The sequence below is a fragment of the Medicago sativa genome, chromosome 3 (assembly GCF_051527215.1).
Source record: "Medicago sativa cultivar Bolivia chromosome 3, Bolivia_mono, whole genome shotgun sequence".
Classification (NCBI taxonomy): Eukaryota; Viridiplantae; Streptophyta; class Magnoliopsida; order Fabales; family Fabaceae; genus Medicago; species Medicago sativa.
Genome location: NC_140751.1, coordinates 10,497,222 through 10,566,143, shown reverse-complemented (window position 1 = coordinate 10,566,143; position 68,922 = coordinate 10,497,222). Strand labels below are relative to the sequence as shown.

The 68,922-nt window shown below is 35.4% G+C and overlaps 2 protein-coding genes and 3 pseudogenes across 4 annotated transcripts; 1 reads left to right on the top strand and 4 right to left on the bottom strand.

The window, feature by feature from the left end:
- LOC146935628 (F-box/LRR-repeat protein At3g26922-like) overlaps nt 1-1,525 on the bottom strand; it is a 2,224-nt pseudogene extending 699 nt beyond the window's left edge.
- A 13,951-nt stretch (nt 1,526-15,476) lies between these two features.
- On the top strand, nt 15,477-16,448 carry LOC146935627 (F-box/kelch-repeat protein At3g23880-like). The gene has a single exon (XM_085749072.1). It carries the CDS (start codon nt 15,477-15,479, stop codon nt 16,332-16,334), a length of 858 nt encoding a protein of 285 aa, XP_085605198.1. The 3' UTR covers nt 16,335-16,448.
- Nucleotides 16,449-19,639: 3,191 nt separating this feature from the next.
- Nucleotides 19,640-27,328, bottom strand: LOC146935625 (putative disease resistance RPP13-like protein 1; annotated as a pseudogene). Its single transcript, XR_015030291.1, has 4 exons — nt 27,204-27,328; nt 24,543-27,095; nt 19,912-21,344; nt 19,640-19,775 (listed from the first exon to the last, which is right to left on the bottom strand). The product of XR_015030291.1 is annotated as a putative disease resistance RPP13-like protein 1 (transcript).
- On the bottom strand, nt 22,383-24,535 carry LOC146935626 (putative disease resistance RPP13-like protein 1; the record flags this gene model as incomplete). The annotated part of the gene is made up of 2 exons (XM_085757352.1): nt 22,383-23,038; nt 23,467-24,535. Coding segments are annotated over 2 exons (1,725 nt in total), but the record flags the coding sequence as incomplete, so codon positions are not given.
- Nucleotides 27,329-28,627: 1,299 nt separating the features above from the next.
- LOC146935624 (putative disease resistance RPP13-like protein 1) lies at nt 28,628-35,501 on the bottom strand (annotated as a pseudogene). Its single transcript, XR_015030290.1, has 6 exons — nt 31,255-35,501; nt 30,949-31,029; nt 30,581-30,801; nt 30,044-30,171; nt 29,610-29,760; nt 28,628-29,360 (listed from the first exon to the last, which is right to left on the bottom strand). The product of XR_015030290.1 is annotated as a putative disease resistance RPP13-like protein 1 (transcript).
- Between the last annotated feature and the right edge of the window lie 33,421 nt (nt 35,502-68,922).

Below are 68,922 nucleotides of genomic sequence, written 5' to 3'. Positions count from 1 at the left end.
ATACTGCATCGATGCTTACTCCGATCTCTTGGAAAAACTAATGCACCTCATAATTTTCTAGATAGTATCCTCCACCTGACCATGTCTGCAAAACCCAAATTTAGATGCAATATATGTTGCAAATCAGACCAAAAGTGAAAGCATGAAATTATGTTCTATTCAATCCTTACTATATATAGGAGCATCAGAGAGACTTGTAATGTATCTACAGACATTTCATAACAAGAGAGACCAAGGGAAATAAAACAAAACGGCCAAATCAGAATGAAAAAAAAGTTTTTAGAAGTTTAATGCATATTTACCTTCTCAAGTCTATGATCTCAGCCTTTGTTAAGGGTGAGTTTTGCAGCAAAAAGTCGACTATTCCCTCAGGTATTGCCGAAGGTCGGTATGTTATTATTTTCAGCAATTTCAAGTTTTGTAAGTAAGGGAAATCAAGCTTCCATAAACCAGGAACTGAGCAAAGAGTCTATGCAATGAGGGAGGGTGAATCATGATCAATTTAACGCAAGTCATGTTTTAAAAAATAAAATGAAATAAAAAAGCAAGCAGAATGAATGAAAATATTGTAATTAAAAGTGAAAATGAAAATTTATGTTTTTCCTAAACCAAATAGTCACTAAAGTACCTCAAGAGTAGAGGAAGAGACTGTCAATGATTCGATAAGAGAAAGCTCAACTAGCCAGTTGAGAAGAACCAAGGGACATTTTTCGATATAATATGATCGGACTGCTACATCAATTTTTACATGTTTGATAGAAGAGAGATTGTTATTGTTCCCACTGAGTTTCTCAATAGGATTACCCTTAAAATCAAAGCTACGGAGACTTGGAGTAGATAACTCGATTTTGCAACATCGGTGAGTAGCAAATGTATTGATTCTTAAATAAACAAGTGTGTCACTTGATATGAACAGGTTTTGTTCTTCAACACAACAGTGAATGATCAAACTTTTCAAGCTGTTAAATGACGAAAAGGGCTCAGCACGGTTATCATCACCGCTACCTTGAAAGGCTAAGTATTTTAGACACAAGCTGGTTAACGCAGGCAATTTCAGAGAAGTTGGGAATAATGGTGAAGGATGACCAAATTGTTTGTTTGTACAGAGAATAAGAGATGTTAAAGTTTGACATGAAACGCAGGGAAGTGGATAGTGTTGATGATAAAAGCTCAAATCTACATCTAATAGCTGGATACCGTGGTCAAATGCGTATTTTATAACCCACTTGAGGAGGCGAGGCCGGATGACACATTCACGGTGAAGATTGAGAGTGTGCAGTGCGGTTTTGTTATCACGTAGAGACAAAAATTGAGACACGAATCTGGTGAAACCCTTCCGAGTCTCGAAGTGGCAAGAACTTATTGAAAGAACAGGAATATACTTCCAGAGATTCTTCCATCTCGCGGACAGAACGCAGGTTTGAACGGCTTCTTTGGTGTTCAAAATCGACAGTATGAGAAGTAACAAGCAATTCGGTAAATCACTGATTCTGTCTTTATTTTCATCGATGTTATGAGTTTTCATCGTTTCAGAAGCCAGAAGCAATTGTGATGCGGAAATGTTGATAGTTGAGAGTGAGCAAAACCCTAATGCTTTGGTTTTATCAATATGCGTGTTGCTCCATTGTTGTAGTAGTTAGTAGTTACGTTTTCTTTTTCTATTTACACCCAACAATAATTTTATTTTTACACCCAAATTTTGTTAAAATTTATTAATAATATCAAAATGGTCCTTGTGCTTCTAATTATTCAAAACACCTTTTCCATCTCTCACTTTGAATCTTCATATGCTCTCTTACAAACATTGACGGATGTAGGAGCAATTTCAATGAAATTCTACATCAATGATGATTTTACGAGTTTTTGGCTAAGTGGTGATATAGCGGAGCCCAAAAAAACCAAGCCAATCTAAATCAATAAAATTAACCAAGAAAAAGGAGTGGGGATTTTTTTTTTTCGATTTCTTTTTGTCCCTTTATGTTTGAAAATTGTTTCTGGATTCTCTTCGATTTTATGTTATTTCTTCGGGTTTAGAGGTATACTTTAATTTTAGCTTACATACATTATTGTAAACTCGGTTTACGTACATTGCCATAAACACTTTTTAAATGATTTACTTAAACTGAGTTTACATTACTCATATTTTTTTCCCTTCAGTTTTAGAGATTTATGTAAACTGAGTTGCATACGGAAGTGTATGTAAAATGAGTTTACAGTAGTGTATGTAATTTGAGTTTATGTTCAAGCATGTACACTCAATTTACATACACTATGAATTACGTAAACTAAGTTAGTTTATGTACTGTCAATTTGTTGGATAAAACATTGAATCATATATTTTATTTTAAGGATATTTTAGTCATTTTAAAGTATAGCCAATTTTTTTTTTTTCTGTGACTAGAAAAACTGTTAAGTTTTTTCCACATCACCCCCTCAATTTTTTTTTCCGATTACGATATTTTAATATGAAATGATAATTTATTTGATAGAAATATAAAATGATAATTAATTGTACTGAAATAGTGTGATATATGTTTTTGATGATAAATTTGTACCAAAATAAATAAATAATAAGGGATGCATGGCACGTGATGCACAAATGAAGGAGTTGAGGATTTGAAATGCTAACTAAAAAATATTCTTCATCATACTATAAGAGGCAAAACAAATGATTGGCAAAAGGTGTGAAGAATTTGATGAAATCAGTGTGTCTCTCCCTTGGTCCTTTTCAAAGGAATTCTCTCTTATTATTTTCTATACTTTTACGGTTAGCATTTTCTGCTGCAGATTTCCAAATGGCTTGTATACAATAAATATTATGATTGATGAAATTTCAAAACCCTGATGATGCCAGAACCTGGAAAGGGAAGCAAATGTTAACCATCAACACGTGAAATTTAAAATATTGATTGATGAAATAATAACAAGAAGAAAAAACCCACTTGGGTTAGCATGGTGGTATTGAGTTGGAACTTGGGAGTGTGCTCCTTCTCAAGGTCTCAGGTTCGATTCTCACCGGTGCTAATTTGGATGAGCTAGTTTAGCTTCTTCAAAAACAAAAAAAGAAGAAGAAAAAAAAAAGTATTTCAGTGACTCACCCGGTCATGTCATAAATGTGAGCATTTCATTGTTGACAAGTACAAAGGGAATTCCTTCAAATAAAAAGTACAAAGGGAATGTGAGCAATCTTCCACCATTCTTTCCCTAGCTTCCTCCGTAGACTGTCTTTCAATTTTGTTCTACGACAAGTACAAAGGGAATTCCTTCAAATAAAAAGTACAAAGGGAATGTGAGCAATCTTCCACCATTCTTTCCCTAGCTTCCTCCGTAGACTGTCTTTCAATTTTGTTCTACAAAATACGAGTTTTAACGCATGTAATTTAAGTTCAACGAGTTATATTAATTTTAACAATCTCAAATACATCGAACAAAATAATTCAACAGCATAAAATACGTAACAAAATAAATCATACCAGATCACGGATCAACCAAACTAAATTCCTCATCTGCTTTCTCCACTAGATCAAGATTTCTTCGAAGTTCCTAGGTCGGATAATTTTTTTCCCGAATATCCTTGAAAGATCCGACCAAAGAAACGTCCAACTCAATTGGTCCTTTAGTACTGTACTGACCAAATATTGAGAACATGGTTCTCACGTTATCGTCGTTCATGAGTTTCATTTGTATGAAAGCACTCTTCTGGATGAGTCGGACGATGGACGTCGATAATCAACACCTTCCTTATGTCTCTGAGTTTACACTTGATTTGATCCTTCAACCCGGAGAGCGTGGCATTGTAACACCCTATTTCTAATAAGCGGTAAAACGCGCGAATACATCAGACATATTCTAGAAATAGATGCTACGTCTCCGAATAAACCACAAAACATACATGCATAAAGATCAAGTTACACAACATAGCAGTGTAACGTACATATAATTCATAAAAACATCTCCAGATCTCAACAAAATACAATTGTATTCTCCAATTCTCAAATAACAAATAACATCTCAACTCCAAATACATAGTCCAATAAAAACCAACATGCAAGAACTACCCTAGATCAGAGCCCTAATCTAGGCACTTGCATGAAAAAGAGGAACTCCACTCCTCGGCATCATCAAGCAAACAACTAAACTACACCTGCACGCCATCTACCCATCCATACAGAGAGGTAGGCGGTCCACCACAGACCACTGAGGGTTAGCATTACATCATCATAATCCATAAAAGATTTAAACAAGAACTTTGGAAATGAAAGATATATTCAAGAATACAGAATAACAAATCATACATGTATTCACAAGTATTCATGATTCTCATACCATTCAAAATCATTCCATATCATCATTCCAAGTTCATATCAACAAGTGTATCATACACGTATCACATATACATAACCCTCCCTCCTAGAACACTAACATCACATGATTATTACTATCCCCCGTCACTTACATTTCAAGCTATCACATTATAGCATAGCATGCATATTCCACCTCTAATCAAGTCATCAATAAAAGCTCATCATTTATCAACATCAATCAATGAAAACATTACTCACTTCATTACTCATCTATCATGCTTATCTCAACAAGTACAATTCATCATATCGAAGTTATAAGCAAGCTATCATCATTATCAAAGAACATCACTACATCATATATGTATATATACATATACAAATATCACCTCATCATTATTATTAAAATAAGCAACATCAATTGATTCACCAAGTGTATAAGCACAAACAATTAAGACATGCAATTAGAGCATAATACAATTATTCACAACCATCCACAAAATTCACCAATATACATATACATCCATCCACACCATCACAACATTCACCAAATTTCACCAATACACAAATTCACCAAGTCATATATTCAATTATGACACAACTCATCAATTATTCAAATGCATGCAATGTTCTAGACTCTTCTCTAGATTCATGTGGTACCAAAACACCTCAAGGTCGTCACCTTCGATGCAACAAAAACATCGTACTCACCTCAATTGGATATAAAATCCGCCACCATCAGTCTTGGATATAAAATCCACCACCATCAGTCATGAATGCATGAACATATGACTCAACTACAAATGCATATTTTCACACAAACAATAATCACCTCACCATCACCAATACTTGTATATATGCAATCATCAACAATTCACCACCAATTTATCATATATACAATCACCAACAACATCAAAAATCACAACATGAAGTTGTCACATAATTACACCACCAACAATCAACATTTAACATGTTCAACAAACAACATAACATAAACATGTTCATCACCATTCAATTATATATATGCATCGACAACAATTCACCACCACTTGACATATATACAATCACCAACAACATCCACAATTCAATCAACATATAGTTTTCACATATATACATCATCAATCATCTCCACATAAATCAACATATAGTTGCCACAATTCCACATAATTCCTTACAATCCAAATAAAGGAACAAATACAACATATGATCACAAACATCATATTCATCACTCAATAACCATTCAGCAATGATAACCAAACACAAAACATGTGACACATATACGACACCATACGTATTTACTGTTGCTTAATACTTTTTAATTTTTTTTCTCTCTGCCTGTAACCACGTCTCCTTCCTTCCTCTACCAAGTACTGTACAAAGGTTTTCTTTTTCCAAAGCTCTGACTGCAACAACACCACAACCGCCGTCGTCTGCCGTAAGTTAGGATGCAATGGTGCTCAATTCCGGCGATGAGGTACCTCATTGCGGTGATTGGATTTCCGGTCTCTCACTTCGTTCGTCTCAGATCCGGTCCGTCAGTTATCTCTTCGGCATTGTCGTTATCTGATCGGGTCGTCGCCGGTGTGAGGGAGACGACGATGTCACGGGCGGCGTGAGGGAGAGCTGATCTGAATAGATTGATGGTGTGAGGACGATGGGGGTTACAGTGGTGAGGAAGACGGAAGAAAAAATGAGAAGGATGGTGGGTGTGGTGATGACGGCGGTGGTTGTGACTGACGAGGACGGTGTTGGTGGTGGTTGTGGTGGTGGTGAAAATGTTGTTGCTGGGAGAGAAGAAGAGGTTAACGGGAAGAGAAGAAAGAGAAAGGCATGGAAAATGAGAATAAGGGAGTGGAGTTACCAAACTACCCCTCTAATTCACACCAAAATTATTGTTTTACCCATGGTGTTGTATTTGTGTCCAAAATTGTGTGTTTACTTATCATTTCTCATAACCATTCATACACCATTTCATAGTCATATTAATCTATTCATAAAGGGTTCATAAGCAATTGGCTCTCAAAAATCATCTTTAGTCAAGTTCGTCTCTCAAAGTCACAACAATTAAATTAATTGAACATTTAAGTCAAAACCAAGTAAACAAGTTCCAATGCCTCAACTAAGCATACCTCTAGACCACATATGAGTGCAGTAGAGGATACCTTGGCGTTTCACCGGCCAAATACGACGAATTCTTGAAAAACTCAAATTTCGTCTCATTTTATCACTTTCCCAAAATTTTCCATTTTCAAAGAAAAACAAGTTCAAACTTGATGAAACCAATCACAACCATTTTTAGAAATCATATAAACATTATACAACTCTAATCCCACTGCAATTTCCGGAGAAAAACGAGTTTTCGGAAAAAAATCGACGTTTAGACCGTTTTTATAAAAGTTAGACGATTTTCACAAATCCAAGTCCAAACCAATTCAAATCATGTTCCAGTAGGATTATAGGTATAAACAGAGGTTAATTAAGTCCAAAGAAACATTTTAGAAGTATCGGATTGGTCCCCAAGTGCACGAAACGAAAAATCAAAAGTGGCTAAACCTGTGCAGGTTCGCTTAAGCGAAGGCACAGTTCGCTTGAGCGAACTCAAGTCAGAACCTACATGCTGGTTCGCTTACGCGTTCGCTTAAGCGAAACATCACAGTTCTGCAACAAAAATATTACGGGTTCTAACCCTTTTCACCCCAAAATCCAATTTTCAATCCCCCAATTCACCAAAACAAGTTCCAGAAAGTGTTTATAGGTCAATATAAGTTCAATACACTTAAACACATACAAGTTTTGGAATTAAAGCATCAACATAACAAAATTCACCAAATAATCATCACTTCTTCAACTTTCAACAACAATACAAAATCTCTTCATCAATTCATCAATCTTGATACCCAAAGCACCAATTCAACAACAACATATTCCAAATCAATAACAACAACCAATGAACACAAATTCATGCATAATTCAACACCACAACATCAATTCTTATCAAACTTGCTCAAGAACACAAAGCACCAACAACTATGCAATTAAACATGTTAATTCACATACTAACATACAATTATCTTATAAATCATGTTCTCAAACATAACAACAACAATCATGCACGAATTTACAACAATTAGATTCAATTCATCGATTTCACAAAAATGGGTAAAGAGAAAAAGTTATGGATTATGGTTGAAATCTAACCCTCTTACCTCTAACACCAAGATTCTCTAACCCAAGCCTCAATTTTGCTCCTAGATGTTGAATCCCCTCTTTGCCTTCTAACCCTTGTTGTTGTTGTTGCCTCTAGTCTCTATCTCTTCTCTTCCCAAATGAAATGAAATGAATAATGTTTGTAAAACCTAGTGTTACCAACAACTAGAGTTTATATACTAGCTCTACTCAATTGGGCTTATCTCTTAAACCTTAATGGGCCTAACCCATTTCTATTCTAACACCCAAAATGTCACTACTCACTTAATGGTAAATTATAACACTAACGGCCACTTAATGGTAATTAAAATAATTACCACACCATCTCTAGTAACTTGGCAAAATAATACTCGTACTAAACATTAAAAATAATCCTCATCCAAAATTACAAAATTACCCCTACTCTCAAAATGACCAAAATGCCCATAAGTCCAAAATGACTAAAATACCCTTCTACACCGAATTCTACAATTCTCAACCAAAAATACACACAGAGGCAAATAATCACATAAGAGCACATATATAACACATAATTAAATAATAAAATAAAAACTAGCGAAAATTGGGCTGTTACAGGCATCATTTCGGATCCTAAACAGATGGGGTTTCCCCCATTGTAGTAAATTGTAGCTAGTTAGGTGCTCAAATCAATGACTGAAGTGTCTATGTTTTTTTGGTGTGATTTACATTATATGAAAACAAGCACACCAATTTATAGAATGTTTTGTCGCTGTCTGTAACACCCCGTTTTTCCAACATATAAATATTATAAAATAGATCAGAGTTCATCACAAACAGGATGTCACATTTCGTTCTTCAAAATATCATTAAATATAAATAGAGTTAAAATCCACTCTTTATTTAAAACAACTGCTGTCAATAATTTCAAATATGTCGCAGCGGGAAAATTATTAAATGTTTAAACAATACTTGGCACTAAAGGCCTCAACGTCATCAACATAATTAATTCCATCTAAAAATGGTCCAACAATAAATTCATAAAAAGAATACGTAACAATGGAAAATCAAATACAATTAATTCCTATCCCGTTACGTATCAGAGCGACTCCTAAGACGACACGAGGAATCAACTAACATCAGCGGTTACTCCTGGTTATCTGCACGTTACCCACGTAGAGGCAACATTCAAACAGAAGGGGTGAGATTTCACATTCAATAATAATAAGCATATAATTCATTAAAAGAATTTAACAACATAAATCAACAACAGTACATCAGCAACATTACTTCACATAACTTCAACAACAAAACTTCGCTCAACAACGCGTCAACAATGACTTGACAATGCAACAACAATGACTCAACAATGCAACAACAACGACTCAACAAATGCAATATGCATGTGGTACCATCAGAGCATCAAGCTCTCTTCACTAATGGCGTAATTCGACTTGACTGGCTACAACCCCCTTCGCTTAAAATTAACAGAGCTACAACTCCCTTTGCTAATGTCATAATTCGACATGTCCGGCTACAACCCCCTTCGCTTAAAATGATTATGTATTGACACAACCAATGCAACAACAACAACAACGACTTCACATTATGACTTCATAGTTCATCAATCATGAACAACATCATATAACATCATATTCAACACCTAACAATCATTCACATATCTTCATTTAATCATATCAAACTATCCACAAATAATTTGCCAAGTATTTGGTTTTAAAGATCATTTTCGACAAAGTTCGTCTCTCATTTTACAACTTTAAAATAATTGAAACAAATAAACCAAGACCAAACAACTAGAATCCAATGCCTCAACTATGGATACACCTAGACCATATATGAGTGCAGTAGAGTATACATGTGCGTTTCACCAGCTAAATACAATAGAATTATAAAATTCACCAAGTTCGACTCATAGAATCATTTTACAAAACCAATTTACTTTCAAAACAAAACCAAGTTAGATTCATCACATCATAGGTTAAATACTCTTAAACACCTTAATTGAACTCCTAAAACACAATTTATGGAGTTTGGAAACAAACCATAGGGTTTCGGGTTGATTTGGAAATAGTTATGCTAAATTTCCTTAAAATTTCTCCAAGACCTACTTGGAGTGTTTCCATCATAACTCAAAATCTAAAAATCATTTTCATGTCAAACCAAAGCCACTGGAAAGCTAACAAAATTATCTAAAAATTTCATGTTTACACCAAAAGCCAATTTAAAACAGAAATGTGTAAAAAGATGCAAGAACGCGAAACAGGGCAAGCTGTCAGATAGGTAGCTCTCGGAAAAACTCCATTTTTCACTCCAAAATCCCAATTTTAAATCCCCTAAGCCCAAATTTGGTACCAAACTTTGTTTAAACGTTTCTAAACATGAAAAGACACTCAAATCCATATAAAACTTGAACCAAAACATCATTTTAACGAAAATCACCATTTGACCCATTTTTCATGAAAACCTTCAAGAACGACACAAATTCATAGCAAGCTCTATGATTATGATTACCCATGGCATCAATCATCAACAACAACATCTCGTAACAACAACAACAGCAGTTAATCATGAATTCATTGAATTATCTACTTTTTCAACAATCAATTCCAAATCAAAACCTAATTTCTCTAATCATCAAAATCAGACAACAACAACCATGTTAAACCCTATTTCAGAATTATAAACCCATTATTAGAGAAGCTAGTCCCACCCTTACCTTAGATTGGTTGAATTCAGACTCTACAAGCTTGCTCCTCTTCTCTTCTCTAACTCCTCACTTTCTCCCTTTTTCTCCCAAAAGCAGTTTCTAGGTATTCTGTATTCTGACTTTCTAATTTTCTATTCTTAACTTACTTTTTCTCCCTTATTCCCATTCTGCCCCTCAACCTCTATATTCTATTTTAATTAATAATTCCTCCACTAAATAAAGCTCATAATAGCTACTAATAAATACCAACATATAACATATCACAAATATTCAAATAAATTATATTAAAAGACACTAAAACTCAATAAAATAAATAAGGGTCTTGCTAACAAGTGCCCTAAGGGCATTGTTTAGGAACCCAAAAAAAGAAACTATGTATTGAAAATACAAGTCAAACACTTTTAAAAGTCATAACCGTACAATTTCCAATGCAAAAATTGCCACTTTTAGATGCTTAAACAATGCCCTTAGGGCACTTGTTAGCATTTTCCAATAAATATAATAAATTAGGGCGTTAAATTGTCGACCACAAAAACTGTTTGTGTAATGTGGACCACATAAAAAATCTTGTAATGAGAAGGTTCGGATTTTATAATCAGAATTTTCCCTCACCCTAAAAAGTGAAAACTTTAACACAGTCTTGAACCGGTTCCGAATATAAACCAAACATTTTTGGGATGTGTTTGCATTATATAATCCAAAATAGTTGAGAGTTTACACAGTTACTTGTTCAACAAGAATAACATATTGGTCACATTTTTCTTTGGTCAGACCAATTTCATTGATTGGTCAGACCAGCTTTAACACATTTTTTGACCCCCATTTATGAATCGTTACACCCTATGCACTCCTTCTTCACAAATTTCTCTCTATAATTAAATACCATCAATCTTTCACAATTTCTCATTTCATCTCGTGACATTCTCTCCTTCTCTTTTCTTCTGCAATGTGCTTTCACCGTTGACCTTTCATACAAAAAAGTTACTCTAATATTGTAGGGATTATATGAACGGTCAACAGTGATAGTGCGACTCTGCAAATTTACACAACATGTTTGGGTGTAACGTTGATTTATTTGTCTGGGTGTTAGGTTGACCAACAAAGTCTCACTCGCTCAAGAAAAGAAACAAACCCTACCTCAACTTCTTTCCCCTCCATCTTCTTGCACCACAGGTTTAATGTTAGATGTTTAATAAATTAGCATTAGGTGTTTAACAATTTTGTGTAATAGGCTTCAGTTTTATTGTAATGTACTATGAAAGTTTTTATATATTAATAAATAGAGAATTTGTATCATGTTTGTCTCTTTAATTTAATTTTAGTTTTGTTGTCATTTTCAATTATATCATCTTAATAATATAGGCCAATGTTGTTCTTAAAATCTGGGCAACACAAGAATTCAGATTATATAATCTAAAAGTTCCTTAAATTTGGTTCGGATTAGAATCCGAATAAAATGTATGTTGGAGAAAAATAGGACGGTGAGAAACACATAGTGTGGAAAAAGTAATAATAAAACAAAAACATCTTTAGGCCAATTTAGAATTTTTTTTTTTAATGGGAAATGTTATGGCACATGTTAATATTTTTCTAATTACACCCCATATATTCCTGGTTACACCCTAAAATGCCAAAATTACCCTAAAATAAAATTTAATTTAATCTTAAACTCAGTTTAAGTAGGTCATGTAAACTTAGTTTAAGTTGGTAATGTAAACTGAGTTTCAACTCAATTTAAGTACGTTAAAAAAAAATCATGTAAACTTAGTTTAAGTAGGTCATGTAAACTGAGTTTGAGTGTACATACTAAAAGTTAAATTTTGCTTTAACCTTGTTAAATGATTATACGTAATCTTATTTTAAGTATGTACATGTAAACTCACTTTAAGTAAGTTATGTAAACTAAGTTTACATGTAGCTACTTAAAGTGAATTCAAGTTAACCTCTACAATGTTAGTTAACGTTGTACGTGCTGCACAATTAAATAACTATGTTGTGCATTACATATCAACGTTGAACAACAAGAAAAAAATAGAATCAACGTTGAACAACAAGAAAAAAATAGAAACTCTAGCATCATTGTAAAAGAAAAAGAAATTCAAGTACTTATATGCAATAAAGTATGGAAGAAAGATGTTTTGCTTCACTCTTAAATCTTCTATAGAGATTGATTGAATATCCATGATTGTTTTTCAGTGAAAGAAACTGAAATTTTAGACTGACAATGAATGAAATCAAAGTTTTAAGAAAATTTATATAAAAGGACAATTTTGGTATTATTATAAAATTTTAAGTAAATTTGGGTGTAACTAGAATTACATGGGGTGTGAATAGAAAAACACTAACCTTATTTGCTTCAAATTTTCTTTTAAAAATCTACTTAAAAAGTATTGTTTTGGAAGAGGAAACACGGAAGAGAGGTTTTGGGGTGTAACCAAGAAAGAAGGAAGAGGCATTTTGAAAATTAAATTTTATGCAAGGGTGTAATTACCTTTTTTAATTTATTTTTTCATTCTTGATAAGCAAACAGACACTTACGAAGTTTTTTTTTTTTTTTGAAAAATATTATAATTGCAATTTTATATTTTCTAAAATAAAATATTATTTAAAACTTTTGTTAAATCTTATTATTATGCCTTTCTGGAAGTCGCGAATCGCAAATCGCTCGTCCAATCGCAAATCGTAATTAGTGAAACCAACAACGATTACGATTCCATTCGAAGTCGCGATTGAAAAACAAAGGCTATGCGATTGAAAACCCTTCTGCGATGCGATTGAAAGCTTCTCCCTGCTAGGATTCAGAATCGCCTCCCTTCATCAGTTTTCACTCCTTATGCTTCTGTTCGCTTCGTTCCGTCGCCGTTTCAACCCTCTTTCACGCTGATTTCTTCTTGTTAATTCTCTCCCGTCATTGGTGAGACGTAATTCTTGTTATTCTCTCCTTGTGAGAAGTTTTTTCATCTGATTACATGGCTTCCAATTTCACGGCTTCTATGTCATCTCTTTCCTTGAGTGATGAGGAAGAAGAACTAGAGATTCCAATTGAAACTGTGCCCAACCCAACTGTCGATACAAGTGCTAGCCTTGTGGGAAGGTTCCTCACGGACAAACCTATCAGAGGCCATATGATGACAACAAAAATAGCTGAATTCTGGCATCCAGGAAGAGGTGTCAATATCAAGGAAATTGAACAGAATTTATTCACGTTCAAATTCTTTCATTACAGGGATATGCAAACAGTCCTAAAAAGAGGTCCGTGGTATTTCGATAACAATCTTTTGGTCCTTGATGCACTGCCAGATAACACCCCTCCACAAACCGTGCCACTGCTATCTGTGCCGTTTTGGGTGCGGATCCACGACGTTCCCACCGCGTTTATGACTGAAAGGGTGGGTAAGGACCTTGGAAACTTCATTGGAGAATTCCTTGAGTACGATGTCAAGAACAGTTCCAATCACCTTCGACAGTATATGCGTATTCGCGTCCTTCTCAATGTTACCAAACCCCTCAAAAGACAGAAAAAAATCAAGCGTCCAGGAGGTGATACATTGACTGTCAGGTTCAAATATGAAAGGTTAGGGAACTTTTGTTACTACTGTGGTATCCTTGGTCACATAGAAGACTATTGTGATAAACTCTATGCAGTTGAGTCAGATGATGGAATTCGACACTGGGGTTCGGAAATCCGCGTTGAAAATCAGAAGAATTCTAATAAGGAGTCGCGCTGGCTTAGAGAGGAAGGTCAGGACTGGTCACCACCATCATCTTCATCGGATGGGATAGTAGAAGTTGCTTCAGATCAAACATTAGTCAGTCATGGTAACACATTATTCCCTTCAGCACATCCCAAAACTGTCTCACTAGCTGAACTATTGAAAAATCCGCATTTAATTAGGCAATCAAGCAAAACTATTGTGACTAATTCACACATAACTCCCCATGATGCTACTTTAAATGAGGAGGAAGTTGAGACAGTAATCCAGAATAACACAAAACGTTCAAGAACTGAATTGACTAATGTCGACTCACTCAAGGGGAACCTCGCACAGTCCACAAATTCTCAGTCGTCTGTGAAAAATATTGTCCAACCAACACTAATGGAAGTAGTGCAAAACAAGTCTTCCCCTGTCACCAGTCATTTTTTATCGGCAGCGCCTGGTTCCCAGGGCTGCCGGGAGTCATGAATGTCATAGCATGGAACTGTCGTGGCTTGGACAACGTCAAGGCAGTTCCCCGTATAAAAGACCTTGTCCGTGTCTATAAACCGGATATTATTGTCCTTATTGAAACACTTTGCAATAATAATAAAATTCTAAATTTGAAGTACTCTATTGGTTTTGATTATCATTTTTCTGTTGATTGCGTTGGTCATAGTGGAGGTTTTGCTGTTCTTTGGAACTGTTCTGCTCATTGCTGGAACACGTCCCATAAAGTCCCTCCAACAAGCATATATCAAGCTACAGAATGGGTATCAATTTCTTCGCTAGCTGTCCGACCACTTCCTAAACCGCCCCCAAGTCACAAATTAACTAGTGATCTGATCCCGAGACGGCCCCCTCGAAAGCCACCCTGGAAAAATTTTATTTGGGTTTCTCTACTATCTTCCCGTTTGAGAGTGTGGTTTGGCTCCATGTTTTTGATTCTCTGTTATTTTATTTACGGTTTTGTTTGGTTTTTGTTATTGTTGGTTTATTTCAAGTTTGCATGCCATGTGTTTGTTGAAATGCTAGTGAAGGATTCGTCTTATTGGTACTTTGTTATGAGTAAGGAACTCCTGGCGACAATCAGCAAACTCATCATCCTCTCAGCCTCACATAGGACTTTTCAACTTATGGTTGTATTGGTTATCACAGAGATCAATTATAGTCAATATGCGCGAACAACAGCACAATCTTTTTTCCGGAGTTGGATGACATCAAAGACTATGGATCTCAAAAGTTTGGTGATCTTGGCCCATAGGTGGAAGGAATTAGTCTGGTTGTTAGGGTATTGTTTTTGGAGTATTGTTGCCCTTTTGTTTTCTGAACTTTATAGATGTATCGTTAGGATGTATCCTACTATCTTGATTGTTAGTTCTAATCTCAATTTATGGGTGTGGGGAATGCCCCAACTCTTCATTGATTGTATTTTTTTTGCCTTTGAATGAATGAAGTGTTTGACTGTCAAAAAAGACACTTACGAAGTTTTGTTACGGAAATCCTACAAAAGCGTGTTCAGCACAAAACGTTACTATATATTGCATTCATTAGGGTTCAGGTTAAAGCCACAATTGGAGATTGAAGATGGCTTATTCTGGTAACGATAGGCATGATAAAAAATGGCATCGTGTCTGCATTGTGGTGGGCATTGTGTGTATTGCAGGCAGCATTGTGGGTATTGAAGACGACAAACGTACAGGCTTAGTTATATGTTGGAACCCTTCCACAAGAAAATTCAAGGAGTTGCCCCTTTTTGAAAAGCCCACCACTGGTCTAAATGTCATGACATTTGGCTTTGGCTATGATTCCTCAAAGGATAATTACAAGGTGGTTGTTGTTTTTGACTACCTAGTTCTTGATGAGGATGATAGTTTTTTTAACAAAACTCAAGTAAAGGTTCATACTTTGGGTACTAATATTTGGAGAACCATTCAGGAGTATCCTTTTGGTGGTCTTATTGTTCCCGTTGTGAAGGGGGAATTTGTGAGTGGCACGATTAATTGGTTGTTCTCTAAAGAACAGTTCTGGGGATGTCCACGCATTATTGTTTCATTTGATTTGGCAAAGGAGTCTTATCAAAAGATTTCACCTCCTAATTTGGGAGGGGTGGATGTGTGTGACTTGTCGGCTTTGGGTGTTTTGAGGGATTGCTTGTGTGTGACGACTTATGGTAATGATGTTTGGATTATGAAGGAATATGGAAATAAAGAGTCTTGGACTAAATTGTTCAATATTCCTTACATGAGAGATTCTTCTAAACCTAAGGTCTTTGCCAAGGCAATATATGTTTTTGAGGATGATCAAGTGTTGCTGGAGTTGTATGATTCTGACTTGAATTTGGTTCTTTACAATCCCAGAAGCGGTACTTTCAAGGCTACTAATTTAAAAAATATTCCAGAAGTCTGTGTTGAAAGTTTAATATCGCCTAGTTCCCTATGCTAGGATGTAGATGTAGTGCTATGTCACTTGAGCATAGGTTTTATTTCCCAGGAAATTAAAGGTTGCATGTTATTTCTTGGATTATTAATTAATTGTCGAATGTTATTTCTTCAGAAACTGCTGTCATTTTCATTTATATTATTTGTTTGTTACATGTTTTTGTTCTCTCTGCATACATTACATTTGATATAGTTCACAATTATGCATTGCATTATATGGTTCCTCGTTTGGTTTCCTACGATTCTAATTATGATTTTGATGTTTTTCAAAGGCACCATAGTATTTATTTTTTGCAATGTATGCACAAGGATGCACAAATTTATATAATGTTTGCGTCAAATCTTACATAGTACATTATGAATTGAGATATCGCAATGGTCACAATGGGTATATAAAGAACGACGAAGTTATAGGAGTGTTGAGCAAAATGAATTTTACTTATACTGAACTGGTTTTCTATCAACTAAGGTAGTATAGTGTCCTTAAGATTGGCTTATTTTTCTGTTTTTGTTTTGTTGAATAACAAGCTCATTTCATTTCTAAGAAATACTGCATTTTGTTAACCGTAAATCTGTAGTGGGAACTTCCCAAACAAGTTGTAATATTTATTCTACAAAAGTGGCATGAAGATGGAACATTTATTAAGATGGAACATGTGTATCAAACTTCTTGTTGCTGCCGTGCTCTGTTGCTTTTGGGTTCCCTGGGAGGTGTTGGTGGTTTTTCTTCCTTTTCTGTTGTATGGACTGTGGTGGATCGATGTAGTGTTCTTTTATGTGTTTTTTGCGGTCTTGTTGTGTATCTTCTGATTCGTTTCAGGTTCTATTTCCGCTTTGTTTGGATGGGAACCCATGTTTTAGACTTTCACATTTTGTTACCATAAATAGGTTTTGAAGCTTGATACAATCAAATTGTTGATAAAACTCCAAAATGGCATTTTCTTTTGACCCTATTTTTTTTTCCTCCTTTTCATTGAGGAAATACAAAATCGATAACAATAACATACTTGAGTTTCAGAGTTCACAATTGAATATAACATACTTAATATTTTGAGAATCAACATTGACATCATATCATTTAAGTGACAGACAACAAATCGTTTCAAATCTTAATCGAAAAACTAATTGAGTATACTTCATTTCATTTTTTCCACATACAAGTATAAATATTTGTACTGTCATTCTTGATTTAGAGAACCACTTTCAACTGATATTATACAAAAAGTTCAAAGATGCCTTTAATGTTGGGAAAGAATGCAACTGATATTATAAAAAAGGTTCACAATTGTATAATTGACTAATAGCAGCGGCCAATGCAACTTATTAATGCCAAGGCTAACAATTTTGCTCAGTATTATTTCCAGCAGACCCGTTATGTGCATTTGTTTACTGCAGATAGGTCCTATCAGTCGCAGCATAACAATTATTAAGTGAATAAACAAATAAACAAGAGCCAGCCTGCTTAGCATGATCCAGACTTTTTACTTTAACTTGATTCTGCCAGCCAGCAGATGCCACTGAGCTTGAATCGCCTTGTTGAGAAAAATTGACACAGACCAATCTGTGTCTCCTGCACGAAGATTAGCTTTATAAATTGCTTAACTTCTCTGAACTATTTTTCATTTTTCAACTCATCAGTTAAACTGAAACGTTTCTTTCAACAAGGGTAGAACTGTTTTTTTTCAACTGAAATGTCTCAACTCTCGAGGGATTACTTTTCTGTTTTTTTTTTTTTTTTGAACAGGACTTCCTGTGATTGCTACAAGCCTATTGTATTTCGAAAACATTTAAGATTACTAGATATCTTGTTAAACATTAATCTGCAGTGGGAATTTGCAAACTAGGAGTGTCTTTTATTCTCATTTTTCCCGTTTTCATTACATCTAGACATTTATTATAACCAAAAAAACTAATTATATCTAACCAATTGAAGAGGCTTAACTAATCATAGCTAAAACAGTATGTCATTGTAAAATTTATAGGCATGATATTAAAAATTAAAGGAAGCCAGGGACTGTATTTTACTTTGAAAAATGCAGCTGGAGGGCATAATTATCAAAACCATTGAGATATATCCATATCAAGAATTGAAGGAAGCCAGGGAGTTAATCTTGCATGTTGAAAGGCATAATTTGTATCAGACATGCTCACAATATTATACCAACAGTAGGTGCTAACAGCATTCTAAAGCCACAATTAATTGAGTATATGAAAACAGGAAATTAGAAAAATGTAACATAAGGAGGGAAGTGAAAATTAAGTAGGATAGAGAAGTTTCGACATCCATTCATTGTTTGATGTACTGAGAAAAATAAATTTCAGTTCACTTTCCGTTGTTTTAGTGCCCAAAAATTCCCAGGTTTACTCATGCTCATATGTAGCAAAAATTCAGTTATTTATTTCCCTTTTGGAATTATGCATGCTATGTTTTGGTAGTGGAATTTCATCTACCAATCAAGTCTTGTGCTTTGCAATCTTTTTGAAGTATAAGACAACGTGTAACATGTAATAACATGTACTTTGCAATCTTTTTGAAGTATAAGTCTTGTGCTTTTTATTTTTGAAGTATAAGCTTTGTATCTTACCATTCCTTCTTAATATATTTTAGAAATATATTTGTGCTATCAAATTTAGTAGCTTTCTAGTTAAATACACATGTCTTGTACAAATCTCTTTCATGATATCAATAAGACATGACTTTCCACTTCAATTTCTGAAACCTAATTACAATAGTATATTTTTGTTGTTGATCTGCAAAATTCACTGTGTGTTTGATTAACCTCCCTTGATGTATAGATCGGGGAGGAAGCAATTATTAGTTTATCAATATTGTCTATCTATCATGTTGTGAAGATTAATTTGTGTGTCAGTGTTGTCTGGTTTTATCCAGCACCACATCATTGACAGGACCCTGTCCTAATATGGACTATACAATTGATATGTTTCAGTTTTTCTTGTTGACTGTCTGGTAATTTAAACCAACTCGCAAACACACCTTAAAGGTAAACAAATACGTACATAATAAAAGCCTAACTATTATGTTTGATCCTAATTTAAGAAGGAATTGTAAGATATAAAGCTTATATAGTTTATAGGAAATTAGTCACATTTTATGCCCTACCATATGAGATTCCATTAAGAGCACGATAGAAAGGAAGTAAACTATTATTTTGGTATATTTAAATTTAATAATTCTTAATATCATGGGATTGTATTATAGAAGTCGGTGGTATTATTACTTCCCGTATATTTAATAACTCTTGATTCTTAATATCATAGCAATAACTGAATGAATTGATCCATATACCAGCATCACAGAGAAAGGAAATTTTGTTAGCTTTCTTGAGCAACCCATTTCTGATCTCCTCTTTTGAGAATGTGGTGTGTGAGAGAGAACCATATCATTTCATTTCATTTCAATTTCAACCCCAGATGGCATCAAAACCTGGAAAAGGAAGTAAATATTATCCATCAACATGTTTAATTAAAAATATATCTATTTTTTTTTTTGGTCAAGAATTAAAAATATTTTTATTTATGATAATAATAAGAAACACAAAAGATGTATTTCAGCGACTCACCTGGAAGTGATACTCATGTGATTACTTTGTCGTCGATAAGTACGGAGGGAATGTGAGCAATCTTACGCCACTCTTTCCCTCGCTTCCTCCGTAAGCGTGCTTCCAGTAACGGACACTTACAAATACGCAATACTTTAATAGAGGAAGGCAATCCCTCTTTTGGGAATGACTTGAGCTTGTAACACCACATAAACTCGAGGTTTTGAAGAGAGGTGAGATGTTGAAGCCACTTCCCGTCCAAGCATTCTATATCTCCAAGATCAAAAATTGTTAAGGAAACGAGAGAAGTGGGTAGCAATGGAAGTCCCATTTTCATCAGCACCTTCACAATTTCATCACCCCTAATTCGCAACAGCGAAAGAGAAGTGTGACGTTCCCAAGTTGTATTCCACAAAAACCCTCCAACATTGCCAAGTTCCAGTTTCTGTAAACTTATAGGCAAATCATCTATGGAAAATGATTGCAAATTTGGAAGGTAATGAACATTCATTTCTTGAAGGCTAGTCAGAGTGTTCATAGCTTCTGGTAGCGAATGAAGCTTCCTACACCACATCAGCTCAAACTGAATGAGGTTAGGAATGGACAATACACTAGGGAAATTGACTCTAGTTCTTCGCAAAATGTTATTATGATGTTTCTAAGATACAAGAGATTCTGTTGCGACACATCTTCTGCAATTAATATTGATTTCAGACATTTACATTTACAAATATGAAGAGTTTTGAGGACAGGGAGAGAGCACAAGGTAAACGATGTCATCAGATTACAACTATAGGATATGTTCAAATCCTCAAGTGATTTGCAATTGCGCAAGGATTCATGAGGAAAGAACTCTAGGTTTTCGCAACCATATATAGTGAGAGATTTTAAGTTTTTGGGTAGACCGTCTCTCGGGAAGGACGTCAAAGATGGAATACTGTTTAAGGTCAACTTTGTAAGACAATTGAGACAAGTCATCAATTGGTTGCATATATCTGAAGAAAGGCTTCTAACTATAATATTGGTATTATCATTTGAATACCTTGACTCCATCAGTAGAGTACATTCTTTTAACTCAAGTTCACAAAGGGAAGGAAGGTTGTTGGGTATCATCCCTTTGAGTTTCGGACATTTATGTAGTGACAGACGTGTAAGACAAGGAAACTCTATAGACGTACCTCCAATTAACTTCCATTCTTCCCACTCTTTCATATCCTTAAAGCTCAGAGTCTCCAACAAGGGGAATGGTTGAAACAAAGAAGAATTACTACTTCCATAGAACTCAGTGTCAAGTGTCTTTACTGATTCCATACCTTCAATAACGAGTTCTTTAAGATTACCTAATTGTCCAAGAGGTATGTTTCCTTTGAGTTTCGGACAATCTTGCATTGACAGACACTTTAGACGAGGAAACTCTGTAGTTGTACCTCCATTCAACTCCCATTCTTCCCACTCTGGCATTGTTTCAAATTTTAAAGTCTCCAAACAGGAAAATGGTTGAAACAAAGGAGAACCACTTCCATAAAACTCAACACCAACGCTCTTTACTGATTTCATCCCAACAATAATGAGGTCTTTTAGATTACCTAATTGCCCAAGGGGTGGCAACCATGAGCAATTTTCACAATGTGAGATCCTCAAACACACCATGTTGTCAAATAAAGAACAACCCAACCAATTTGGAAAGTTGCTTCCACCATAACCATTAATGGCGAGACTTTTCAAATTTGTTGATGGCCGCAACTTTTCAAGTACAACACTTTGTAATTGTGAATTGGAAGGAGTAATATCAGACCATTGTAGTACCAACTTGTCGATTTGTTTTTTCATCTCCATGTTTGCTTGAATAGCGTGGGATGGGTCAGTTACATTTTGAAGTTGTGAGATGGAAAGGTTTCCCCGTAGATGAGGATATTTTTCTAAATCTGCAATCTTCAATCCAACCTCGTGAATGCTAACAACAAAATCCGACAAGGTTTGGAGATTTTCTAGTCTCGAAATTTGTGGTGGCATTTCCTTTAGTTGGGTGCCTCTAATGTCAAGGTGGCGTAGATTCACTAATTTTCCCATGTCTCTCGGCAATTCAGTGAGACTATCACAATCTGACAACAACAAGGTTTGCAGATTGTAAAGCTTGCATATTTCAGAAGGCAACTTTTGAATCTTAGTGCTAGTGAGATTTAAGTATCGCAGATATACCAAATTTCCAATAGAGTTTGGCAACTTAGTGATATTTGAGTAGTTTGACAAAGATAACACATGTAATTGTTTCATTTGTGGCAACAAGTCACAAACTAACTTCCCCGACACAGAATAGAAAAACCACCACGGTCCTTGCAACGGCAAGGGTAGAAAGGTTCGTAGTCCTTTTAATCCATGTAATTTATCAAATTTACTGTACGAGTCATGTTCCCATTTATTGTATGACAAATGACGTACCCTTTCATGTGGCTTCTGTTCGTCCAACCGGATACAATGTGGAGAAGAAACTATCATAGCCAAATCATTGATGAGGTCATGCATGTCAAACCTTGGTTCTTCATCATAAACAAAGGATAACCACTTCCATAAAACTCAACACCAACGCTTTTTACTGATTTCATCCCAACAATAATGAGGTCTTTTAGATTACCTAATTGCCCAAGGGGTGGCAACCATGAGCAATTTTCACAATGTGAGATCCTCAAACACACCATGTTGTCAAATAAAGAACAACCCAACCAATTTGGAAAGTTGCTTCCACCATAACCATTAATGGCGAGACTTTTCAAATTTGTTGATGGCCGCAACTTTTCAAGTACAACACTTTGTAATTGTGAATTGGAAGGAGTAATATCAGACCATTGTAGTACCAACTTGTCGATTTGTTTTTTCATCTCCATGTTTGCTTGAATAGCGTGGGATGGGTCAGTTACATTTTGAAGTTGTGAGATGGAAAGGTTTGCCCGTAGATGAGGATATTTTTCTAAATCTGCAATCTTCAATCCAACCTCGTGAATGCTAACAACAAAATCCGACAAGGTTTGGAGATTTTCTAGTCTCGAAATTTGTGGTGGCATTTCCTTTAGTTGGGTGCCTCTAATGTCAAGGTGGCGTAGATTCACTAATTTTCCCATGTCTCTCGGCAATTCAGTGAGACTATCACAATCTGACAACAACAAGGTTTGCAGATTGTAAAGCTTGCATATTTCAGAAGGCAACTTTTGAATCTTAGTGCTAGTGAGATTTAAGTATCGCAGATATACCAAATTTCCAATAGAGTTTGGCAACTTAGTGATATTTGAGTAGTTTGACAAAGATAACACATGTAATTGTTTCATTTGTGGCAACAAGTCACAAATTAACTTCCCCGACACAGAATAGAAAAACCACCACGGTCCTTGCAACGGCAAGGGTAGAAAGGTTCGTAGTCCTTTTAATCCATGTAATTTATCAAATTTACTGTACGAGTCATGTTCCCATTTATTGTATGACAAATGACGTACCCTTTCATGTGGCTTCTGTTCGTCCAACCGGATACAATGTGGAGAAGAAACTATCATAGCCAAATCATTGATGAGGTCATGCATGTCAAACCTTGGTTCTTCATCATAAACAAAGGAGAACCACTTCCATAAAACTCAACACCAACGCTCTTTACTGATTTCATCCCAACAATAATGAGGTCTTTTAGATTACCTAATTGCCCAAGGGGTGGCAACCATGAGCAATTTTCACAATGTGAGATCCTCAAACACACCATGTTGTCAAATAAAGAACAACCCAACCAATTTGGAAAGTTGCTTCCACCATAACCATTAATGGCGAGACTTTTCAAATTTGTTGATGGCCGCAACTTTTCAAGTACAACACTTTGTAATTGTGAATTGGAAGGAGTAATATCAGACCATTGTAGTACCAACTTGTCGATTTGTTTTTTCATCTCCATGTTTGCTTGAATAGCGTGGGATGGGTCAGTTACATTTTGAAGTTGTGAGATGGAAAGGTTTCCCCGTAGATGAGGATATTTTTCTAAATCTGCAATCTTCAATCCAACCTCGTGAATGCTAACAACAAAATCCGACAAGGTTTGGAGATTTTCTAGTCTCGAAATTTGTGGTGGCATTTCCTTTAGTTGGGTGCCTCTAATGTCAAGGTGGCGTAGATTCACTAATTTTCCCATGTCTCTCGGCAATTCAGTGAGACTATCACAATCTGACAACAACAAGGTTTGCAGATTGTAAAGCTTGCATATTTCAGAAGGCAACTTTTGAATCTTAGTGCTAGTGAGATTTAAGTATCGCAGATATACCAAATTTCCAATAGAGTTTGGCAACTTAGTGATATTTGAGTAGTTTGACAAAGATAACACATGTAATTGTTTCATTTGTGGCAACAAGTCACAAACTAACTTCCCCGACACAGAATAGAAAAACCACCACGGTCCTTGCAACGGCAAGGGTAGAAAGGTTCGTAGTCCTTTTAATCCATGTAATTTATCAAATTTACTGTACGAGTCATGTTCCCATTTATTGTATGACAAATGACGTACCCTTTCATGTGGCTTCTGTTCGTCCAACCGGATACAATGTGGAGAAGAAACTATCATAGCCAAATCATTGATGAGGTCATGCATGTCAAACCTTGGTTCTTCATCATAAACAAAGGAGAACCACTTCCATAAAACTCAACACCAACGCTCTTTACTGATTTCATCCCAACAATAATGAGGTCTTTTAGATTACCTAATTGCCCAAGGGGTGGCAACCATGAGCAATTTTCACAATGTGAGATCCTCAAACACACCATGTTGTCAAATAAAGAACAACCCAACCAATTTGGAAAGTTGCTTCCACCATAACCATTAATGGCGAGACTTTTCAAATTTGTTGATGGCCGCAACTTTTCAAGTACAACACTTTGTAATTGTGAATTGGAAGGAGTAATATCAGACCATTGTAGTACCAACTTGTCGATTTGTTTTTTCATCTCCATGTTTGCTTGAATAGCGTGGGATGGGTCAGTTACATTTTGAAGTTGTGAGATGGAAAGGTTTCCCCGTAGATGAGGATATTTTTCTAAATCTGCAATCTTCAATCCAACCTCGTGAATGCTAACAACAAAATCCGACAAGGTTTGGAGATTTTCTAGTCTCGAAATTTGTGGTGGCATTTCCTTTAGTTGGGTGCCTCTAATGTCAAGGTGGCGTAGATTCACTAATTTTCCCATGTCTCTCGGCAATTCAGTGAGACTATCACAATCTGACAACAACAAGGTTTGCAGATTGTAAAGCTTGCATATTTCAGAAGGCAACTTTTGAATCTTAGTGCTAGTGAGATTTAAGTATCGCAGATATACCAAATTTCCAATAGAGTTTGGCAACTTAGTGATATTTGAGTAGTTTGACAAAGATAACACATGTAATTGTTTCATTTGTGGCAACAAGTCACAAACTAACTTCCCCGACACAGAATAGAAAAACCACCACGGTCCTTGCAACGGCAAGGGTAGAAAGGTTCGTAGTCCTTTTAATCCATGTAATTTATCAAATTTACTGTACGAGTCATGTTCCCATTTATTGTATGACAAATGACGTACCCTTTCATGTGGCTTCTGTTCGTCCAACCGGATACAATGTGGAGAAGAAACTATCATAGCCAAATCATTGATGAGGTCATGCATGTCAAACCTTGGTTCTTCATCATAATCAGCAGCATCACCATCAGCAGCAAGAACAACATCATCATCATCATCAGTTGACCGTTGACATATCAGAGATCTCGACACTAGTTCATCAAAATATTCTTCAGCTTCTTTTTCCCAACTTCTCTCACTTTGGGGCTGAGGTACTAAGCCTTCTGCAATCCACAATTGAACTACCGTCTTTTTCTCTATGATTGAGTTCTTTGGAAAAATTGAACAATAAGCAAAGCATCCTTTTAAAGGAGCAGGAAGATAACGATAGCTCAATAGCAGAGCTGGTTGCACCTCATCATCTGTCATTTTCCAAATACTACTTTTCAATACTTCATTCCAATAATCATGTGACAATTTGGTGCGAAGAAGACCCCCTAATGCTACTGCAGCTAGTGGTAGACCATCACATTTTTTGGCAATTTCTCTGCCAATTTTTTCTAGATTGGATCGTTGTTGGTAGTTACTGCCTATAAATGCATGTTTAGCTATTAAACACCAGGAATCTTCAGTTTCCAACGTTCTTAAACGGTGGACATAAAGAAACGTTTGCAGAGGTAGTGCAACTCTTTCATCTCGTGTTGTGATGATGATCTTACTCCCATTTTCCCCAACACTAAAGATGTCATTCATAGTATTCCAGCCAACATATCGTCCATACCATATATCATCCAAGACTAGCAAAAACAATTTGTGGCTTAAACTTTGCTGCAACTGCATTTGGAGAATATTCAACTCATTAGTTGTAGTTGATTGTGAAGTGACCGATTCCAGAAGGGTTTTGGTGACAGTGACAACATTAAGATCTTTTGAGACATGCGCCCACCCTCTCACCTCAAATTTCTCCTTCACATCATGGTCATTGTAAAGGAGTTTAGCTAGGGTTGTTTTTCCTAGCCCACCCATGCCCACAATTGAAATCACTCCTATTTTACTTCCACTATCACTAACATCTTCTGAAAGTATAATCTCTTTAAGTTTCTTTTTGTCATCATCTCTACCACAAATACAAGATTCATCACCCACAATAGAACTTGTAGGAGTTCCATGCCAGGCACTGTTGGAAACATCTTCTTTCAATCCAAGATTTTGTTGTCTCAAGCATTCTAATCTTTCAAATAACATTTGCAGCTTAGAATTGATCTTTCTATTAAACCTTTTAAAAGGAGAAGAAAATTTTTTCAGCACCTGAGTGGTAGCTCTTCGGGTTTCATACTCAGCTTCCACTTTGCACCTCAAAGCCTCCGTGTTGATCTCATCAAACAAATCGTCAGCTTGAAAGACAGCTTCTCGCAGCATATCCAGCCATTTCTTGACAGCAGGGTTGGTGATCTGCTTCTCCTCCGCATCATGAAGTACAGCTTGCAGACTCAGCAGTGTTATGTTCAGCTTTTCCAAGAGTTGAACATCAAGCTTGGTACTCCGAAATAATTCCACGAACTCACCAGAGACAATCTTTTGCAACAACACCTCCAAAGAAGCTGCAAGAAGGGCTTCTCCCACAACAGTCGCCATAAGTTCCTTAAAAGTAGCTGCCACAAGAAGAAGAAAAATTAGCTTCATAAATTAAAGTCACAACAATATACAAGCTTCTTACAAGCAGCGTAGCGTATATTACTTTGAATTTTGAAGTCACTTACCACAGTTATCAGTTGTTACAACTTACAAGCAGTGTCTCCTAACAATGAAATTAAGTCACTAACCCTCACTTATCAGTTAACAATAGTAGGTAACAGCTTACTTTGTTATATATTAATATTAAATTAATTGTTATTGGTGCCATAAAGCATCTCATATAGACTATGTTTTGTGCACTAAAGATTCGTTTTTGCATCTTTTGGAGCGTCTGCACATGGATTACTTGTCTCGATGTAACTTTTAAGAAATAAACAATGTTGCTAATCCTAATCAATATGTCACGGATACACATAAATAACAAGTAAACAATCTGGTCACTCGATGTGTGTGAAAGGTTGACTTTATAGTTTTGAATGTATCAAAATTGCAAACACATTTTTAAATGTTTTCTAGTTAATACTCCCTCCGTCCCTTAATAGGTAACCCCCTTTGCTTTTTTCACATTTCTTAAGAAAAGTTGTCAGTGTAATTAATGTGTCTGTTTTGTGTATTGATATTACCAAACTGTCCTTTGTTTGTTTGTGTAATAAATTTGACTATTCATATTTCAAGACAAATTAGTAGTATTAATTAGGGGTATGTTTAGGAAAAAAGTAATAAATGCATCTAGTAATTTGAAAAGGGGGTTACATTTAGGGACAAAAATAAAATCAAATGGGTGGTTACATTAAGGGATGGAGGGAGTAATTTTTTATCCTCATTTGTTTTTCGCTAATCAATTTAATTCATAAAAATAAGGGCAATAATAACCTAACATATTCAGACACTTGAGAACCCATTTAACTACTCCCTCAGTCCTTCTATATAAGCATCATTTAATTAAAAATTTGTCTCTAAATATAAACCTCTTTTCAAATTACTATATGCATTTATAATTTTTTTCTAAAGATATCCCTAATTAATACTAGTAACTTATCTTGAAATATGAAAAGTCAAATTTAATACACGTACAAACAAATGACAATTTGCTAATATTAACGCACAAAATAGACACATTAATTGCACTAACAATTTTTTTTTTTTTTAAGAAATATGAAAAAGGTAAAGGGTGCTTGTATACATGGACATAGGGAGTATTTTCCATGAATCACATGACCAAGAAATTGCAACTGGTCACAACCAATCAAAACTTGACACCTCACACACATGAATTAAATAAACATAACAAAGAGAGAAATTTTTCCAATAAAAAGTAGAGGCTGGAAAACTCAAAAGTTATTTTCCAACAAAAAAATTTCCAACTTTCATCTCATGCCTCCATTTATCAGTCAAGATTCGCATTCCATCTTCTATTATTTATGAAAATATGGAGGAAAATGAATGTATATGTTGGAATTAAAGAGTCCAAAGATATATCCCTTAGTCAAGTTGTGTTTAGTAAAGATGAAGCCTATAACTTGTATCAACAACATGCCTTCAAAGTGAGTTTTAGTGTGAGAAAAGGAGATGAATGTTATTATGATAATGAGAAAAAGAAATGTAAAGCTTTTATGTTTAATTGTACAATGAACTCAATACAAATTACTGTCAATGAATAACCAAACCTCAATTACTAGCTGAATTGCAAATCAACACCTCCTACATTATTTGAGACCAAAACTGAACTGTCTTACAAACCAAAATGGTTGACACACATTGTAAAACCAAACACCAGCAAAATTAGTTTCCCCCTAAGCCCATTTTCCAAAAACCATTTCCAACATCAATACAAAAATCTGATCGAGTGATCCCATATTCTCTTCATCTCTCAGTCTCTTTTAATTTCCCCTTCTTCCCAACCACAGGCTTCCAGCAGGGAAAATAAATAATCACCGTCATCAACATCGATGTTGCCTCCGTTTTCACCGCCACCCTTGTTGTCGTTCTAGCATGGCCATCGTTGCATCCTTGCTGTCGTTCTAGCATGGCCATCGTTGCACCTTTTGTCACGTCACCGCTGTCTACATTGCCACCCTCGTTTGTTGTCCGGCATAACCATTGTTGCACTTTCTCTCTCTTTGCTGGTAGTGTTTTTTTTTCACTGGTTTGAATACAATGCATCCATTTCATTTCTTATGGACAAACAACAAATGTTGCTAGTACATATTCTTGCTTTGTCTTGTACTCTCCCACCCAATGGATTAGTTTTTAGGGTCGGACTTTCCTTATATGCTTAAATCCTAACAGTGATATGAATAAATTACAAATCAGTGAAATTGCATCATGCACTTGCCATGATTCATAGAACATTCTATTTATTTTACTTATGATCAATTCGACTTTAAGTAAAACTCGTTAAATAACATACTATATACTATATAACAGTTATCATGAACATACTTCACAAATTTACCAATCCTTACGATCAAATTTGCTAATTAAACAGGGAATTAAAATTGAAGAAAAATTATAAAAGTAAAGAAGCATACGAGTGATGGAGTAGTTGTAATCAAGAGAAGCAAAAAGAGACATGAATCAGCTTCTATGTTAGCTTAAGATCGGTGTTCAACATCAGCAACCCTGATATCTCGATGCACTCCACGTGAATGCCATCAATTCGCTCCTTTGTTAGCTCTGCTGCTGCATCCCGCCACACCGAAGCACAACCTCAACATATTTAGATTCATTTATGGAGTGATATATTGTTCAATTTACCATATAAAAACCATGAAAAAATGAATGAATATTTAGTCTATAAGTTAAGACGAATCGTTCAGAAATACTGAGTTTGAACTTTGACTAAAATAATCTTTTCTCATAAATTACTTATTTTATGGCAGACTTTTAGATTACTGAAACTTTTTCTCTAACTATCGTAGGGTTATGAAAATAGTCTATAGTTTTAGTAGGTAATAACATTTACCAGCATGAACGAGGCCTCTGTTGTAAGAAGCTTTGCGTATAGAGCCACATATAGCTGCCACTTTAATCAACGGTTTCTCTTCCATTATAGAGCCACGGCAAATAATGGACCGAAGTTATGTTTGGGTCCTAAAGAAAAAGAAACTTATCATTAGCAGGAAAATGAGAGGGCTGATGATGCATTTTCAGGCAACATATTACAATTTTCGAAGCTACTAAACTTGATAGGAAACTGAGTGCAAACGAGTATCTGTGGATTATATTCCATCGCGGCAGCATCTGTGCAAACAAGGCATTTGTCGTGTCCTGAATATGTATGATCCTAATTTAAAGCACAATAACTTACTGAAACAAAAAGATATCTTTCTAATTTTCAAGTAATTTTTGCATATTTCACCATTCTATAAATTATATTAAATCATCAATTCGACACACATTTCAATTTTCTATCATGAATTTCTAAGCAATAAATCAAGTTTTTCATCCTCTGATATGAATGTAAAACATATCTTTTAGGTAGGAGTTAACAAATACTCACAAATCATGTAGTCTTGGAGAGTGCATCACTTGGTTAAAGGTTAAATGGGCGATAACACTATGTCGGTCCTATTATCCTATAACTAAACCATTACCACACATATGCATACTTTTTTGCAATCCTCTTGGTTTGTGAAGCCCATTATTCCAACTTCATAAGACCTTACAAGTTATAGGACTGAGTTGACTAGATTGCTCCAGTTTCTTGATGAGTTATTTCTCCTGAAAGGTCGAATGTTGAGGATTATGGACTGAATTGATTGACAATTGTTTTGAACAAAAACCATATAAGTTATATTTTACTGACGGCCGACTATCAATAGAAATTTTTTGTAGAAAAGGGATAAAGTGATATATAATGTGAAGAACCTTTCTTTTCAGGATAGAGAGTAACCCTTCAATTTGCTGCTGCTCAAAATTTTGCAATTCCTTTAAGCCCAACAATTGTCATTGAAAAATAAACAATCACCAAACACACAATCATGCAATGAAGCACTGAAGCATAGTCAAAGTTGAAAGACATAAAGGGCATACTATAGGGTTGATTTCATACGAGTTTAGGATAGAAGACTGGAAACGGCAGCAAATGTAATTCATCAATGTATGAAAATAAAATATTTGTTGGTGACTTTTATAACAGGAAAATTGAAAGAAGTATATGTTTTGCTGACTCACCTCGACATGATACTCATGTGATCATTTGTCCATTGATAAGTACCGATGGAATGTGAGCAATCTTACGCCACTCTTTCCCTCGCTTCTTCTGCCAACTTGCTTTCAACAACGGACACTTTTTGATATTCAACACTTTAAGGGAGGAAGGCAACTTCCCCTTTTTTGGCAACGACTTGAGCTTGGGAGCATCAATAATATCAAAATGTTGGAGAGAGGTGACATGTTGAAGCCACTTCCCATCCAAACATTTTATATCTTCAAGTAAAGAGATCTTTAAAGAGACGAGAGAAGCAGGTAGCAATGGAACTTCCGTTTTCATCAGCACGTTCACAATGTCATCACCCCGAATTAGCAACTCTAAAAGAGAAGTAAGACGTTCCCAAGCTGTATTCCACAAAACCCCTCCAACATTGCCAACACTCAGTTCCCGTAAGCTGCTAGGAAAATCATCTATCGAAAACGATTGCAGATTTGGAAGGTCGTGAATTTTCATTTCTTCAAGGCTAGCTAGGATATTTATTGATCTTGGTAGCGAATAAAGCTTCTTACAATTACAAACTGATAAATGAATGAGGTTAGGAATGGGAAATCCACCAAGGGAAAATGACTCCAGTTCATCGCAATGCTCTATTTTGATGGTTCTAAGAAGCATGAGTTTCTGGTGCGACACATCTTCTGCAATTAATATAGATTTCAGGTTCTTACTACCGTAAATACATAGACTTCTAAGGACAGGGAGAGAGCATACGGTAAACGATGTCATAGAATTACAACTATCGGATATTTCCAAATGCTCAAGTGATTTGTAATTGTGAAAGGATTCATAACGAAGGAACTCTAGATTCTCACACTTCCAGATTTTAAGCGATTGTATGGTTTTGGGCAGACCATTTCTCGGGAAGGACGTTAGAGATGGAATATTCCTTAAGGAAATATTTCAAAGAGCATTGAGGCAAATGATCAATTGGTTGAACACATCCGATGAATGCCTCGCCTCCATCAGTAGAGGACAGTCCTCTAACTCAAGTTCGCTAAGGGAAGGAACGTTGTTGGGCGACATCTGTTTGAGATTGGGACAATATTTAAGTGACAAACTCGTAAGACTAGGAAGGTTTCCTGGTATATTTCCTTTGAGTTTCGGACAATTACTTAGTAGCAAGCGGGTAAGACTAGGAAACTCGATAGATGCACCTCCAATCAGTTTCCATTCCTCCCACTCTTGCATATTCATAAAGCTCAGAGTCTCCAAGAAGGGAAATGGTTGAAACAAAGGAGAACTACTATTTCCATAAAACTCAGAACCAAGTGTCTTTAATGATTTCATCCCTTCAATAATGATCTCTTTTAGATTTTGTAACTGTCCAAGGGGTATGTTTCCTTTGAGTTTTGGACATTGTCGCAGTGACAGGCGATTTAGACGAGGAAACTCTACAGTTGTACCTCCAATCAACTTCCAATCTTCCCACTCTAGCATCTTATCAAATTCTAGTGTCTCCAAGAAGGAAAAGGGTTGAAACGAATGAGAAATACATCCCATGAACTCGGTACCAATACTCTTTATTGATTTCATCTCGCTAATGAAGAGTTCTTTAAGATTACCTAATTGTCCGAGGGGTGGCAGCACTGAACAGTTTTCACAATGTGAGATTCTCAAACACACCATGTTGCCAAATAAAGAACTACCCAACCAATTTGGAAAGTTGTTTCCACCATAGCCATTGATGGTTAGACTCTTCAAATTTGTCGATGGCCGCAATTGTTCAAGTACAGCACTTTGTATTTGTGAATTTGATGGACTAGTGCCAGACCATTGTAGTACCAACTCTACAATTTGTTTTTTCATCTCTAAGTTTGCTTGAAAAGCATGGGATGAATCAGTTACATTTTGAAGTTCTGAGATGGTAAGGTTTTCCCGTAGATGGGAATGTTTTCCCAAATCTGAAAGCTTCAATCCAACGTCCTGAATGCTTACAACAAAGTCCGACAAAGTTTGGAGATTTTCTAGTCTGGATATTTGTACAGGCATTTCCTTCAATCGAGTGCCTCTGATGTCAAGGTGACGAAGATTCACTAGTTTTCCCATGTCTTGCGGCAATTCAGTGAGTCTCTTGCAGTCTGACAGCAACAAGGTCTGAAGATTGTAAAGCTTGCATGTTTCAGAAGGCAACATTTTAATCTCAGTGTGAGAGAGATTTAAGTATCGTAGGTATATCAAATTTCCAATAGAGTTGGGAAACTCAGTAATATTCTGGTAATTTGACAGAGACAACACGTGTAACTGTGTCATCTGTGGCAACAAGTCACAAACTAACCTTTCCGGCATAAAATAGTAAGGCGACCACGACCTTCTTTGTAATGGCAAGGGTAGAAAGGTTCGTAGACATTTTAATCCATGCAATTTTTCAAATTTATCGTATGAGTCATATTTCCCTTTATTGTATGACAAATGACGTACCTTTTTATGTGTCTTCTGTTCTCCCAATCTAATACAGTATGAAGATGAAACTACCATTGCCAAATCATTAATGAGGTCATGCATTTCAAAGCCCATTTCCTCATTACCAATCGAATTTTGACGTAACAAAGATCTCGACACTAGTTCATCAAAGTATTCTTCAGCTTCTTTTTCCCAGCTTTTCTCACTTTTGGGCTGAGGTACTAAGCCTTCTGCAATCCACAATTGAACTACCATTTTTTTCTCTATGATTGAGTTCTTCGGAAAAATTGAACAATAAGCAAAGCATCCTTTTATAGGAGCAGGAAGATGACGATAGCTCAATAGCAGAGCTGGTTGCACCTCTTCATCTGTCAATTCCCAAATACTGCTATTTAATACATCATTCCAAGAATCTTGTGAAGACTTCGTGCGAAGAACACCCCCAAGTGCTATTGCAGCTAATGGTAACCCATCACATTTTTTGGCAATTTCTCTACCAATTTTTTCTAGATTGGATCGTTGTTGGTAGTTACTTGCTACAAATGCATGTCTGGCAAGTAAAGACCAACAATCTTCCTTTTCCAAAGATCTTAAACGGTGGACAGAGAGAAAGGTTTGCATTGGTAATGCAACTCTTTCATCTCGTGTTGTGATGATGATCTTGCTCCCCATTTCCCCAACATTAAAGATGTCATTCAAACTATTCCAACCAACATATCTTCCATACCATATATCATCCAATACTAGCAAAAACTTTTTGTCTCGTAAACTTTGCTGCAATTGTACTTGCAGACCATTCAAATCATTAGTCATGGTTTTTTCAGAAGTAACAGATTCAAGAAGGGTTTTAGTGATAGTGAGAACATCAAAATCTTTTGAGACATGTGCCCACCCTCTTACCTCAAATTTCTGCTTCGCATCATGGTCATTGTAAAGGATTTTAGCTAGTGTTGTTTTTCCTAGCCCTCCCATACCCACAATGGAAATCACTCCGATTTTACTTCGACCATCACTACTATCCTCTGACAACAGAAACTCTTTAAGTTTCTTTTTGTCATCATCTCTACCACAAATAGAAGATTCATCACCCACAACAGAACTTGTAGGAGTTATATGCCAAACACTACTGGAAAGGCCTTCTTTCAATCCAAGATTCTGGTTTCTCAAATGTTCTAATCTTTCGAATAGTATTTGCAGTTTAGAATTGATCTTTCTATTAAAACTTTTGAAAGGAGAAGAAAGTTTTTTCAGCACCTGAGTAGTAGCACTTCGGGTTTCATACTCAGCTTCCACATTGAATCTCAAAGCCTCGGTGTTGATCTCATCAAACAAATCGTCAGCTTCAAAGACAGCATCTCGCAGCATAATCAGCCATTTCTTGACAGCAGGGTTGGTGATCTGCTTCTCCTCAGCATCATTCAGTACAGCTTGAAGACTCAACATTGTTATCTTTAGCTTTTCCAAAAGTTCAACGTCAAGCTTGGTGCTCCGAAATAAATCAGCGAACTCACCCGAAACAATCTTTTCCATCAACACTTCCAAAGAAGCTGCAAGAAGTGCTTCTCCGACAATAGTCGCCATAAATTTGTTAAAATTTGCTGCAAGAAGAAGAGGAGGTATTTGCGTTGAATTTTGGAGACACTAACAACCAGACTGATGATCAGTTGTTATTATTCAAATGATGAAATCAGGTTACAGCTAACTCACATGGACGTTGAATTAAACAATGATTAACAAAAATGATTGTTTTATGGGTAACGTGACAAAGTGGATCATTAATTATCTTTTTTTTTTTTTTTGAATTATGATCATTAATTATCAAAGTAGTGTATTAAGGTAGGTAGGTACTATTAAAAATATTCAGGAGGAAGCGGATTCTCCGCTATGTATTTGTTGTTTGCACATGGCCTGCAGCTTGCACGAGATATCAAATCCATCAAAAGCTTGTCCTCATTGTTATGAACTCCAAGTTCTAAAATATTCTGAACTCAAAGTGCAAATTCCTAATATTATTAACTCAAAGTCCTAAAATATGATGCACGTCCATCCAGGGGCAGACCTGGACTCGCAATCAGGGCCTTCCCTAAGAATTCGGAGGCTCGGCTCTGGGAATGAAAAGAGGCCAGTGATAAAATCAAAACATATTTTTTTTAAAAGAGCAATGTTCTATTTATATTTTTTAAAAGATAAATATAAGGTGCCGTATATATGCGGTAGACCCAAAGGTGAAAATGACTACCGTATACATGAGGAACCTCCACCTAACACCAAAAGCAAGAGGACCTAATTCTAATAGGCCTAAAAGGCTAAAACAAGGGGACAGAAAATGGCTGGGGGTATTAAAAAAAATTGGAGGGCAATAGTACTAGTGGGTATTAATTTCTTTTTTGTGGCCCATGGCTGAGGGAGGCCCAGCTCTGTTGAGCTGTTTGCACCCCCTCAGGGTCGGGCCTGCTCGCAATATAATATTAGTGAGCCACAATGTGTTGTAGGTCTACTACTAGTTTTGTCTCCAGCAATGATGGAGCCAGAAGTAATTTTTTTGGGGCATTTTTTAAGGGTGTGTTTGGATGGAGGGTTTAGGAGGGGAAGGAAGAGGAGTGTTTACTTTTCATTTTTTAAATTACGGACACTATGAAATGTTTTTCTAAAAAGTTAACATATTAACATGATAAACAATCATATAATACTTCAATCACATTTAATTTAATTTATTTTAGAAAAACATGTTATATAGTCCGAAATATATAAAAGAAAAGCAAACCCTCCCCTCACTTTCTCTCCTAAACCCTCAATCCAAATACACCCTTATCAAAATAATTAGGCTTAAATATGTTATTCGTCCCTGCAAATAGGGGTCGCTTAAAATTTCATCCCTGCAATCGCTAATCCTTTTGTTTTTTCCCCTGCAAAGTTTAATCAGTTAAAAATTCGTCCCTTGACCCAGTTATGACTGCCATGTCATCAAAATTACCATAATGGCATGGGAATTGACGAAAATACCCCTGGCTAATTTTTTTTTTCCTTCAAAAAATTTTTTTTTTCAAAATTTTGAAAATTCTTTTTTAAATTAAAAAAATCTGAAAAAAAATAATTAAAAGTCAAAAAAAAATTCGGAAAAAAACTGTTAGAATTAAAACTGAAAAATTTTCGGGAAAAAATCGTAAAAAAAATTCGGGAAAAAACTGAATTTTTTTTTTGAAGGAAAAAAAAAAAATAAGCCAGGGGTATTTTCATCAATTCCCATGCCATTTTGTTAATTTGATGACGTGGCAGTCATTAACTTGATCAAGGGACGAATTTTTAATTGATTAAACTTTGCAGGGGCAAAAAAAAAGGATTAGTGATTGCAGGGATGAAATTTTAAGCGACCCCTATTTGCAGGGACGAATAACATATTTAAGCCAAATAATTATTCATAAAAAATTGTAGGTACAGTGGTACATACTATTGGATTTTGCATCAGGAAACCTTGGTTCAAGGTTTGCTTTGTGCATTTTTAAAAAAAAAAGGATTAGCGATTGCAGGGATGAAATTTTAAGCGACCCCTATTTGCAGGGACGAATAACATATTTAAGCCAAATAATTATTCATAAAAAATTGTAGGTACAGTGGTACATACTATTGGATTTTGCATCAGGAAACCTTGGTTCAAGGTTTGCTTTGTGCATTTTAAAAAAAAAAAGTATTAGCGATTGCAGGGATGAAATTTTAAGCGACCCCTATTTGCAGGGACGAATAACATATTTAAGCCAAATAATTATTCATAAAAAATTGTAGGTACAGTGGTACATACTATTGGATTTTGCATCAGGAAACCTTGGTTCAAGGTTTGCTTTGTGCATTTTTTAATGGTAATTTTAGTTAAAATTAAACGCTTGAAAAGCTAAAATGGCTAAAATGGACACAAAAAGGTTAGAACCTAGGTTCATCACTTGATGAGTGTGCGCCTTTACCGCTGGACTACACCATACACATATGATTTATTTACAAAGATTGATTTATATAATATAACATTTAGTTAACACTTGCCACACCTGACCTAGTTCACGTTCGCCCCTGTGTCCATCCTATCTTTCACCGTCACATAATGGGATGCCCAAAAGTTAAAGGAGCCACATGATTTAGCTCCCATTTTAGATCAACAATCTTGAAATACTTTTGTAAAAAAATAAATATGACTCTTGCTTTTTAAGGCAATATTAATTGCTTGTTTTTCAATTCCACCTTCTAATTAATACTATTTTCATTACTCTCAATTCAATATATTTCACTATAAATTTATGATAGATGATTACACCTATACATATTAAAAAATATTTTTTTTTGAAAGAATATTAAAAAATAATTTAGAAATTATATTTCACATGAATCTCATCATGTTGAGCATGTTATGAACAAGCCTAGCGTTCTACTTCTGCTGAAGTAGATTGAATATAATATATTCATCAAGATATCATTCGGGTTTGGAGCTCCGAACGGTGTCCGAGAGTGTTTTTTTATTTTAAAGAAGTTAAAATGATATTAGATTACCAAAAAGCCTGGACTGGTCGACACAAGGTGTGCCAGAAAATAAGGTTAAGTCAGCTACCACATATATGTTGACTTGGTCAAAATTGAGGGATGGAGCCAATTTTGCAAAAGGGATAAAGTTAGGGGTTAAATGTTCCATTTTTTTTAAAAAGGAGTCAAAATTGCAATGTTTTGAAACATAAAGGGGGAAAAAAAGTGCATTTAAACCTAAAATAAATCTATCTTTATCTTTATATAATACAAAAGCATACATCTATGGGCAAAAGTACATGTGGCATCTTCACATTCTTCATCACATTTAATGTTTTCTTATCACCCAATCAAATTAAATTATGACTCATTTGTCTTTTTATTAGCCAATCAAGATGGACAATGACTCATTAAGTTTTCATCAACCAATCAAAATTGATCAAGCCATGATTTTTTTCTCTATATATAGACAATTTTTTTTTCATTATTTTCATGTGTCTCTTCCCCCATCAACAAATCATTATTTTTTTTCATTATTTTTTATGTGTTTTGAAATCATAGAAGTTTAATCACTTGGTCGTAGATTATGGGGTTGATTTTCTTTTTTATTTGTATCTAATTGTTAATGGATAATGTTACTTTCCCAGGATCTCATTGGAGAGCATGTGTCTACATTCTACGACTTCAAGATGTTCAACATCAACAATATAATTTTTAGTCAAGACAATGTTTTGTATTTGATATAGAATCAAGATGTTAGAGTTTAGATACCTTAGGTTTATTGAATATTATTTAATGAATTTATATGTCGATAAACTAATCTCAATAAATTGATTTAGCCTTTATCTATATCTATTTTATGAATTTTTGTCTTGCACAAAAACGTATATTACACATGAACTCTTATTTGATGAATCCTACACATGAACTCTTATTTGATTAAAAAAAAAACTCTTATTTGATGAATCCTAATTGATGATTTTAAATACATCTCCGGACATGTTAAACATCATCATAAAGGTTTCATACAATTGGTTCACATCATCTAATTTGGACAAACCTTTTCTAATAAGAAGACATCTTAAATCATCATGTTTTACTATGACGGCTTTTCACTTATCATAGTTTCTTCAATAGAATGTATCAAAAGCTTCAACCAACCATTGAGCAATATACATGGTTTCTTTTTTATTTCTTTTGACCAAATATGAGATAATACACAATCCTTTAAGTGTCATTTCATCTTATTTATTTGACAATCAATATATGACTTTTTCTCCTTTAATTTGTCAATTAGATAGTTACTATTAAATAATTTTTTTGTGGGGACTATTAAATAATATTGTTAATTTTGTTATCTACCCTTTATTATAAATATCATCCATTTGCAAGCAATTCCACCCACCATTTCAATCAAAAATTGTATTATTTTCAATCTTTTGTCTCAATGTCATGCCTTTTTTCTTTTTGTTTTTTTTCATTTCTAAGTTTCACGTATTTGGTATTTTTAACAAGCCAAAATGATTTTTTTTTTGAGAAAAAAAAATCCATTTAATATAGTTCTCAAATATAACACAAAATGAATTATATTAACACAAAATTTTCATGTATTTTTGTATACTTAATAATAATATAGTTCTCAAATATAATTATTTTCGCATTTATTAAGGATAATATAATGATAAAACAATTTAAGAGTAATTAATATGTCATTTAAATTAGAATGATTATATAAAGGTTAAAATGTGTCATTTAATTATTTAGAATGAAAATGCCTCATTTGGTGGATCAGACAGAAAACAGAAAAAAAAATTAAATGATAGCGTTAATTATAACCCTTAATTAAAGGAAACAACTAAACACTACCAAAAAAAAAAGGAAACAACTAAACCAAAAAAAAAAGATGGAAACAAACAAATATTGAAGTAGTATATTATAACAAATAAATGGAAGACATTTAAAATTCAAACAGTTCGATTTTCCTATCTGTATAAAAAAAATAAATTATTTGAATCTTTTAACCTTTTTAATTAATGTTTTATATTCATTTGTTTTAAGGGAATATTTAATTTACATAAAAAAGTTTTTGACAAATTCACAAAAAAAAAAAAATCATTAAATTTTGATTTTTTTTTGAATGGATTAAATTTTGAAATTTATATTTTTATAATTTAAAATAATTATATTTTATGTGTCATTTTAATTGGGTTGATCCAATAAATATTAAACTTTGTCATTTAATAGGTCAGACAAATAATAGACTAAAAAATAAAAGGTTCTTTAAATAATAGTCATTAATGTGGTAATTTAAATTAAAATGATTCTATTAAATGTCTCATTTATTTAGTCAGATGAAAAAATGTTATTTAAAAGATACCATTATATGATATCATGTTTTGATTCACTATTTTTGCTACTAATACTTAGGGGTGTTCAAAACCGAACCAATCCAAAAGAAAAACCGCTAATCGAATCAATCCAAACCGAAATAGCAAAAAACCGCATTTGGTTCGGATGTATTCGGATCATTTTTTTACCTAACCGCATGGTTTGGTTCGGTTTGTGGTTTTGATTTTACCAACCGAACCAAACCAAACCAAACCACAGTATAAGAAGAAAAAAAACTAATTAAATATATATCATCTAGATCAATACTCATAGAAATTCAATGGAAACTTTAATAAAAGAACATATTTTTTCTCTTATTAAGTTTCTACTTTGCTGCTTTTTCTATCAAAAATGTATTTATGTTCTTCTTGAACTCTTAGAGAATGATTAAAATTTTAGTCTTTTGTATTTCTTACAAAATAGGATTACTTTTTGTCCACGTTTTAATTTGGTCTACGTAGTTGAAAACATTGTTGGATGAAATTTAAAACATTCCTGAAAATATGTTGTGTTTTACCTTTTTAATTTGATTTTAAAGTTGAAAACAAAAAAAATATATTATTGTCTAAAAAAACCGCACCAACCGATCCAATCCAAACCGGATTGGTTTGGTTTGATTTGGTTTGGATTTTATTTTAAAAGTCAACCGAACCAAACCAAACCACGTACTTATTTATCTTGCGGTTCAGATGACTTTTACCCTTAAAACCGAACCAAACCGCACCGCGAACACCCCTACTAATACTAATAATAGCATTCCTAATCAAGATTGGTTTTGCTAATAATGAGTTGACTCAATTTCAAGGGTGTGGATTCAATCTCCGCTATTAGCGTGAAGATCTCTTTGACAAGGGATCTCTAAAAATTTTGTAAGTGCTTATTGAGTCATGAGACATGTCCTGACCTTGATGTGTCCTAAATTTTTTTTATGTAAAATTAAAGTCTATTTGCTAGATTCTAAAGGAATTTTTTTTGTCAAATAATAATAACAAAGATAATTTAAAAGGAGAATCGAATGATATCTAAAATTAAATTTTACCAATAACTCGGTAATTTTTCAAATTTCAATTTTACGAATTTCCTACAATGTTTATCTTGATTTTTTTTTAAAATTATGTCATATTTTAATAACAAATGCACGTAATTGTCAAAAAAAAAAATAACAAATGCACGTAAATGTGTTTTAATATATAAAAAAACTTTCTCTATTATAAAGATTTGGCTTCAGAGAATGCAAAAGTACACGTGTACATATATGGTGCTTAAGCTCACTAAATGTTATCAAACTAATCCACATCAGCATGTACATTTTCAGTTTTTAGTGAGAAAGGAATGCATTAATATGATATTTAAGATTAGACATTTACCATATCATTAGTCAACTATGCATTTATCCTATAAGATATCCATACATTGATGATATCACAAAATTAAAGGGGTAATTGATGTTTTTCTTTTTTGAGGGGAAGGGGGTAATTGAGGTTATTTAATTGATTTTTATTTTATAAAATATTGTTTATAACTTTCAACATTTTCACACCATTTCAAAATTCAACGTTCATTCTAAAATTTGAAATTCTTCTCGAATTCTCAAATCCCTTCTTCATTGAGTGGAGAGTTTGGTTTTCGATTGTGTCCTCCTTCAATATACGTTGACATCTAAATGTAAATTTTACATATCATATTTGTAATTTTTTTTCTAAATTAAAAGCACAATTTAAAGAGAATATATGACATCTCAACTAGACTTTATTCATTTTTGCTTATATATATTATATTATTAAAAAAAGGGGGAGATACAAATACGAATTAGGGGGATATAAATCTACCCCAGTAAATCCACGCAAAAGTGTAGGTCGACCCTAAACGGATAATACAAAAAAATAAAACAACACAAGTGGGTCATCTTCTAATTAATCCTAAAACTAATCAAAGGTTTTGCGTATATATGTAACTCATCAAATTATTTTCCTAATTTAACTATCATATATTTTTTTAATAAGCATGTATTTTGTCAACTCAACATATCACATTAGCGTTTTTCCATTTTTAGATTCCTCCAAAGACCAAAAATGAAGGAATTTAAAATAACGCAAAAAAATGATTTTTTTTTATATTTAATATAAAAAATTAAGCTAATGATATTAAAAAACTAACAAAATATTTCATCATAATGTTTGAAGTTATGAGGGAGTCTTCAATGGGTTGGATCTTCATATTTGGCTAAGAGAAACCCCACAAATGAGATTGACACAACCCTAAAAAAAATGAGATTGACACCACATCTCACTTATATGTTACTCAATATGTACTTTTGCATCTAATGTGTAGAAGTTTAACTCACACACGACACATTAACATCTCTCCCTTAAGCGTGAGACTCTTTGTATCTATGATATGGTGAAATAACCAAATAAGGCCATTTCGTAGAGAGATGTTTTCACTCATTTATTTCATGAGAAGAGAAAAAATAAAGTAGAAAAAGAAATCAGATGAAAAAAGAATTTGAACATGAGAGAAAAAGTAAGGGAGAATAGTGAGTTGTTGGTAATTTTATGGGTTTGTTACGTTGAAGAAAATTGAGATAATTTAGTAATTATGCTATCAAAGTACCAAACTCATTAAAAAGTCAACATCAATTTAAAATGTCTAATAAACATCTACAATTTTCCTTTTTCAGATTCCACCAAAGACCAATAGTGAAGGAATTTGAAATAATAGATGTTGAATAAAAATATATATTGCCTTGACAAAAAAAATTGCATGAAAATGAATGACGTCCAACATCTAAATGTTAAGATTAAAAATATTAAAAAAAATAACACGCAAAACTAACAAAACAAATTATCATAATGTTGGAATTCCCAGTGTAGCCTACATTAGGTTATATCGTAACATTATGCTAAGAGAAACCACAAAAATTAGATTGATACCACATTTTCATACAATTTTTTTAGTTCATATCACATCTTCTCTTTTCTCCATTATAATTTTAACTCGCATTTGACATATTAACATCTCTCACTCAAGTGTGCGAGTCTCCACGTGTGTAATTATGTGACATAGGCAAATAAGGCCAAATGAAGGCACAACATGGTCATAAAGATTGGAGGGATGGTAGTAATTAAATAGAAGGAGGTTTATATTTCTTACTTTTATGAGAAGAGAGAAATGAAATTGAAAAAGAAAGAAGATGAAAAATAAATTTGAGATTGAGATAAATGATACAGGTAAAAAAAAAAAGAATTGTGTATTTGTCGATGAGGTTATAAGAAATAAAGTGAGTTGCTGGTAATTTTATAGGTCTATCGAAGAAGTTTGATATTTTTGGGTAATTAATTTGCCAAAAAATTATACCTAATTAAAAAACACTACAACATTTAAATCTTTTTAATAAGCACAAATTATGTCAACGCAACATTCTACGTGAGAATTTTTCTATAGTTAAATCCAACCAATGATCAAAAGTGAAGAAATTTGAAATAATATAGATTGATTAAAAAATACTAATAGTGCATGAAAATGAATAACATCCAAAAACTTATATTTAATATAAAAATGAAATAAATGACATCAAAAAACTAACAAAATAGTTAATCATAATGTTCGGAGTTTTGAAGAAGACTAAAATAGGTTAGAACAACACATTAAGCTAAGTGCGACTATAAAAGTGAGATTGACACCACATCATCACCAAAATCTTAACACATTAGTTTTATTGATCATCTCACGTATCTATTTCTTAACAATTGACACATTAACATATCTTCGTTAAATGTGAGACTCTCTTCGTTTGAGATCTGGTGACATAGCCTAATAAAGCTAGACGAAGGAAAAACATAGTAAAAAAGGTTGGTTGATGGTGGTTTCATGGAAGGAGATTTATGTTTGCACATTTAATGAAAAAGAGAGAAAGAAAAATAGAAAAAGAAATTTGAACATGAGAGAAATGATAACGGAAAAAAAGTAGTGTGTGTTTTGTCCGTGGAAATATTAAGAAAAGAGTGTGTTAGTGATAATTTGATGGGTTATTTGAAGGAGTACGAAATTTATGAGTAATTATTTCACCAAAAAATAGGCTCAATAAAAAAACTCCACATCAATTTAAAATGTCTAATAAACATGTACACATGTACTTTATCAACTCATCATAACATATATGTAGTTTTCTATTGTTCAATCTCATCAAAGATCAAAAGTGAAGATATTTGTAATATAGAGGTTGGATAAAAAATTGAATGAAATCGAACGACATCCAAAAATATATATTGAATATTAAAAAATTAAGATATTATATTAAAAAAATAAAAAATTAAATAATTCATCATAATATTTGTAGTTATAAGGGAGCCTGCAATGAATTGAATCATCACATTTGACTAATAAAACTCCAGAAGTGAGATTGACGCCACATCTTCACCTAAAACCTCAAGACATTAGGCATATTATCAATTCATTCATATGTTGCTCAATATATATTATTGCATCCAAAAGAGAAGTTTAACTCACATGACACATTAACATATCTCCCTTAAGGTTAGGAATCTCTGTGTATGTGATATAGTGAGATAGCGAAATCAGATCAAAGATACAACATCGTAAAAAAATTTGGTTGGTGGTGGTTTCATAGAGGAGTGTTTTTGTTTGTTTCTTTCATGCGAAGAAAGAAAGTAAATTAAAAAAAGAAAGAAGATGAACAAGGAATTTGAACATGAGAGAAATTACGAGGGAACAACTAAGGAAAGTATGTTTTACCCATGAGAGTATAGGTAATATAGTGAGTTACTGATAGTTTATGGATTTGTTGAAGGCGTTGGCGATTGCTGGTAATTATGCTACCAAAATATTAGACTCATTAAAAAAATACCACATCAATTTAAACTGTCTAATAAACATGTATTTTTTGACCTAACACATCTATATTTTCCACTATGATTCCACCAAACACCAAAAGTAAAGAAATTTATAGTAACAAAGGTTGAATAAAAAAAATTGCATGAAAGCGAATGACATCTAAAAATTAAAATTTAAGGCTAAAAATTCAACAAATGACAGCCAAAAACTGAAACAAAAAAATCATCATAATATTATGTCTTTTGTGGAAGCCTACAATGGGTTGTATCATCACATTAGACTAAGACCAATCATATAAGTGAAATTGATATTGCACCAATCGTAAGATATTAGATATATGAGTCACCATACTTATATGTTGCTCAACATCTATTCTTGCATATAATGTGAAATTGTTACTCACAGTTGACAAATTAACATCTCTCCACTAAGTATCATAGTCTCTGTATACGTGATCCACTACCAAGAACCGCTCCCCCACAATGTTGAACCGGGATATGATACCGTCGTTGGACCTTCAAGGGGAGACATCACTGGTGTGGATCGGCACATTGGAGAAAGAACAACCACACAGGTGAGAATGATACCACATCTTCATTCAAAACTTTAAGGTTTAAGTATGTGTTTTTTTTTTTTCCATTTGTTTGTTGTTCAACCTCCACTATTTTATCAAATCTTTAGCTTTAATAGATACATGATACATAATAATATTCTCTATGTCAAGTATAACCAAATTCTAGCCCGTGCTTGGCACGGGTGTCCAAACTAGTACTATATATAAAGAAAACTACTCCTTTCACCATACTTTTGGGTTGGACTTTTCTTTCCAAAAATACCCTTAATTTTAAATACAAATAACACATGTAACAGATAGATAAGAATAAATTTAATTTAAGGAGAAAACTTACACAAAATTTCTTATGAACTGTTCTTACTGTTAACCAATTATAAGATAACACGTGGGTTACTAATCCATGTCACTAATCGTCCCCGAAAGCCCTATTTTACCTCTGTTAACCACAGATCAAACTCACAAAAAACAAGCACAAAACAAAAACTCATGTTACTTTTTTATCAGCAAATTTTAGGTTGTACATCTGTGTTGTTCCCCTCAATACAACCGACAAAGATTAGCCAAGAATTTTCGTATCCCTTCCACAAAAAACAATATTTCCATATTATTTTATTAATATAAGTTACTCTTCCTTAGCCTTTGATCAATTGTAACAACGTGAGCAAAAAGTAATGTTAAGATTGGACTTTAAATCCTCTAAAAAAAGATTAGTAACAAACGTGAGCAAAAAATAATGTTAAAGATTGGACTTTAAATCATCCAAAAAAAATTAGTAACAAACGTGAGCAAAAAATAATGTTAAAGATTGGACTTTAAATCCTCTAAAAAAAGATTAGTAACAAACGTGAGCAAAAAATAATGTTAAAGATTGGACTTTAAATCCTCTAAAAAAAAGATTAGTAACAAACGTGAGCAAAAAATATTGTTAAAGATTAGAATTTAAATCCTCTAAAAAAAGATTAGTAACAAACGTAACCAAAAAATAATGTTAAAGATTGGACTTTAAATACTCTAAAAAAAAGATTAGTAACAAACGTGAGTAAAAAATAATGTTAAAGATTGGCCTTTAAATCCTCTAAAAAAAGATTAGGACTCAAAATATTTTAGAAAAAGATTTGTTAGCACTATATTAAATATTAATAACTAGGGTTCTCACATTTAACAGTTCGTTCCTGCGTTGTTTAGTTTCTCTCAACCTCTCTTAACCATCTGCATCTGAAATTCTGAATTAACCTGTTTAGTTTTTTTTTCTTTTTCTTTCATGTTACAACTAATCAAAGTCGATTAATTTTATGGAGTATATATTTGACTTTGCTAGTTTATAAGCGATTATGATTCAAATTATGTACGATTAATTTTAAGAATTATTTAACTGTGTTGGTTTATAATTGCTTATAAAAACTATGATAGTGTGGTTTTTATTTTATATAAAGAGAACCGTGGTTTTTTTTAAAATTATTAAATAAAGGGAAAATAAGAAATAACATCCCGTGTCGTTAAGCTCCTTCCACTGCCGTTTAAAGGAATAAAAGCATTGATTTTTTCTCTATGATTCCAAATGTACTGCATGTATACAATTGATAAACTGCACCCATGGCCCCCATCCAATATGCAACAAAATACAGTGAAATCAAAGTGCTAAAACCATTTAAACAATTTAAAATTGTTAAACGATAGTCACACTCATGTTACCAACAACTAAAAACAGAAACACTAGAAAGTTTCAAACCACCATCTTTTGTTTTTGGTTACATTCAAACCACCGCCTAAGAGGCCATAAAAAGAGATGACCGCTAAGAAGTATGGATACGAACACCGAAACTAGATACAACACGGATCCTAACAATGCGGATGCAACACATGTTCAGACACATCTAATATGACGAGTGTATGTGATTCATAGGCGAGGAGTAATATTATAATTCATATATGGTCGAAAGAGCCATAATTACACCTTCAAATTATGATGTTCATAAATTGAATGACATAATTATCAATTATTTTTCAGGAGAATAACATAATTTGTTGTCATTTAACGAGGTTGAAGGGGGATACTCATAACTTATATCAACATGAATTCCTAAACTCAACTGCTCAAGGAAGTATCCCACCACATATTTTAATGGTAAAAAAGGTGCACCTTTGATGTTGTTGCGAAACATAGACCCTGGATATGGCCTGTGTAATGGAACACGATTGTTATGTCGTGGTTTATTTAAGAATATGTTGGATGTGGAAATCCTAACAGGAAGCAATGCTGGAAAAAGAGCATTCTTGCCCAGAATTAAATTAAAAACAAATGCGAGTTCATAACTTCCCTTTGTGCTTAGTAGAAAACAATTTCCTTGAAGACTAAGTTTTGCTATTACCATAAATAAGTCACAAGGGCAAACCATTGCCAATGTCGGGATCTATCTTCCATGACATGTTTTCAGCCATGGTCAATTATATGTAGTTTTATCAAGATGAGTTTTTCAAAATACAAAAGTTCTCATTAAAGAAGAGAAAATAGAAGGAGAAGATGAAGACTTTACGGAAAATGTAGTTTTTAAATTTATTCTTTTATCGCAGTCATAACAATGTTTCTTTTACATAACATGTCATTTATACATTTATTTATGATGTTTCTTTTACACAACACACATTTATGTTATGATGTTACTAATTACTATTAGAATAAACAATAAATGATCATTATTTTACCTTAATTTTATATGCAGACAAACTAAAATATGTTGAGTTCAAAAATAATTTTGTTATATATCTTGACAATATTTTGTTTATAAATCAATATATCAATAATTTTCATAATATTTAAATATTTAAAAATTTTAATCAAAACTATACAAACAAACATAATAAAATAATCACATGCGTTAGCGCAGTAGAAAGAGCGGACAGATGGGCACGATAGTGTCCGTCTTTCCGCTAGTAGATATAGAAATTTTCTCCTCATTAAAACAAAATATTGCATATATAAATTTGTTTAAATTCATGAAAAAAGATAGGCTAAATTATACTTGGGGTCCTTTAAGTTTGAAGTTTGTAATAGATTGATCGTTTAAGTTATTTTGGTCACACACAAGTCCTTTAAGTTTGAGGTTTGTAACAGATTGGTTATTTACGTTATTTCGGTCACACATGAGTCCTTTAAGTTTGTAAACGTTTTCGATTTAGTCTTTCTATTACAAAAAAGATGATATGGCAGGACTAAATTGAAAACGTTTACAAACTTAACAACTTATGTGTGGATGGGAGAAAGGACTAAATTGAAAATGTTTAAAAAACTTAAAACGTTTACACGCCTACCTGCTTCTCTTGTTTTCTTAAACATCTTTAATCTTAAAGATATAGAATGCTTGGATGGGAAGTGGATTCAACATCTCACCTCTCTCCGAACACTTGTCATTAATAATGCTCTCAAGCTCAAGTCATTGCCAGAAGAAGGGAAGTTTCCTTCCTCTCTTCAAGAACTGCGTATGACAGCTGCCCATTGTTGGAAGCAAGTTTACGGAAGAAGCAAGGGAAAGAGTGGCATAAGATTTCTCATATTCCCCTCATATATATCAACGATGAAAACATCACATTCACATGAGTATCACGTCCCGGTGAGTCACCGAAATTTTATTGATGTTATTAGCTGTCATATCATAGAAGCACCAGCACCAACCAGATGTAATTTCAAAATTTTAGAGAAGTCCGATTTTCCATTAAATTGTTTGTTCCATCAATGCTTCATACGCTTTATTCTCTTGTGAAACTATGAAAAGATCATTTTTGAAACCTCAAATGTAATTTTATGAAATGAAGAAAAGTAAAATAATAGTTTTATGTGTTGAATTTCAATTGCCATTGTAGATAGTCTATCAGATAGTTTGGTTATCTTAGTTACAAGATTTTATTTTGTTTTCCTGCATAACATTGTTTTAAAATTTCATCCATCATGTTCTTCGTTGTTTTCTTTATTAGCGCAGCAATTGGTTTCTTGGTGTGAAAGCAAACTGAAATTTTGGGTTTCAATGGAGAAGATGAAGTTGGTTAAGGTGATGATGAGTTTGTTATGATTTTGAGAGAGAGAGAATATTGAAGAAAAATTGTATTCACATTATTATGGAAGAGTTACAAGCATTTATATATATACAATGACTTAGAGATTAAGTCTCTTGTAACTAACTATTAAATCTTTGTAACTAGCTGTTAAAACTTTGTAACAAACTAAACAATCTCTGTAACAAAACTGATCTCTTTGTAACAAACTAAACTCTTAAGTGTTTGCTAATCATGATTATGGATTAAAACACACAAACTAATACACCCCTCTTAATCCATAATCCTAACATTCAATGAGACCCAGCTTGTCTCTCAAGCAAGTGAACCTATCAATCTTCAGAGCCTTTGTGAAACCATCTGCCAATTGAGCTTCAGTAGGACAGTACTCCACTTCAATCATTCCTTTTGAGACTTGTTCCCTGATGAAGTGGAATCTGGTTTCTATATGCTTGCTTCTGCCATGTGCAATTGGATTCTTTGCTAAATTGATGGCTTGTTATACCCTAATTTTGGACCTAAAAATACTAACTCAATTCTTCTTTTCTTGTATTTTAAGTCATTTGATGTGTCTCTGATCAATTACATCTTTCTTTGCATTTTATTTCAATGTTATTTGCAAAATTCACATAGAAGGGCATTTTAGTCATTTCCTATGTCAAAATTTCCTTCAGTCTTTTAAAATTTTGTTTGAGTCCTTTCAGGTAGTTTGGATAAGTCCTCATTTCAATTCTGTGTCAAAATCCATTTCAAAAATTGCATTTGAGGTCATTTTGAGTCAGTTTTGCCCCTAGGGGCATTTTAGTCTTTTCATGTGTCAAAACTCTGTTTAAACTCTTAAAATTGCCTCTGAGTCTTTTAGTTTTGCTTGTATGAACTCTTGCTTTAATCCCTTGTTAAAAAATTATTTTAAAATTGCATTTGAGTCGTTTCGAGTCATTTTAGCCCCAGGGGCATTTTGGTCATTTCACGCAAAATTTCGGCAGAGAGAGATTACTTTAAAGTACCTCATTTAAGCCATTGGTTCGTTTTAGTCCGTTTTTGTCAATTTTAATCGTTTCACTTTACGTTTAGTCAAATTACCATTTTTTAGTCCAATTTTATTTTTATTTTTCTTTTAAGTCCTCAAAGCTTCCAAAATTGCATCCAAGTCCTTTTTGTTTCGAAATTATTGTAAGTCCTTTTATTAAAATTGCAAAACAGTCCATATTTGGTCCAAGTTTATTTTTAGTTTTTTTTAATTTGCAGAATGGTCCTTTTTTTTAAGTTTCCAGAATTGCAGATTGGTCCTTTGATTTTAAGAAATTGCAGATTAGTCCCAAGTCCAGAATTCAGTCCAAAACAGGTCCGAAACACGTGGCAGTTCCACATTGGTCTAGGGATTACTAGCTGGCCTATAAATGCAAGCCAACTCATCACAAGTGTCAGAATCAGCAATCACTCAGTGACACATCATCAAAAACTCTAACAGATTCTCTCTCTCTCTCTCCTCAGAAACCCTCGCCACCGTAACCAACATCTCAACCACCACAAAAACCACCGTAACAGAATTCCAACCACCGTAAAAAACACCAAATCACAACAATTCCTCACAAATTCGAACCAATTCATCACAAATTTATAATAACTTCATCACAGAAAACTCAAATCCAGAATTTGGCAACAAAAACAATTCGAGTTAAAAACGTTTTGTTTCAAAAAGTTCTCAAAGATTCGAAACGAATCTTCATCATCGAACTGTAAGGCTCTGCAATTCCAACGCCGAATCATCCAGAGGACGAATCAACGTGATCACAGAGAATTCGAGGAAGAGAAGAAGAAAGATCAAAGAGAATTTGAACCAGCGAAGAAGAAGAAGATGAAGAACTGATTTATTTTCAGTTTCTGTGCAAGACTTACCAAAAAAATCAAGAATATATCCAGAATCCAAATTTTCCGAAGAATCCAGTTCAAATCTCCAATCAAACTCAGGTAAGTCCACAAAACCTTCTCGTTTTCGCATAAAATCATCATCGAAGGTCTGAATATGAAAATAAACGGTGAATCGAAGAAAAGATTTCGAAAAGATTCCAAAGAAATTCGAAACGAAACCCTAGAATGTAAAACCTCAGAGATTCACCGTTTATTTCACGAAACAAAGTTCAAATTCGTAATCAGCGAAGAAAACAAGTTAGATCAGGGTTTAGTTCCAAGAAGTTTAGGAAAAAGTTTGAAAACCCTAGATATGGTGAATACAAAGCCCGGTCTACTTCGTTTCCACCATGATTTCACAAAAATGACCACAGATTCGTAAAGAGGGAAGGAAGACGGACATTTCTATGTAAAAAATTCTTTCAGATCGTCGGAGAAGATGAAGATTCATCTTCCTCCGCCGTTCCTCCGCCGTCCTTCCTAGTTTTCGGCCAGGTTAAGGTTGCAGAGGATTTAGAGAGAGAGAAGAGAGCGTTTAAGTTAGAGAGAGAGTGAGAAGGAAGGAATGAGGTGGACCGGCCTCAATCTCCCTTTATAAACGTGATTGAACCGGCCGGTTCACCCAAACCTTGCTGGTTCACTTGGTTCAGTTTTTTCCTTTCAATCTGGACCACTCATTTTGCCTGATGATGACGTGTACGGCCATGATGGCATGTTCCTGTGCGTCTATGTGTTTCTTACGGTATGCTGCATGTTTATGACCGTTTGATCTAGGGTTTGTGGATCCTGGATCAATCCAACGTCCCTGGTACGTTTGGATAGTCCAGGATCCATCTTCTCGTTGGACTTGGGCCTATTTTTGCTGATGTTTCGTTTTATGCCTATATTTGTGCTATTTTAACACTATATGTTGTTAATCCCACCCCTGCTGGCTCAAAAATGTTTTGATAAAATTCTAGAAAAATTTCTATATGTTTTTTATGTGTCTCTTGATATTTTTGTGATTGTCTTACATATTAAAAAAATTAAAAACAATATATAATGTCACTTGTGATCTATTAGTCTCTTTTTGGTCAATTTCTTGTGAGTTCTTGCTATGTTTTTTTTGCCAAATTGATAGTAATATGTGATGTGCAATCTTGTGATATGTTTGTCTCTAATTTGGGTCTTTTGCTTACTGTTTGTGAATGTGACTTGTCAATTACTTGTGTTGCAAGTTTTGTGAAAATTAAGTGCTAAATATGCCTAGATGTATCATGGATTGTGACTTGAATGTGTTCTTATAACTCTCATTATCATTAATTGTGATAAAACCTTTTAAGAAATTGTCATGATGTGGGGGTTATAAGTCATATACTTGTCTTGATATTATGGTAAGATTTTAGGTGAATTTAGTTACTTTTAGGTTAGGAATTTCATTAGTTTTTGACAAGTTTTAGCATTTTCCTTGCCTATAATTTCCAATTCCTATTATGCCTTATGCCACTAACTATCTCATTTCATGTTTCATTCATTCATAAGCATCCCACACTTCATCTCCCTCTCCATCTTACTTCTTGCACTTTAAGTTTCACCAAAATTTAGGATGTAATACTTAGGACTTTTTGTACTTTACTTTCATGCCATTTTAAATTTCTTGCAAGACCATAGAATGTATCTAGGCCAATGATGTAATAAGGACAATGGACTCTAATGATGTACACTGACACAAGCACCGACACATGCACACACATCACTTTAGGTATATGGCTAGAATATGCATGTTTAGATGTATGTTTAGGATTGTATGTTTAGATGAATGCTTAGGATTTACACTTAGAAAAATCAAATTTCCAAAAAAATATGAACAATTTCACTCAAATGTTTTTTAATAAACCTTGGGATCAAAATCCCATTGAATTTTCCTTTTCTTTTTCTTAAACAAAAATCTTAAAGAATTTTAATCATACTTAGACCTTTTTGCAATTGACTAATTCCACCTCACTCTTTTCATAATCTCATGCCTTGAGGCCTCTCTCTCTTATTCTTCAAATTCCAATTTTCAAACTTAAAATCAACCAACAAAAACAAAAACATTTTTTGGAAGAGAACTACGGTGGATTTGATCCCTTAAAAGGGTACGTAGGCAAGGAATCAAAATTCCTTCAATTCAAATAAAATAAAAATTCAAACATCTTCCTCTCCCTCCAATTCTTCACTTAGAATACCTTTAGGCTTAATATCATTTTTAAAATAGCATTTAAAAATAAAGCGCGCGCGTAGAAAGTAAAGACGGTTCCTATAGGATACTATAGTCGTTATGGGTGCCTAACACCTTCCCGTAGCGAAAACAACTCCCGGACCTCGATTCTCAAGGGTTTTGCTTACTTTTTCCCTTCCCAAGAAAAAATAAGATATCACCGGTTTAAAAGGTTCAAACGTAATCAATGTTTGACACCCGAAAACCAAGATAAAACAGCTGGCGAATTCACTGGGGAGATTCGAGAGTTACGCCTAGTCTTTATTTCCATGCTTGCGCTTCGTTTTTACTTGTGTCTTTTACTTGCTTTCTTATGTGAATAAATGTTCAAATTCTTGCAAACGTGTGGGGTGAGAATATCAAAAGTCCTGCACCCGGGCTGAGTGAACTTAGGATTTAGGAAGGATATAATCGACAATTCATTCCGGGGGTTGCCTCGTGCTTTGGATTATGCGATCAATCCCACATAGCTGAGGCATTTTGGGGGTGATGTTGTCGGCGCGTGTTGTCGCGTTTAGGCACTTTACTTCTAATTGTTCTATGACGCTATGAACCATAGATAACCAAACCCATCCATGGCCATTTTTCTAGGATGTAGTGCGGAGGCTAAACCGAGTGTTGTCTCGAGTTTTAGTCGTCACGCGATACTACACTCAAGTTAGACCTTCCACGGATAATCATGGAGCGAGTGTTGTCTCGTGGCACCATGATATACGTCGGAGAGGTTGCAACTTGGGAACCTTTTTTAGAACCCGGTTACTATTTCCTAAAGCCCTAGTTTCACCGGACACCGTGTCCACCCACGACTCCTTGACTTTGAACCCACCATGTTTTCTCCGAACTTGAACATAATCATACATCCATGCATTCATGCATACATGCATAAACTTTTTTCCATGCATTTATCGGAGGACTTAGACAAGTCATCTTTTGAACATCACGGATGTGAACACCAAGTGATACCATCTCAACTAAACTTCTAGTTTTGCTCAAGATCTTCAAATAAAACCGTGTTTCTCCGTGATGTTCACAACCACTTTGACAAGTCTTCTGACAAAAAAAAGAGTCTTTTTGCATTTGCATATCATGCATCATATACATCATTCATCGGTCACAAATGGCTTCCTGTGCTCATTGCCTCCTGGTTTTGTCCGCCGCAGTTTGAAAAGTGGCTCGTGTTCGCAAAGTCTACCAACCAGATAGAATTCATCAAACAAGATTTCACAAGAGAAGAATTATGGCTAACTTTGAAGAAGAAAATGCTCAGCTCCGTGCCGAATTGGCTGCTATGAAAGAAGACTTGGCTAAGGCTCATGACGCTATGTCCACTATGATGGCTGCACATGAACAACCGGCCACATCCATCCCAGTTTCTACTGAAGCAATTCCATCTATCCCACTGTCTACTGTGGCCACTGATGCTCGTTTTGTTATGCCCAATGGGCGTCCTTATGGGCTCTCAGCTTACTATTCTCCTAATACCGCTGCTGGTGTCTCTGGTTTTGCTGGACAAGGACAGATTCCCGTATCCACTGCTATGCCTCAGGTGACTACTGTTGTTACCGACCCTATTGTCCACACTGTACAACAGGTAATTGATGTCGATACTCCGCGTGGACAAGACCCTGCAATGGAAGCCACGAAAAGACAGTTAAGGGAGTTGGCTGGAGAACTCCGCGAGGTCAAGGCTGTCCGTGGAAACAATGTCTCTGCTAAGGCTCGTGATCTGTGCTTGGTATCCCGATTAGAGATTCCTAAGAAATTCAAAGTGCCATATTTTGACAAATACAACGGATCTTCCTGCCCACATAGCCATGTCATTCGGTACGTCCGAAAGATGGCCAATTATGCAGATAATGACGCACTGATGATACACTGCTTCCAAGACAGCCTAGCAGAAGATGCGGCAGATTGGTACACTGGTTTGAGCAAAGACAATATCCATACATTTGAGGATCTGGCTACTGCTTTTGAAAGTCATTATGAGTTCAACACTCGTCTGAAGCCAAATAGGGACTCTCTTAAGTCTTTGTCTCAGAAATCGGATGAAACCTTCCGTGAATATGCCCAGAGATGGAGAGGGGCAGCGGCCCGTGTTTCTCCTCGGCTTGATGAGGAAGAATTAACACAGACATTCCTGAAGACTCTGAAGAAGGAATATAAGTAAAGAATGATAGTCTCTGCTCCAAACAACTTCTCCGACATGGTTACTATGGGAACTCGTCTAGAGGAGGCTGTCAGAGAGGGTATCATTGTTCTTGAGAAGGGTGAATCTTCAGCCAGTGCACCAAAGAAGTACGGTAATGGCCACCATAAGAGGAAAGAATCTGAAGTAGGGATGGTATCTGGCAACCCATCCGCAGCTGCTACACAATTACCTCTGCCCTATCAATACATGCAATACTCTCAACATCCCTTCTTCCCGCCATTCTATCAGCAATATCCTCTGCTGCCGGGTCAACCACCAGCGCCCGTTAATGCCATTGCTCAACAAATGCAACACCAGCCTCCTGTTCAGCAACAACGACAGCAACAACAGGGTCCCCGACCCAGACCTTCTTTTCCACCAATACCAATGCGGTATGCTGAGCTGCTCCCAACTCTACTTGCAAAGGGACACTGCGTCACCAGACCAGGCAATCCTCCGCCTAATCCTTTGCCTCCCAGGTTCCGACAAGATATCACATGTGAATTCCATCAGGGCGCTCACGGCCACGATGTTGAAGGTTGCTATGCTCTGAAATATATTGTGAAAGACCTGATAGAAAAAGGACGGTTGACTTTTGAAAATAGCGTTCCTCATGTTCTTGACAATCCACTTCCAAACCATGTTGCTGTTAACATGATTGAGGCTTTCGAAAGAATCCCCGTTCTTCAAGAGGATCCCATGTTGGATGTCCGCAATGTTGTTACTCCCTTGGTACCGCTACATGTCAAACTTTGCCAGGCTTCTTTGTTCAATCACGATCATGCTTCTTGTTCGGAATGTCTTCAAAATCCTATGGGTTGTTGTGTGGTGCAAAATGATATACAGAGCCTGATGGATGACAAGCACTTGATTGCCAGTGATGTTTGTGTGATTGTGCCAGTGTTTCATGATTCTCCTGTTGAAAGTGCATCTCAGACAAGGAATGTTGAACCTTTGGTGATCAGGTTACCTGGTCCGGTATCATATGCCTCTACAAAAGCAATTTCTTACAAGTACAATGCAACCATGGTCGAGAATGGAGTGGAGGTGCCTCTGGTATCTCCAGCTACAGTTGATAATGTTGCTAGTGAAATTACAGCTCTGAGAAGCGGGAAGGTCCGTCCACCCTTGTTCCAAAAGAAGGTGGTCACACCTATTGCCACAATAACCCCACCAGTTGCTCCTCCTATTGACAAGAACACCGGCCCATCAGGCCAATCTATTGACGAGTCTAATCTGGATGAAATTCTGAGGCTTATTAAAAAGAGTGACTACAAGATTGTTGACCAGCTGCTGCAAACTCCGTCAAAGATATCCATCTTGTCTCTGCTCATGAGCTCAGAGGCTCACAGGAAAGTGTTGATGAAGGTACTGGAACAAGCTTATGTTGATCATGAAGTCTCTGTGGATCAGTTTGATGGGGTAGTGGGTAACATTACTGCCTGCAACTACTTGGGATTTGGTGATGATGAACTCCCCGAAGCAGGGAAACACCACAAGTTGGCTCTGCATATCTCAGTACACTGCAGGTCTGACATGATATCCAATGTGCTGGTGGACACTGGATCATCTTTAAATGTAATGCCTGAGTCTACACTGAGACAATTGAGCCATCATGGAATCTCTCTGAGGGGAAGCAGCTACTTGGTTAAAGCTTTCGACGGATCTCGCAAAGATGTTCTTGGGGAAGTAGACTTGCCACTTACCATTGGTCCTGAGACATTTCAAATTACTTTTCAAGTCATGGACATTAATGCTTCCTACAGCTGTCTCCTCGGAAGACCGTGGATTCATGACGCTGGAGCAGTAACTTCTACTCTGCATCAAAAGCTCAAGTTTAGGAGGAACGGTAAGATTGTCACTGTACATGGTGAAGAAGCGTATCTGGTTAGCCAAGTGTCATCTTTCTCTTGTGTTGAAGCAGGATCCGCTGAAGGGACGTCATTTCAAGGCTTGACTGTTGAAGGTGCAGAACCCCGAAGAGCTGGTACTGCTATGGCTTCATTGAAAGACGCCCAGAGAGCTGTTCAAGAAGGGCAAGCTGCTGGCTGGGGCAAAGTGATTCAGATTTTGGAAAACAAGCGTAAAGAGGGCCTTGGATTCTCCCCGACCTCAGGCGTTTCAACAGGAACTTTTTACAGTGCTGGGTTTATCAACGCTATTGCTGAAGATACTGCCGAAAGTAGTTATGTGCCTACATTTGTTATACCAGGAGGCACTGTGAGAAATTGGGAGGCCATTGATGTTCCTTTAGTCATGCATGCTTCCATGTAATGTGTCTTGTTGCTCATGTTTTTCTTTGTTTTCAAAATAACAATCCTTCCGCTCTGCCCAAGGCGAAAGTGATATCATTGTAAGGGCATGTTTGTTTCGGCATTGCCGTTATCAATAAAAGTTGTCGTCTTTCTCACGACTCTTTGTTTTTTACACTTTTTAGTGCCTTTTTCTTGGAAATAATGGTAATGCCAGAAAAAACCAAAACATCTGTATTTTCTTATTAATTTCAAAAATCTGCATAGAAAACATTTTTCCTAAAAATCATTCCAATCATATTATGCAGATTGAACCACAATAAACCCGTTGAACACAGTGACCCTATGGTTCCTCCAAATTTTGAATTCCCTGTATATGAAGCTGAAGATGAGGAGGACAATGAAGAGATACCGTATGAGATCACTCGACTGCTTGAGCAAGAAAGAAGAGCCATTCAGCCTCACCAGGAAGAGATTGAGCTCATCAACCTGGGTACTGAAGAGAACAAGCGAGAGATCAGATCGGTGCTGCACTCGAGCCAGAAGTGAAAAAGAAGATCACCCAGCTTCTCCATGATTATCCAGATGTCTTTGCATGGTCCTATGAAGATATGCCGGGTCTAGATCCCAAGATTGTGGAACATCGGATACCGACAAGACCTGAATGTCCTCCTGTCAAGCAGAAATTGAGAAGGTCTCGTCCAGACATGGCTCTAAAGATCAAGGCTGAAGTACAAAAGCAGATTGATGCAGGTTTCCTCATGACAGCTGAATATCCTGAGTGGATTGCCAACATTGTACCAGTGCCAAAGAAAGATGGGAAAGTTCGAAGGTGTGTTGATTACAGAGATCTGAACAAAGCCAGTCCAAAAGATAACTTCCCATTGCCTCATATTGATGTGCTTGTTGACAGTACTGCTCAATCCAAAGTGTTCTCCTTCATGGATGGTTTCTCTGGATATAATCAGATACAAATGTCACCTGAAGATAGAGAAAAGACGTCCTTCACCAATCCGTGGGGAATGTTCTGTTATAAAGTGATGCCGTTTGGCTTGATAAATGCTGGTGCTACCTATCAAAGGGGTATGACCACTCTGTTTCATGATATGATTCACAAAGAGATTGAAGTATATGTTGATGATATGATTGTGAAGTCAAGGGATGAAGAGCAGCATGTTGTGTATTTGAAAAAGATGTTTGAAAGGCTGAGAAAGTACAAGCTGCGGTTGAATCCTAACAAGTGTACATTCGGTGTACGATCTGGAAAGTTGCTTGGCTTCATTGTCAGCCAAAGGGGCATCGAAGTTGATCCTGACAAAGTCCGAGCCATCAGAGAAATGCCGGCCCCTCAAACTGAAAAGCAAGTCAGAGGCTTCCTCGGACGTCTGAACTATATTTCAAGATTCATATCTCACATGACTACTACCTGTGGACCAATTTTCAAATTACTCAGAAAGAATCAGCCTGTTGTATGGAATGATGAATGTCAGGAAGCTTTTGATAGCATTAAAGAATACCTGTTGGAGCCACCTATCCTTGTCCCGCCAGTGGAAGGAAGGCCTTTGATTATGTATCTGTCAGTGTTGTATGATTCTGTGGGTTGTGTCCTCGGTCAGCAAGATGAAACTGGAAAGAAAGAACATGCTATCTACTATCTGAGCAAGAAATTCACCGACTGTGAGACTCGGTATACAATGCTTGAAAAGACATGTTGTGCCTTAGCTTGGGCTGCCAAACGCCTGCGTCATTATATGGTGAATCATACAACTTGGTTGATATCCCGAATGGATCCAATCAAGTACATCTTTGAAAAGCCTGCTGTTACTGGAAAGATTGCACGTTGGCAAATGTTGTTGTCTGAATATGATATTGTGTACAAAGCTCAGAAAGCAATCAAAGGAAGTGTCCATGCTGAGCATCTTGCTTGTCAACCCCTTGATGATTACCAGCCAATAAAGTTTGATTTCCCTGATGAAGAGATTATGTACTTGAAAGCAAAAGACTGTGAAGAACCACTAATTAATGAAGGGCCGGACCCCAATAGCAAATGGGGATTGGTGTTTGATGGTGCTGTTAATGCTTACGGTAAAGGAATTGGAGCCATCATTGTAACTCCACAGGGGCATCACATTCCTTTCACTGCTCGAATAACTTTTGAATGCACAAACAACATAGCTGAATATGAAGCATGCATCTTGGGCATCGAAGAAGCCCTTGACCTGAGAATCAAACACCTTGACATCTATGGAGATTCTGCACTTGTTATTAATCAGATAAAGGGTGAGTGGGAGACTCATCATGAGAAGTTGATCCCATACCGTGACTATGCAAGACGTCTATTGACATATTTTACCAAGGTTGAGCTGCACCATATCCCTCGGGATGAAAATCAGATGGCTGATGCTCTCGCTACTTTGTCCTCCTTGTTTCGTGTGAACCATTGGAATGACGTGCCTGTGATCAAAGTACAGCGTCTTGATAGACCCGCTCATGTGTTTACTATTGAAAATATGCCAGATCAAGCTGATAAAGACGTGAATAATGGAAAACCTTGGTATCACAAAATCAAACAATTCTTGCAGAATCATGAATATCCACCTGATGCTTCCAACAGGGATAAAAAGACTTTGAGACGATGGGCTAGTAAATTCCTTCTGGACGGAGAAATCCTATACAAGAGGAACTATGGCATGGTCTTGTTGAGATGTGTTGACAAACAAGAAGCTGAGAAATTGATGCATGATGTACATGACGGTACCTTTGGGACCCATGCTTCGGGTCACACCATGTCAAGAAAACTGTTAAGAGCCGGCTATTACTGGATAACTATGGAGCGTGACTGCCACAAACATGCTAAAAGATGCCACAAGTGTCAAATTTATGCTGACAAGATTCATGTGCCTCCACATGCCCTCAATGTTATATCTTCCCCATGGTCTTTCTCTATGTGGGGCATTGACATGATCGGAAGAATTGAACCGAAGGCTTCCAATGGACATCGTTTCATTCTAGTGGCAATTGATTATTTCACCAAGTGGGTTGAAGCTGCCTCCTATGCCAATGTGACCAAGCAAGTGGTTGTCAAGTTTATCAAGAATAACATTATCTGTCGATATGGTGTTCCCAACAAGATCATCACTGACAATGGTTCCAATCTGAACAACAGCATGATGCAAGCTTTATGTGAAGAATTCAAAATTGAACATCACAACTCTTCTCCTTATAGACCTCAGATGAATGGTGCAGTTGAGGCCGCTAACAAGAACATCAAGAAGATTGTTCAGAAGATGGTCACTACTTACAAAGACTGGCACGAGATGCTACCATTTGCCTTGCATGGTTACCTTACTACAGTGCGCAGTTCAACCGGGGCAACTCCTTTCTCTTTAGTATATGGCATGGAAGCAGTTCTCCCTCTGGAAGTGGAGATTCCATCTCTTCGAGTGATCATGGAAGCAAAATTAACTGAGGCTGAATGGTGTCAAAGTCGGTACGATCAATTGAATCTGATTGAAGAGAAACGTATGGATGCCATGGCTCATGGATAGTTGTATCAAGTGCGAATGAAGAATTCTTTTGACAAGAAAGTCCGACCTTGAGAATTCAAGGAAGGCGAACTTGTATTGAAAAGAAGGGTAAGTCAGCAACCCGACCCAAGGGGCAAGTGGACACCTAACTATGAAGGTCCTTATGTTGTCAAGAAGGCTTTCTCTGGTGGTGCTTTGATTCTTACACACATGGATGGTGTTGAGCTCCCAAATCCTGTTAATGCTGATATAGTCAAGAAATACTTTGTCTAAAAAAGAAAAGAACAACGTGGTAGGTCGAAAACCCGAAAGGGCGGCCTAGGCAAAAATGCGCTTCCCGGTGGGTCGAAAACCCGAAAGGGCGATCCAGGCAAAAGTTAGGGACAAAAAAAACGAATATGGAAAAGCTCGCTGAGATTGTACGCAACTCAGGCAAGAATGAGCGCCTCGATGAGCCGAAAACCCGAAAGGGCGGTTCATGCAAAAATGAGGTTGATAAAAGACAAGTAACTATATCTGGCAAATCACCATCACCCCTTGGGGCATCTGCAACTGTCAATGATCGTCTTCATCAGAAGTTTCTGTACTTGTGAATTCAAAATGTCTATGAAATGTAGCGGTCATCGTGTTCAATGTATCACCAACCAATAAAATTACCATTTTCCAAGCTTTGTAAATCCATGAAGTCATGCCTTTGGCTGACTCTCACTCTTCTACATCAATTTGAGCCTGTTGCTTTTGTTTGAAACTCTGTTCTTCTTTCTATTTTCAAAGCTATATACAAAATATTTTCTTTCTATTTGATGATGTCAATGTCTGAAACAAACATCTTTGAAAATTGAAAAATCTTTTTTCTGTCTATTTTGAAAGCAAACCTGAGCAATAAGGTACATTTCAATGGAACATGCATGAATAAATGAATGTCAATGTCTATTTCAATACATGTTACAAGCAGGTTACTCCCCAGGATGATCTGTGGTCAATGGCAAGAATGAAAAAACAGAATGAAAATGAAAAAGAAAAATGAAAATGAAAACAAAAGCTCGCTAAGTCGAAAACCCGAAAGGGCGGCTTAGGCAAAAATGAGCACCCCGCTGATTGACAACCTATGAAGGCAATTCAGGCAAAAATGGGGCAATGAAAAGAATTTTATTCCCCGGTGAATCGAAAACCCGAAAGGGCGGTTCAGGCAAAAATGGGATTGAAAAATGAAAAATGAAAGAATGAAAAATATTGAAAAGCATTGACCACAGATGCGAACATCCAATGTTTACCCAGCGCTGACACGCCTAGCAACGACGACCTGTATCCAAGGACCTTCCAAGGGTCCTCCCTCTACAAGTTTTATTGCCCTCAGCCATGGTTTTGATACGTCTTTCAACGACGGTCTCTCCAAAGAGGTTTTCCCCTGTGAATATGTTGCAGCACGAGCCACTACGTGCCCAATCTTCCAATGTTTTGTCCGCCTTTGTGAAACTTCTCTGTCAAACTACAAACCAATCATGCATTTCAAGCATTCATACATGCATAATCATGCATTTTATGTGCTCGTACATTCAATAATCTTGTTATACCATACATACATGCTGCATTTCCAGTTCCAACTTTCAATCCAACTCAGTTCCCACTTTCAATTCAGTTCAATTTCCACTTTCAATTTGAACCAACATTCAATTTACAATTCAACTCACTTCCAACTTTCCAATTCAATTCAATTTCAATTCCATCCAAATTGCAACTGTCAAACTCAATTTCAATTTCAATTTCAATTCCAACTGTCAAATTCAAATTCAACTGTCAAATTCGATGCAATCTAAACTCTCCAATCTCAATTTCAAATCATTTCAACTGTCAAATTCGATGCAATCTCAACTCTCAAATTTCAATTTCAATTCAATCCAATCCTAATTCGAAGCAATCTCAATTTCAATTTCAACTTGATCTCCAATTTCAATCCAATCTCAATGTCAATGTCAATTTCAATTTTCAATTCAATTCCAATCCAATCTCAATGCCAATTTCAACTCTCCAATCCAATGCCTATGTCTATGTCTCTGCTCAATCTCAATTCTCAATCTCTCTTTCAATCTTAAACTTTCAATTCAATTCAAATCAATGTCAATTCACTCTCAATTTGCTCTTGGGCCAACAAAAATGGTCATGTCTATCTTCAAATCAAGTCAATGACAATTTACCCTCAATAGGTATCTTGTCAAATCAGACTCCCAGCATGTCTTGTTATCGGTCAAGTGACTAGTTCGATCCAAAAGAACAACTTGTACCTGCTTATATACCTATACTTCTGGACAAACGACAAGTTCGATCCAAAGAACAGTTTGCACCTACCTACATGATGTGGTGATGATCCAGCGGCAGGTTCGATCCAAAGAACAGTTTGTATCTACCCTTTTGTCTATATCTCCAGCCAAACAGCCAGTTCGATCCAAAGAACAGTTTGTGCCCGTCTATCTGTCTGTATCTTCAATCAAGTGTCAAGTTCGACCCAAAGAACAGCTTGTATCTGCCTATATGTCTATGTTTCCGGTCAAGTGCCAAGTTCGATCCCAAGAACACCTTGTACCTATCTCTTGTTTTGAATTCCTTGGTCAAGTGACTAGTTCGATCCAAAGAACAGCTTGTACCTTATTTTCTATCCCCTGGTTTGTCTACCCTGTCAATGTCCACCTGAATCCCCAGTGACATGACATGTTCCATAGACTCCAGTCGTTTGTCTTGCATTCATAATCAAAATGCTGCATGGCATTCATATTTTTGAAAATCTGAAAGCGTATTTTTATGTCCAAAAACAGTGCAAATGTTAATATTTAAGTATCTTCGTCCCGTCAACTCAAAGGCTTCGTCCCTTGACTCTCCGGACAAAGAAACTTAAATAGGGGCAGCTGTTATACCCTAATTTTGGACCTAAAAATACTAACTCAATTCTTCTTTTCTTGTATTTTAAGTCATTTGATGTGTCTCTGATCAATTACATCTTTCTTTGCATTTTATTTCAATGTTATTTGCAAAATTCACATAGAAGGGCATTTTAGTCATTTCCTATGTCAAAATTTCCTTCAGTCTTTTAAAATTTTGTTTGAGTCCTTTCAGGTAGTTTGGATAAGTCCTCATTTCAATTCTATGTCAAAATCCATTTCAAAAATTGCATTTGAGGTCATTTTGAGTCAGTTTTGCCCCTAGGGGCATTTTAGTCTTTTCATGTGTCAAAACTCTGTTTAAACTCTTAAAATTGCCTCTGAGTCTTTTAGTTTTGCTTGTATGAACTCTTGCTTTAATCCCTTGTTAAAAAATTATTTTAAAATTGCATTTGAGTCGTTTCGAGTCATTTTAGCCCCAGGGGCATTTTGGTCATTTCACGCGAAATTTTGGCAGAGAGAGGTTACTTTAAAGTACCTCATTTAAGCCATTGGTTCGTTTTAGTCCGTTTTTGTCAATTTTAATCGTTTCACTTTACGTTTAGTCAAATTACCATTTTTTAGTCCAATTTTATTTTTATTTTTCTTTTAAGTCCTCAAAGCTTCCAAAATTGCATCCAAGTCCTTTTTGTTTCGAAATTATTGTAAGTCCTTTTATTAAAATTGCAAAACAGTCCATATTTGGTCCAAGTTTATTTTTAGTTTTTTTTAATTTGCCGAATGGTCCTTTTTTTTAAGTTTCCAGAATTGCAGATTGGTCCTTTGATTTTAAGAAATTGCAGATTAGTCCCAAGTCCAGAATTCAGTCCAAAACAGGTCCGAAACACGTGGCAGTTCCACATTGGTCTAGGGATTACTAGCTGGCCTATAAATGCAAGCCAACTCATCACAAGTGTCAGAATCAGCAATCACTCAGTGACACATCATCAAAAACTCTAACAGATTCTCTCTCTCTCCTCAGAAACCCTCGCCACCGTAACCAACATCTCAACCACCACAAAAACCACCGTAACAGAATTCCAACCACCGTAACAAACACCAAATCACAACAATTCCTCACAAATTCGAACCAATTCATCACAAATTTATAATAACTTCATCACAGAAAACTCAAATCCAGAATTTGGCAACAAAAACAATTCGAGTTAAAAACGTTTTGTTTCAAAAAGTTCTCAGAGATTCGAAACGAATCTTCATCATCGAACTGTAAGGCTCTGCAATTCCAACGCCGAATCATCCAGAGGACGAATCAACGTGATCACAGAGAATTCGAGGAAGAGAAGAAGAAAGATCAAGGAGAATTTGAACCAGCGAAGAAGAAGAAGATGAAGAACTGATTTATTTTCAGTTTCTGTGCAAGACTTACCAAAAGCATCAAGAATATATCCAGAATCCAAATTTTCCGAAGAATCCAGTTCAAATCTCCAATCAAACTCAGGTAAGTCCACAAAACCTTCTCGTTTTCGCATAAAATCATCATCGAAGGTCTGAATTTGAAAATAAACGGTGAATCGAAGAAAAGATTTCGAAAAGATTCCAAAAAAATTCGAAACGAAACCCTAGAATGTAAAACCTCAGAGATTCACCATTTATTTCACGAAACAAAGTTCAAATTCGTAATCAGCGAAGAAAACAAGTTAGATCAGGGTTTAGTTCCAAGAAGTTTAGGAAAAAGTTTGAAAACCCTAGATATGGTGAATACAAAGCCCGATCTACTTCGTTTCCACCATGATTTCACAAAAATGACCACAGATTCGTAAAGAGGGAAGGAAGACGGAGATTTCTATGTAAAAAATTCTTTCAGATCGTCGGAGAAGATGAAGATTCATCTTCCTCCGCCGTTCCTCCGCCGTCCTTCCCAGTTTCCGGCCAGGTTAAGGTTGCAGAGGATTTAGAGAGAGAGAAGAGAGCGTTTAAGTTAGAGAGAGAGTGAGAAGGAAGGAATGAGGTGGACCGGCCTCAATCTCCCTTTATAAACGTGATTGAACCGGCCGGTTCACCCAAACCTTGCTGGTTCACTTGGTTCAGTTTTTTCCTTTCAATCTGGACCACTCATTTTGCCTGATGATGACGTGTACGGCCATGATGGCATGTTCCTGTGCGTCTACGTGTTTCTTACGGTATGCTGCATGTTTATGACCGTTTGATCTAGGGTTTGTGGATCCTGGATCAATCCAACGTCCCTGGTACGTTTGGATAGTCCAGGATTCATCTTCTCGTTGGACTTGGGCCTATTTTTGCTGATGTTTCGTTTTATGCCTATATTTGTGCTATTTTAACACTATATGTTGTTAATCCCACCCCTGCTGGCTCAAAAATGTTTTGATAAAATTCTAGAAAAATTTCTATATGTTTTTTATGTGTCTCTTGATATTTTTGTGATTGTCTTACATATTAAAAAAATTAAAAACAATATATAATGTCACTTGTGATCTATTAGTCTCTTTTTGGTCAATTTCTTGTGAGTTCTTGCTATGTTTTTTTTGCCAAATTGATAGTAATATGTGATGTGCAATCTTGTGATATGTTTGTCTCTAATTTGGGTCTTTTGCTTACTATTTGTGAATGTGACTTGTCAATTACTTGTGTTGCAAGTTTTGTGAAAATTAAGTGCTAAATATGCCTAGATGTATCATGGATTGTGACTTGAATGTGTTCTTATAACTCTCATTATCATTAATTGTGATAAAACCTTTTAAGAAATTGTCATGATGTGGGGGTTATAAGTCATGTACTTGTCTTGATATTATGGTAAGATTTTAGGTGAATTTAGTTACTTTTAGGTTAGAAATTTCATTAGTTTTTGACAAGTTTTAGCATTTTCCTTGCCTATAATTTCCAATTCCTATTATGCCTTATGTCACTAACTATCTCATTTCATGTTTCATTCATTCATAAGCATCCCACACTTCATCTCCCTCTCCATCTTACTTCTTGCACTTTAAGTTTCACCAAAATTTAGGATGTAATACTTAGGACTTTTTGTACTTTACTTTCATGCCATTTTAAATTTCTTGCAAGACCATAGAATGTATCTAGGCCAATGATGTAATAAGGACAATGGACTCTAATGATGTACACCGACACAAGCACCGACACATGCACACACATCACATTAGGTATATGGCTAGAATATGCATGTTTAGATGTATGTTTAGGATTGTATGTTTAGATGAATGCTTAGGATTTACACTTAGAAAAATCAAATTTCCAAAAAAATATGAACAATTTCACTCAAATGTTTTTTAATAAACCTTGGGATCAAAATCCCATTGAATTTTCCTTTTCTTTTTCTTAAACAAAAATCTTAAAGAATTTTAATCATACTTAGACCTTTTTGCAATTGACTAATTCCACCTCACTCTTTTCATAATCTCATGCCTTGAGGCCTCTCTCTCTTATTCTTCAAATTCCAATTTTCAAACTTAAAATCAACCAACAAAAACAAAAACATTTTTTGGAAGAGAACTACGGTGGATTTGATCCCTTAAAAGGGTACGTAGGCAAGGAATCAAAATTCCTTCAATTCAAATAAAATAAAAATTCAAACATCTTCCTCTCCCTCCAATTCTTCACTTAGAATACCTTTAGGCTTAATATCATTTTTAAAATAGCATTTAAAAATAAAGCGCGCGCGTAGAAAGTAAAGACGGTTCCTATAGGATACTATAGTTGTTATGGGTGCCTAACACCTTCCCGTAGCGAAAACAACTCCCGGACCTCGATTCTCAAGGGTTTTGCTTACTTTTTCCCTTCCCAAGAAAAAATAAGATATCACCGGTTTAAAAGGTTCAAACGTAATCAATGTTTGACAC

Coding starts and splice junctions, on each gene's coding strand:
- LOC146935627 (XM_085749072.1), top strand. CDS start 15,477: ATGGCTTATTCTGGTAACGATAGGCATGATAAAAAATGGCATCGTGTC.